This window comes from Monomorium pharaonis, chromosome 1, assembly GCF_013373865.1.
Source record: "Monomorium pharaonis isolate MP-MQ-018 chromosome 1, ASM1337386v2, whole genome shotgun sequence".
Taxonomy (NCBI): Eukaryota; Metazoa; Arthropoda; class Insecta; order Hymenoptera; family Formicidae; genus Monomorium; species Monomorium pharaonis.
Window position 1 is genome coordinate 27,122,917 of NC_050467.1, and position 72,089 is coordinate 27,195,005.

A 72,089-nucleotide genomic window follows, 5' to 3' on the forward strand; every position below is an offset into this window, starting at 1 on the left:
GTGGAAGATGCCGAAGCTAAAATAATAAAAGTTGAGTGCAAATACACCAGAATGGTGGCACCTGAAAGTGCAGAAGCCGAAAAACAACGAGAAAAGAAAAATCAGCACTGCGAGGCACGCGAGACATACGAAAAAGCGACAACGAAAAATGATTTACACTCGAAATCAGTCGAAGAAATATCCGATGTGTCGAAAGAATCCATCGACGTAATTAAATTAAGCGATAGCGACAGCAGTAAAGAGACGACTCGTAACGAGCAACTCGACGACACGTTTATCATATCACCAAGAATAAGGTATATGAACGCTGATAATCTGATACAAAACAGTAGCAGCGAATTGTTGGTTCAGTCTGATAACGATTTTAACTATAATATTTGTCAAATAAGGCCAAATCACAATAAAAACGAGTGGTTTGTAAAGTTAAAGTCAAAAGAGAAAGAAAGAATCAACCTTAAGCAAGATGGCAGCAAGTCCAACGCCATTGGTCGACACCTAACGGATCCAGCCAATCACAGACGAGAATCCAGCCAATCACGCGAGGCGTACAAGTCCGACCACGTGCGCATAAAAGAACGAAGCAGCGGCGTACAGCAGTCACATGTGAGTCAGCCTGCGAGTGAAAGTCAGCTGTTCGACGAGGTAACAAAGTGCACTGAGTGTAGCGACGAAGTGCATACGCAACGACAAGCGTATAATAGCCGACGTGATATACAGTGTGAGACATCGCGCAAGCGCAAACGAAAGATGGAATTAGAGAACGAAGAAAAGCAAGCGCTGAAGCGAGCCACGGCTAGCTACCTTTACGAAAAACTCAAGGAGCGGAAGCGAAGAAGAATTGTGTTCCTAAACAGTATAACCACTCAAAATAAAGCGACGGAGGAAGACATCGATCCGGAAACAGTGGAACGAATGCTGAGGGAGGACGAACAACAAACCTCAAATATTTATGACACATTTGTCACAAATCGCGACGAGACGGCGAAGGCGGACCTAATTGTGGATATCGCTGACATAAAAGTAGCCGGAAAATGTGTTGCAAGCGTAAAAACGATGGTTAACCTAGAAACCACAGACAATTTCGATAAGCGTCAAATTCCACCAACACGCATAATAATTGACATTATCGAAGGGCAAATATCAGTAACATCCAGAGAGTGTGCAACTCAGAATACACAAACAACAACGGTAACTGATGCATCTCAACAGCTGGAAATGCAAAATGTCAACGTCCAGAACAGCCAATCAGAGCACGTTCCGAAAAAAATGGACGAAAAAGAGCAGACCAAAGTGCAATATGTAGAATCTGATGACCGACAAGACAGCCACACGCTAGCCGAGAACGAGGACGAAGAACCGGAAGCGGGCGAGTCTGAAAAAGAGAACGACAGAAATCAAACATATATAAAAAATATTTCCGAGACTTGCAAAACAGAAAAACGCGTTCCTAAGATAATAAGAGTTGAAAATCCAAAAATCATCTCTGTAACCAAGAAAAATAAAGCTTGGGTATACCAACGCGAGGGCAGTCCGGAACCTGAAACAAAAAAATTATTAAAACGTAATACGCAAAAACCACCGAGCTATTACGAAAGCGAGGAATCCGAAGGGGACAAGACACCGCCGACTCCAACCAGAAAAGCGCTTACACCATCCAAGAAGTCTGGTTTAAGCCTTTTGGAGGGGGTAATGCGACCGACGGTACGACAACCCCTCAGGGAAACGCAGCGTACACATACGACGAGTGAACCAGAACGAGAGGACGGAAGTCTATCGACGACGACGACCCCGAGGAAGGCGCAGTCAACGACAAGACCAACATCCGTGAAGTTAAGAAGGATTGACGACACGCGCGTTAAAAAGTAATAAAGCGTTTTGCATGTTAATTTCGAGCAGATGCGCGATCCCGCGTAAAATCGTTAATTTACCTTTTATTTTCTATTTACCTTATTAATTTTTTGATTTACCTAATTATTTTATTTACCTAATATTTTTCACTTATTTACCTAATTTTGGTTTTCTCACGTATTTTATAACTTTAACTAATACTAGCGTCGGAAATATGACCGATGTGAATACTCGCGTTAGATTTACGTAAGACGATCGCGTATGCGAGAGCGTAAGAATACTAAGTCACGTATCTTGCAATATTATATTATATTAGTATTATTTAGCGTTTACACTCTTAGTCAGTGATATATTAACATTTGCGTTGATTTTGTATTTCGAAAGTCTATTTTGTTTGTGACAGCAAGAGATAGAGTCACGTTTATTCTTTTATTTAATTATTTTCCTTATTATTTTATTTAGCGATTAGACTCAATTGCGCGACAGCGTAGCGAGGTTAATTCGCGTTTAGTTTGTTATTTTGCATGTAGAGACATGTCTGACTTGCAGCGAGAACTGCAAGATTATTTTTTGTTAACTCTAGTTATTATTATTTTTAGTTTGCTTATTACATTTTTAATTTCATATGCATTTTGCATGTGGGTGGCGGTTACATAGCGGATTGTAGCGTAACGAACGAATACGATAACGATAACCTGTAAAATAAAAGCATTAGAAAAAAGTGTAGAGTGGTGGCACTACAAAGTGCACTACGCGATGCGAACTGCGAGCGAGCTGGTATCCTAATGATGGGATTGGCCGATCGACTAGTGGAGGGGAGGCGCACTCAGACGCAAGATCCCTGCACGATGATTCGACGCAGCGAGCGAGACGAGCCGAGACGACGCCGGAGGGGCAGCCGCGCACGCCCATTGGGCGAACATCACGAAGTGAGGTGACGCGACTGCTGATTGGCCGAGACGGCGAGGCAGCGGGCGGCGGCTCGCATGCCTATAAAAGCAGTCAGCGAGACTGTTAGGTTAACTGTTAGACTCCCAGCTACCGTGAGGCTAGGATCTCCGCGATTATACACGCGATTGAAAAGAGATAGCGCTACAGTTCCGCGGAAGTAACGACCGCGTTAAAGAAGTGTTTTGAAACAACGCCGAACGCTAGTAGGTGTTGTGTTTTTATTTTACATAATATTTTTTGTTTATTGGTAGGCGGGTGCACAACGCACAAAACGTACACGAGTGTGATAAAGCGTCGCGTACGGGAATTTGTTATCGAGATTTGTGAAGTTTAATAAATTCTACGTTGTGTTATATAAAAAGAAAGCAAGTGTTTATCCTGTGTTTTCTACATTTGCTACGTACCTGCACGTGATCCCACGACGAGTGTTCCGGGTAACCTAAAATAAAATAAAACCTGTCAAAAATCCGGGTTGAGGGGTGAGGCTTTATTAGCGAAAATACTTACCTGAGGCGAATCCTGGAGGGACTGGTGATCCTGGTGACGTTCTGGCGATCCGACGGCAACTGAAGTTCCTGAAAATTAAAACAGAGATTGATTAAAACAAATTTGTGATTCGTAAGAGTGAGTGCTCAAAATAAGTTAACATTGAAAGGAGTACTTATCTCATCGTACGAGCGTCCGCAGGCGTTCCGACGGAAGGAAGGAAGCCTACTGCGGAATACCTTGCTTCTTAATAGGTGAAAGGAGCTGGCGACCATAAAGCGACCGAAAGGCTGCATCATCGAAAAGGTAAAATCTCACGTATTCGCGATATTTTTTATTTACACACACTCTCTCCGGTCACAACCTAACCTTGCAGCCGCCAGCCATAGCCGACGCTGCACCGATCCGTGACACCAGGATAACCGTGGCGAGGATGGACGAGGCGCCGAGACAGACGCTGTCACCGAGGCCGACGCCGACACCAAGGCCGACAACGACGCCGAGGACAACGCCGACGCCGACGCCGAGGACGACGCCGACGCCGAGTCCGACGCCCGACTCGGACATAACCATGCAACCGGCAAGCCAGGCACCGACGGACGAGCCGGCGACGACTGACTCACCGGTCCCGCCGAGTCAGCTGTCAGCCCAGAGTAACGGAGGGGACGAGGGAGAGTCGTACGTTCCCCCTGTTGGACGTGACGTCACATTGTGATGAGTCAACGCCGAGAACTACAGTGCGCGTGAAACATTAATCCGTGCAATAGTGTTATAAGTTAGCCATAAGATATTATTCGTTAAGCGTGTGCATATATATACATATATAGTTACTTAGAGTATGCGTTAGTTTACGATTATTAAATAATATTAAGATACTCGCAGCGGCGAGACATTGCATTAGATTTGCGTTACGTTTATATACGTGCTATTATATTATACATTATATTCTAAAAGTTTGAATTATACTCGTAGCGGCGAGACCGCATTTATATAGTTTATATAAAGTTAAAACCATGTTATTGTATTAATATTCAGTTAGTTTGACTTTGTTCATAACGGTAAGACCGTGTAAAGTTATATTTGATATTTTATATATTTCTCTTAATAGTGTTACGTACAGCGTGCGTTAGCGGCAAGTCCGCATAAGTTTTCTAAAATTTATTATATCCAGACTAGGATTGTTACTGCACCAGCGTAAATCGCAGCATATATATATTCGTCATAAGATTCTATAGTTATATTAACAGTATTGTACTCAACGAGACGTCGCGATAGCGAGCGGCGCGTGATAAGCGCATAGAGCGCATATTATGTTTCTAACATATATATTTTGTTATAACGACAACAGAATGTCGGAATCGCGATACGAAAGCGAAATTAAGTTTATTTGTTTATCTGCGTGTTGAATAAACGCATTGCCACCCGATAAGATTACTCGAATCGCGCGCGCCGAGCCGTGTGTGCATGCGTGTGTGAGAGAGAGTACGCGGTGTGATTGCGTGCATGCAGATATATTCTATTTTATATTATTATGTTAAACGGAATAGCCGTCAATAAATTATGTTCGTTGCATGTTAATTAAGATTATTTGTTCATTATATCATTTGTTGCGTTCCAAAGGCACCGCTAGTAAGCACCCGTATCTTTGTTTAAACAGAGACAGAAATAGCCGGGGACCGCGTGCGGCATAAGGCACATGGGAATCAGCCAGCCAGAATTTGACAGGTGTAGGTTATGTTGCCCATGGTCGAGCTTCCGCGACACATTCAGCATGTACGCGAGGCGCATAAACCGCGAGATAACGATCGAGATTCCCCGGACAGTGGTCCTCTATTTTAATATTCATTGGTGGAATGTCATGTACCACATTTTAATAACGATAACGATATCGGAAGGACAAGGGGGAATCCCGACCGTTCTCTGGGAAGTCTTTGATGCTACGGCGGACGAGCCGGAACATTTTGCATAAGCTGATGCACCGATCGTGCATTAATTAATATTATTTAGCTATTGTTAAGTAACGCTTAAAGCACGTTCACTATGCAAACATCACTGGTCCGTGATTTCATTCAGAGCGCATATCGCTGAGTGCGAGCGCACGTTTCTTGATTATTTTATCTTGTTTAACGCCAATTTAGGCGATACATTTGATTTAAACAATAATTATTTATTTTGGGGACATTAAGCCTCTAAGGCAGTCCGTATGCACGGACCAGTGCAACCAATAGCATTGCGAGATTACTCGCTCGGCGCTATGGAATTCTAACGCATTGCGCATGCGGTGCCATAGCATCAGAGCGAGAAAAGAAGTGTGTGTGAGTGAGATACCATTCGATGCTCACCGATTGGCGACAGACTACAGCCTGACAACAACAAGCCAATCGGGGTGCACCGAGTGGTAGGGATGCATGAGAACGAACGGCTCGGCGTCCCAACGACGGAAAGTCTGCAACGAGACGTCTCGGGAGACGGACGTGCGTGCGTGTTACGTTTTCCCGCGCGATCTCGTAATCGCATAAGTCGAAATTAGTGCATTGGCAGTAACGGGCGCGAATTAATAGTTTAGCGATAACACCCGCGAACCATGCCTTGCAGATTCTTTCCGCGCGTAATAATAAACGCGAGCGCGTAATAAATTCGCGATATCTGCGTGCGTTATGCGAGAGGCGACACGTAGACAAATGAATCGCGACACACGCGTGGGCGACCTGAAGCCGTAGTGTGAGTGTGTGCGCGAAAAGGTCAATAAATCGAGTTGTGTGAATATCAGAAAGCCTTTGTTTACTCGTGCGACCCAATTTTCCCATCCTGGGCGAGTGACCGTTAGTGGCGGGAGATTGCGTCATCCGACGCCGGCCACGCAGCGAAGCACCCCAGAGGATTCCACGACGCGGGGGTCCCAGCCAAGTGTGAGCGGACGTATTTCTACGAGGACTTCCGCATCCAGAAGCCGTGTAGGCGCATTTCATCGTCCGGCCGATCGAGACAAAGGGCCGTGACCACACCCTGGCGGCGGGGCAATTCACCGACCTGGCGACCGTGATAAGTAAGAATTCTGTGGAAATATTAGGATTCTCTAGGAATTTATTAATTCTGTGAGCATGTTCGGTCACAACCTAACCTTGAGACCGTCCACAGGCTCAGTTGCTAACAAGGTCGAAAACGCCCAGCCAACATCAGCGACGCCCGTCCGGAGATATTTTCCAGCCACGAGAGTCGAGAAAGCGCACGGAAGCAGGGACAAAGGCCGAAGCCTCATCCATATGCGAATGCGAGAGCCGGACACCGAGGTCGAGAATGAGCGTCCGAAATAAAGAACACCTATCTGACCTTATATTTTTATATACCTTATATTTTATATTTTAATAATTTTACTGTCTATGTGATATTCAACCTATACCTCATAGTTTATAATTTTAATATTTCTATTGTTTGTATGATATTCAGCCTATAGTCATTTTAGTAATAAGAAAACAATATACAATACTTACCTTTTGTAACCTTAATAAACCTACCTTAATAATATTATTTAATAAAAGTTTAGTTTAAACACCTTTATCATTTAGTTTAGACATTACGTTGCGCATATATTGTATACTCTAACTCTAGATCCTAACTATGTATATATTTACACACTTACCTTATAGTTAAATGAACTAACCTAAAACCCTAATAATAAAGATTTATGTTAAGATTGTGCATAGAAATAAGCTAAGATAAGCGCAAATTAACATCCTACATAATTTTATAACAATAGGTCAAGTTTGGCAAATTGCACCTAAAATCAACAGGTGGCACTTAAAAGTGCAGTTTTGCCAAACTTCGCCAGATGGCGCTAAAGGCCTAGAATGGGCACTAGGTGGGGATATCGAGCACTTTGCGGGTGCCGAAGACCCAAACCACGCCCGCGAACCCGATTGGCTGGCGACAGCCTGGAGGGGATGCGCATACGCCGGGAGTATAAAAAGGGGCTCTGCGAGGCCTCATGAGCTTTCGCGCGTTGTCAACTACCGAGGCAACATCCACGTTACATGTTAACGACATTTAAGGTTTACCCGAATGTGAGTAGGGAAACTTCTTCGCGAAAGTTCCGCGGAGTGCGCGACTACTCTCTTCGCGTTACAAATAGTTTATTTCGACTGGCCGAATGCTAGTAGGCCTTGTGTATTAAGTTATAACACACTGTTAACAAATATTAATAATTTTATAATATGCGAAGTAACGCGTTAGTTTTAGTTAACCCGTAAACGAGTGTGAAAGAAAGCATCGCGACCGGGACTTTGTGAATCAAAGAGAATAAATCTTTTGTTATATTATTAACCAAAAAGAAACAGTGATTTACTTACCCGTGTTCGTTGTTCCTGAATCCGACGAGTGATCCCTGGGAGACCTGAAAATAGATCTGTTCTTAGACAACGGGAGACGTAGAGTCAACATACCCTAAATACTTACCTGACGACCGATCCTGTAGAGCAGCGGCGATCCAGCGGTGATCCGGAACCTGGGGACATCAGCACCTGAAAATAAAAGAGAAATAAATTAGAAAGAGCTTTGGCACAATCCGAGCTAAATAAGCAAACTAAATCACGTTCTAAGCAGGGAGGTAGAGGTTCAATACCATCCTGACCCACTTTTGGGACAACCAGCCTGGAACCAGCGGGGAACGCAAGGGAACATCCCTGCAAACATACCTTGCTTCTTGAAAGGATAAAGGAGCTGGCGACCGTGCAGAGACACAATAACATCGATCAAAGGTTAGTGAGTTCAGACATTTCCGAAGTGAGTTCTTTACCCCATCGATTCTCCGGTGACAACCTTGCAACCGACTCCCAGACGTTCCCCTCAGCCGGTGGCATCAACATCGAAACAGCAGCAGCGGAGTGGCGAAGTATCATTTTACGAAGCTGCGAGAACTGAGAGGAAGCACCTTCAGGGTAAGGAGGTACTCAGCGTGACGTTGAGACGAGCGGAGGTGACCGCTGACGCGAAAAAGCAATAGAGTCGCGTTAATTTTAATAAATGCGCGAGATTTAGTAGCGAGCGCAAAAAAGATATTTTATTTTGTTTTTATAGGCTAGCGTTAATTTTTAGTTAGTTTATGTCAAAGCGACAATGTTTTTATTTTTTTTGTTTACCAAAGAGGTTCAAGTCATTACCTGATAGCTAGCGATAAAGTGAACGCGCGAATAGCGTATGAATAAGTTTTCGTTATACAAGTACACATATAGATATATATAGATATCGTTAAATTTTATAATTTTATTAATCTTCTACTATTCAGAAAAATACTTTTAAATTCTCTTATTATTTGTTTAATGCATGTTGGTAAAAGAAAACGGCATGTGTGAAGTCGAGAAAAATCTTGTTTTATTTTTAATAAATGACTTTGTAATTTTTATATTATCTTTAAACGTTACATTCCTTGTAACATACGCCTGGTGCATGTACGTCACCGTAACCTGATATTATTTGTAATTTTATCAGTTTTAAGAATAGGAATAAGTATTAGTCAGGGTGACACTTTATTTGTCAAACCTGCACTTTTAAGTGCAACCTGTAAAAACATTCCGGGGAGCAAAGTACAGCGTAAAGCGCAACCTGAGCTGCACTCTGGAGCAATAACGAGCTATCCTATGATTGGTCGACCAGCCTGGAGAGGGGATGACCACAGCCATCCTGCGAAGCGGCAGTGCCATCGTACGGGGATTGGACGTACGATACCTGGAGGGGGTAGACACACTCTCTCGACGTCGCAGACGCACGGGGATTGGAGGAAGCGCGCAGAGTGAGGGAAAGCAGCGACCCGGGTATAAAAAGCGATGCGAAGAGCTCACGAGAGCTTTCGCGCCACGAATTCCGTCGAGTAAAAACCTCACGACTTTGAAAGTGAGAGCGACGCGTATTGATTCTAGAAGTTACGCCGAATGCGAGTAGGCGTGCGTGAGCGTGATAGTTCCGCGGGATTGCTCGAAGTGCATACCGTGTAGAGTATATGAATTGGGCCGAATGCGAGTAAGCTCAAGATTTTTGTTAAATAATTACAATCCGTTTACCCGATTGTGATGAGGCGTCGCGTACGGGAGATGTGAAATATTATTTTGACACACGACATTCCGAAACGAATGTGAAGAAGCGACGCGTACGGGAAGTGATTGTGAAAAGTGCAAATCTGCAAAACATGAATAAATTGTTTTTTTTTATTGTTTGTTTAATAATCAAACGACTAATTAACTTACCTTACGTGCGTGAGAATCCGATCCTTGTCCTGGTGGCTGATCCTGGGAAAACCTGAAAAGAGAAAAAATCTTAATTACAACCGGGGCGCAAAGCAGACACATAACCTAAAAATACTTACCTGGAGACGTTCCTGGGGGATGACGGCGATCCTGGAGAGACCCGACGGGCAGCGGCAGCACCTGAAAATAAAAGTTAAAAATTAATAAAGTGTACATCACATTGCGTGGTCAGTCGAATAAGTACAGCTGGATTAAATAAGTGACTTAGCATTAAGCGCGAGAAGTTCACATCCACGTTGCGACGATTCCTGACACGGCGGCGGTGTTCGACGGTGCAGTGGCGATACCGGAACACCTGATCCTTGCTCCTGGGCTGGATAAAGGAGCTGGCGACTGTGATTTTGGGCAGAAAAGGTACGTGGGTTTCAATAGTCAGTGAATAGCCAATTCTCGTTAATCGATTCACCGGTCACAGTGAAGGGGGGCTTTCGCGAGTGGATTCGACTAAGGGCATGTAAATTCGAAGACGAAGTCCGATGTCGTAATTGTCCTCTGGCAGATCATAATTGATGAAATCCGGATAATAACCACACCAACACAGTAACACATTTACGTATTATAAGGAGCTAACAACAGAAATGGCGACCGTGACAGGACGTTACCGATCCGCGTGAATGAACTACGTGTTTGAAAACGCAAGAAAAAGTTTAGCGGTGTGAAGTATCAATCGAGTCTACTCAGTGATAAAGTTCTATCCGAGGGTGAAATTCGAAACGACCATCCAAATATAGATAGGTTAAAATTACGTGATGGCGAACAAACCGACTAGCGAACCCGAAACCGATAAAGAAATCGAGCGCGATTATCTGAAACGAGGGGTGCAACATTCACCTAAAAAGAAATTGTGCGACGACAGAATAACGAGATCTAAGGCCAAAAACGCGATGGAAAACGCGACGGAAATGAGTGCCGCGGATATTAATCGTATTCTTGAAGAAAACGAAATCCTGCGCAAACGCGTAGAATTAAGCGAGCAAACGCGCAAAGAGGATAGTAGTTTAGCGAAAAATGACGAACTCATATTGCTGTTAGCGGAAATACGTCAACGGTTAGAGAAGCTAGAGACGCGTGAACAACGGTTGCGTGACGAATCCGAAGGTGAGCGAAACGTAAGTAGCGAACTAACGAGGAGTGTTACAAGCGCACCGGCGCGCGAGCCACTAGCCCGAGACGCGAATAACGTGATACAAGCGAGATTGCCGAGGGGAGGATGGCTGAAAAGCCCGTTTGAAGACTTGAAGTTTTACGGGAAGCCGGATTCCCAGAACCCCGTCAGATTTATTAGACATTTCGAAAAAATAGCGATCTGTGAGGAGATAAGCGAGGCCGAGCAGTTATATTTCTTTAGTAAATGTATGCGCGGAACAGCATCGAGCTGGTACGATGTGCGCGATCCGGATAGTATAGCAGAGGCTAAGAAAGCTTTCATAGATTACTATTGGGGGGAAGAACAACAGGCAAGATTCCGCGAGGAGATCTATAATGGGAAATTCAACGAATCCGTGCATAAATCGATGGCGGAATACGCGTTAAATATCGCGAAACAAGCTAGATACCTCAATCCACCGATGTCGGAGAGCGAGATAATTCGCAATGTAAAGAGGCACTTCGATAAAGGTATAACGAGAGAAATTAGACCGAGCACGGTAAAAGACGTGGAAGAGTTTGTAAAGTTGTTGGACGAACTCGACTACGAAAACAAAAGGAATATTAGACCGAAAATGCGCGAGCAAACCCAAGCGACGAAACCGAGCGATAAAGCGACTGTAGCCAAAAAACCGAGCGTCTCACGATCCACAACAACCGCGAAATATAGCCAACGCGAAACAAGCGACGGCGCGGGGACCGAAAAACGCGACGTAAACAGGCGAAACGAACAGCGCGCGAGGAACTACGAGAAGGGGGAGCGAACCGCGTGGAGGTATTCCAACACACAAAACGAGAAAAAAACGAGACATAAGACAACCGACTTGTCCGAATCCGACGAGGAGGAGACGTCATGTCGCGAGATAGTGCCGTATGATAAAAAATTCGCGAATAAGGCGAAAAAAGAATACGCGCAAAAGGAAAAAGCGAAACTGAACGCCGAGTCGAACGTAAACAAAACGAGAGCGACAAGCGAGCGAAAGAAGGTAGCTGCGATAGAAACAATGACAGAAAAAACCGACGCGGATAGCGATCGTGAAACAATAGAGCGTAGTGCGGACGAAAAACATTTGGCGATACTGAGAACTAGGGAAATCTTACGCGATGTCGAGGAAGTGTCAATTCAAGACCAGAGTGCGGATCGTGGAAAACCGACACCTTACGTGCAGGTGAGTATGCGTAACATCCGTATTAAAGCATTGGTCGACACTGGGGCACAGATATCCGCAGTAACGAAGAACCTGTTCGATAAGCTAAATTCCGAAGCGCTAGAAATGCGTATTATTCCGATTCGAAAATTCGTGTTGCGAGGCGCGTTCAATGACAAAGGTCAACCGATAGCGAACCGTGTGCAACTGAAATTTGAGATCGAGGGACGAGAGTTTATTCACGAGTTCTACGTAGTTAAAAACTTATCGTATGAAATGATATTAGGAATAGACTTCTTGATCGAATATGCTGCGACACTCAAATGCGACGAGGAAACATTCGCGGTAGAATTTAATGAGATTCAGTCGAACAATAACGCGAGATGCACGAAGATAAACGCGATAGACGCGAGCGAAGCGAAAATACTGTTGAGAGAAACGCTAGAGAAATACGATAAATTATTCGAAGATAAAACGGGCAAAGTGAATCATTACGAGCATAGTATCGCGATGAAGACGGAAAGGGCTTTTAAATCAAAACTCTACCCGATCGCGGACGCGCATCGCGAGAAAGTCCGTGAACATATCCTAAAGATGGAATCCGAGGGAATAATAGAGCGAGCGGCCACTGAATACGTGAATCCGTTAGTAGTCGTAATTAAAAAATCAGGCGATATCCGACTATGTCTCGATGCACGCGAATTAAACAAGCGTATGTGCAATGATCATGACCAACCGCCGACAATCGACGAAGTTTTTCGCCGAATAGGTAGCAGACGTTTCTTCAGTACGTTAGACGTAGCGAGAGCATTCTGGCAAATCCCACTCGAGTCACAAAGTGCCAAGTACACGGGATTCAAATTCGATAATCAAACATACGTTTTTAAAAGAATGCCTTTCGGTCTGAAGACAGCTGGCGCGTCATTCACGCGTGCGATCCGTAAAGCGTTGGGCGACGAGTGTGATTCGTTCACGATAATATATCTTGACGACGTTTTAATCGCGTCAGATACGCTCGAAGAGCATTTGTATCATATAAATTTCGTACTAAAAAAATTAGAAGACGTAGGTTTTAGACTCAATAAGAGTAAATGTGAATTTATGAAACCGGAAATAAAATTTCTAGGACATACTTTCAACGAAATCAGAGCGGAAATGAACGAGGATACGAAATCCGCTATAAAAAATTTCGAACGTCCCAAAAATAAAAAAGGAGTTCAGGCTTTTTTAGGGCTTGTAAACTGGGACCGAAGGTTCATTAAAGGACTCGCGAACTTAACTAAACCGCTCGAAAATCTCTTACGAAAGGGCGTAAAATTCGCGTGGACCGATACCGAACAAAAGGCTTTCAACGAGATAAAGCGAGCCTTCGATGAGGCTGAGAAATTATTCGTGATACGTCCGAATAAAAAGTTTGGAATTTTCGTAGACGCGTCAAAGTACGGTTTAGGTGCTAGACTATATCAATACACCGACGAAGAGCCAGAAAAAAAATTTACGATAGCTTACGCGAGTAGGTCGTTAAAGGGCGCAGAACTTAACTACACCGTCACGGAAGTCGAATGCTTAGCGCTAGTGTGGGCGTTAAAAAAGTGGCATACAACTCTTCTAGGACGTAAGATTCGCGTTCATACGGACCATCGAGCGTTAAAGTTTGTAACTTCATGCGCGAACGATAGTAATAGAATAGCACGATGGATTGCTTTTCTCAATGAGTTTGACTTAGAAATATGTCACGTTCCGGGCAAACAAAACGTTATAGCGGATACATTGTCGCGAAACAATATCCAAAATGGATATGCGAAGAAGGCCGAGATGACGAAAATAATAGCAGCAATTAGACAACCGAACGACGATACCGAAACTAGTGACTGGGTTGAATTCTTACGAATAGCGCAAGATCAAGACGCGGAATTGCAACAAAAGCTAATAAACGAACCCGACGTTTATACTCAACGAGATAATCTAATTAGAATAAAAACACGCGATACCGAGCGAATCGTAGTACCCGATCACGTCAAATGGCGTTTTCTAAATAAAATTCATGTGTATCTGTTGCATTTTGGCACAGACAAAACGTTGGATTTTGCTAAACAATTTTTTCAAATAAGTAACTTGGAGAAATTAAGCCGCGATGTAGTAGCGTCGTGTAATGTTTGCCAAGCGACCAAATACTATACGCGTGCCACGCGGGGCATACAATATTATGATTTGCCAGAGAGACCAGGTAAAGTAGTTTCTTTGGATATTTTTGGTCCTTTGCCACAAACGGCGAAAGGAAATAAATACGTATTAGTCGTGATGGATCAATTTTCAAAATTGACAAAGTTTTATACGATGCCTAATCAGAAATTAGAGACGATAATAAATACGTTACAATTGAGTTGCTTCAACGACATTGGAATTCCGAGTGAAATTCTAACGGATAACGCGGGGCAGTTCGTGACAAACCGATGGCGAGAGTTCACTGTCGAAATGGGACTCACGTGCAGGAAAACGAGCCCTTATAATCCGCAATCGAATCCTGTCGAGCGCGTGATGCGGGAAATCAGACGCATCATTCGCGTATACGCGTACGATCGACAAATCAGATGGGATCAAATTATCAAGAGAGCGGAGAATACAATCAATAGTACCACTCACTCGAGTACCGGGTGCAGGCCAACGGACCTACATAGGAATCAAAACAATCTATTGCAAGTCGATGCACGTTTGAAACCGCGAGAAGGTGAAGAGGACGAAAAAACGGCGGAAGAAAAAATTCAAGCTGCAATCGCACGAGCGACGGAGATTCTAAGGAAACGAGCCGCCCAGAGAAAGGTGCAGGCGGACAAATTTGACGAAGCGAAACCATTCGAGGTCGGAGACAAAGTGTGGATCAAGCTACACCGACGTAGCGACGCAAGTCGACGACTTACGAAGAAGATACATCTTGTATACGATGGCCCTTACAAGATTGGTCAATTGATTAGAGCAAATGCTTACCTCGTAGTGGACGACGATGAAAATGCGTTAGGAGTATATAACGCTCGTCAATTAAAACCCCACAGAGAAGCAATGTTGAAGGATCCGGAACAGATTAACGCAATCGAAGAAACCAAGACGACACTGGAACAACGCCGGAGACCTGAAACAGAAAAAAGAAAGATTAAAAGTAAGCAAAATAAAGTGAAAACAATCAACATGTTACGAATATCTGAAAGAAATAATTCCATTAGTAACAAAAAAATCAACGAATATATTCATGACATGAAACACGAGATGATAACTAAACGACTCCGTTCCCAGACTTTACTCTCCGATGATTCAAACAATAGTGACAAATCGTCGGAAAATGGAATGATTCAACGCAGGAAAAGGCGTAAAAGACAAGTAATTAGCGAAAAAGGCATGAGACATATATCTCGTATAACCAGATTACTCGAAGGACATATACAAACGGGATCAATCATAGCCAAAGTAGAAAATCAAGAAATAAAAGTCATCATGGACACGAGAGGCGAATTCAACGTTATCACCACAGAAGCCGTGAAAGTAATAGAAACGAGCGGAAGAAAACTAACGAGAACAACAGAGTCAAAAAACATACCTGTTTACTTAAGAAGAGAAAAGCGAACGACGGTCGAAGCAGTGACAGTCCAAACAGAAATATTTGCAAGGAAAATAATGGTAGAAGCCATGATTCTCGAGCAAAGCGAACCAATATTGCTAATAGCGAGAAACTCGAGAAAAGAATTGGCAAGTTTAATACGAAACTCTGAGAACAGCGACAAAAAATTAGAACGCTGGGGACGAGCTAGATCAAAGAATGTAATGCCACAAATGCGTGAACAATTGCAAAGAAGTAACTATCAAGAGGAAAGGGAGGAGACGAATCTCCCAAATTATATAAAAAATCATGAGAATCAATCAGAACAACCATCACTCAAGTTGGATGCGACAGAAGATAGAAGAAGTGAATCTGACATCTTAATCGACGACTCGGACATCATACAGGATTCTGAAGAGTTAACAGCATCACCTTGCAGTAAACGACCTGAAACAAATAAAAAATCGGTAAATATTAGTGAAATAAACGAAAATACTGAAAAGTGCAGTAATATCATAAAAAAGTGCAATATAATGACATATATTCCACTCGAAAGTGCAAAACTCTTTGAGTCAATACAAAACGGCTTATCGAGCAACGAGTGTGAAAACATTGACATCTCAGATGAGGAAATAATCGAAATAAACTCGAGTTCTGACGAGATAATAAATAAATTAAAAATAAATGAGGTAAAAACAAATATTAACAATATTAGTGAAAAATCAAATAAATTCAATGAATTTAAGAAAAGTGATACTAAATCAAGAAAAAACAGCATAACAATAAACAACGATAAATTAAAAGTGCGCGAAATCGTTATATGTGATCCTAATCAAAATGCATACCAATGGTATGTAAAAAATAATAAAGAAGTTATAAATAATAATAAAATCAAAAATAATTCTAATAATCGTTTAATAAGATGTAATAGTTGCACGAAGAAACGCGAGCTACGTGATACGTTCGATAACGAGCCAATCAGCGAGAGGACGACAGCGCGAGCAGTCAACCAATCGGAGACGTCGTTTGTGAACGAGCCCGAAGACTATATAAGAGTAGCGCATCTACAATCTCCTAGTTCTGTGATGGCTGGCGATACCGCGTACACGCGTGACGAGACTAAGCGTTGTAACACTATTGCGACGACGAGTGCGTACGAAATCTTAGAGAAAGTTACGAGAATCCTACGAAGAATGGATAAATTACGTGAATTAGGTTTGGACAGTGAAGAAGAAAATTCGATTAATCGAGCCATGTCCAGCATCCTAAAGGAGGAATTAGCAGCGAGAAGACGAAAAAGAATAAGTTTTCTCAATACCTTTGCGAGAGACACCGACTCGGATAACGAAGTCATCGACGCGAATAAAGCGGAAGAACTAATTAATAGAGATAAGCAAAAGAATAACCTTATCGCCGATATGCTTACCTCACACTACAAAAATTTAGCGAGGCAAAATTGTTTATTCGACACGATACAACTAAAGGATAAGCATGGAAACGCTTTGGGAAGAATAAAATTCATGATCGAAGTGGAGATCGACGACCCGGAGAAGACTGCGCAAGCGCACGTAGAGGTTATAACGACATTCTCCAACGGGGTAATAAACGCCCAATATAAATATTTTGATCGATCGGAACAACCCACTCAATCATTACCAGCGGAACCTATCAGACAATCAACACCAGAGATTGCGACACCACAAGAAATAGTGGATATTCCGGAACAACAAACCGAGGAACAACCTAACCTACAAATTACAGAGGTTGAGAGAGAAGACTCAGAAGAAAGATTACTACATGAATCTGACGAACAACAATCAGAGCACGAAAGTGAAAAAGAAAACCACGAAATAAATAAAAAAGTGGAAATAAAAGAAGAAAAGAAAAATAAAGCTAAAGCGAAGAAAGAAAGTGCGAATCTGAAGAAAGCAAAATCTTGGACATACAAAAAACGCACAACTGTCAAGAAGAGAAAAGAAAGAAAGGGTGCACAAACATCAACCGACAGCGAATCAGAGGACGAAATAATCCCATCGCCTAAGAAAAGAAAGGCGCTCTGTTCAGTCTATCAGTCTGAACAAAGCCCCTTGGAGGGGGTAATGCAACCGACTCCCAGACGTTCCCCTCAGCCGGTGGCATCAACATCGAAACAGCAGCAGCGGAGTGGCGAAGTATCATTTTACGAAGCTGCGAGAACTGAGAGGAAGCACCTTCAGGGTAAGGAGGTACTCAGCGTGACGTTGAGACGAGCGGAGGTGACCGCTGACGCGAAAAAGCAATAGAGTCGCGTTAATTTTAATAAATGCGCGAGATTTAGTAGCGAGCGCAAAAAAGATATTTTATTTTGTTTTTATAGGCTAGCGTTAATTTTTAGTTAGTTTATGTCAAAGCGACAATGTTTTTATTTTTTTTGTTTACCAAAGAGGTTCAAGTCATTACCTGATAGCTAGCGATAAAGTGAACGCGCGAATAGCGTATGAATAAGTTTTCGTTATACAAGTACACATATAGATATATATAGATATCGTTAAATTTTATAATTTTATTAATCTTCTACTATTCAGAAAAATACTTTTAAATTCTCTTATTATTTGTTTAATGCATGTTGGAAAAAGAAAACGGCATGTGTGAAGTCGAGAAAAATCTTGTTTTATTTTTAATAAATGACTTTGTAATTTTTATATTATCTTTAAACGTTACATTCCTTGTAACATACGCCTGGTGCATGTACGTCACCGTAACCTGATATTATTTGTAATTTTATCAGTTTTAAGAATAGGAATAAGTATTAGTCAGGGTGACACTTTATTTGTCAAACCTGCACTTTTAAGTGCAACCTGTAAAAACATTCCGGGGAGCAAAGTACAGCGTAAAGCGCAACCTGAGCTGCACTCTGGAGCAATAACGAGCTATCCTATGATTGGTCGACCAGCCTGGAGAGGGGATGACCACAGCCATCCTGCGAAGCGGCAGTGCCATCGTACGGGGATTGGACGTACGATACCTGGAGGGGGTAGACACACTCTCTCGACGTCGCAGACGCACGGGGATTGGAGGAAGCGCGCAGAGTGAGGGAAAGCAGCGACCCGGGTATAAAAAGCGATGCGAAGAGCTCACGAGAGCTTTCGCGCCACGAATTCCGTCGAGTAAAAACCTCACGACTTTGAAAGTGAGAGCGACGCGTATTGATTCTAGAAGTTACGCCGAATGCGAGTAGGCGTGCGTGAGCGTGATAGTTCCGCGGGATTGCTCGAAGTGCATACCGTGTAGAGTATATGAATTGGGCCGAATGCGAGTAAGCTCAAGATTTTTGTTAAATAATTACAATCCGTTTACCCGATTGTGATGAGGCGTCGCGTACGGGAGATGTGAAATATTATTTTGACACACGACATTCCGAAACGAATGTGAAGAAGCGACGCGTACGGGAAGTGATTGTGAAAAGTGCAAATCTGCAAAACATGAATAAATTGTTTTTTTTTATTGTTTGTTTAATAATCAAACGACTAATTAACTTACCTTACGTGCGTGAGAATCCGATCCTTGTCCTGGTGGCTGATCCTGGGAAAACCTGAAAAGAGAAAAAATCCTAATTACAACCGGGGCGCAAAGCAGACACATAACCTAAAAATACTTACCTGGAGACGTTCCTGGGGGATGACGGCGATCCTGGAGAGACCCGACGGGCAGCGGCAGCACCTGAAAATAAAAGTTAAAAATTAATAAAGTGTACATCACATTGCGTGGTCAGTCGAATAAGTACAGCTGGATTAAATAAGTGACTTAGCATTAAGCGCGAGAAGTTCACATCCACGTTGCGACGATTCCTGACACGGCGGCGGTGTTCGACGGTGCAGTGGCGATACCGGAACACCTGATCCTTGCTCCTGGGCTGGATAAAGGAGCTGGCGACTGTGATTTTGGGCAGAAAAGGTACGTGGGTTTCAATAGTCAGTGAATAGCCAATTCTCGTTAATCGATTCACCGGTCACAACCTAACCTTGAGACCGTCCACCCGGAGCTCCCAACATCCTGAGACGTCCACACCGGCGGAGAAGACCAGAGAACTCCCCAAAAAGGTTTACACAACGACCAAGACCGAGAGAAGGAAGGTCGATGGTAAGACCGTTCTAAGTGTTACTATTGAGCGAGCTAAGACACCACTCGATGTCGAAACCACGCCGAAAACGGCGTAGAAACGCTTATTTTTATTCAAAGCAATAAGCTTAATTTTTCATTTATTTTCTGTTTTACCATTACGGAAAACTTTTTAGTTTATTTTGACTGCGTAAAAATAATTCTTTTATTTGGCCAAAGTCATGGCCAGTATTTGATAATAATCATATTTTCAAATAATCAACATTTCTTAAAAGTTTACATTTTCTATTTCTTAAACTATTAGCTGAATCAAGCAAAAGGTTTTATGTCTAACATTTTTTTTTCTTTCTGTGTGTTATAGAAATATCACATTTCGTTCAAATAACGAATATCATACCTAGTTTAAGTTTAGGCTTAAGTATTGAATTATGTGTTAAGAATCTTTTACTATTATATTTTATTATGTAGTCTATCCACGAAAACTTCGTGTTTAATTATGCCAAGAGTCGAGTCATTACTCGTACAATATACGTTAGTATTATTTTGTGTGCTAATTTTGCGATTGTTCATTTCCCTTTTGATTTCGTACGCGTTTTGTATGTACGTGTGCGTAACATAACCTAAAAATGTCAAAAAATCAATCGTTTATGTGATTACATCATTTCTGTTTGATTGCACTTTAAGTGTAATATAACTGCACTTTAGGTGCAAAAGCGAAAACTGGCGAATTTTGAATAAAACACCGAGGCCGGAATTCATAGTCCGTTCTTAAGGTGATGCTTAAGTTCGCCTTAATGAAGATCATCTTATTCGCTTAAGATGGTCTTAAGAAGTCATGTATTCATAGTCAGAGAATAAGACAATCTTTGTAAAGAAATAGGGCTCAAGGATCTACTTATTTCATATAAGACGATCTTAACAAAGACGAAACTTAAGATAATCTTATTTAAACTTCGGATACATTCGTGATATTTCCATTAGATCAACCAATAGTGGTTCCAAATTTGCGTTCCGAAATTTACTTCCAGTACTTATCTATCTAAAATTTTGTCCATGCTACGTACTTACGTGTATTGTAACCTCGGGACTTCGTTCTGGGGAGCCGTGGTGATGGGATGTGGTCACACGTGTTGCACGTACACAAGGTATTTATACAACGTATAAATACGTACAACGTATTTATTTTTACTACAACGTATTTATTTTTACTGCAAGGTATTTATTGAACAGTGAACTGACACAGCTGTCAACAATTAACTTTTGTGAATTGGCTGTCTATCCTATTTTATCCCTTACGAAAAAAACACTGAAAATAACACTTAAAAAAATACTCAAGTTGAGTATAATTTGGGACAAGGGGTAAACACTCAACTTGAGTGTTCGCTCTTTAATTTACTTTTAATTAGAGTGTTATTACTCTCAACTTGAATGTTCGCCATCTAATAGAGTGTTAATTCCAATGTTAATCCTAAATTTAAGAATAACACTGAAATTAACATTTAATTAGATGGCAAATATCCAAGTTGAAAGTAATACTCAAATTAATACTCAAAGCCTGCTAAACACTTTATAGTTGAATGTTTATTTTAGATATTCGTTTTATGTCCATTACTACCAATGCAGATTAATTTTAATCTTGGTTGAACTTGCTTTTCTTGCTTTTGTTGTTATTTAACATTTTCTAATCCAATGTTTGAGAGTGCACACTCAATATTAAGTGTATATCCTTCAACCAATAGATGTTGAGTGTACGTCCAAAAATTCAACCTGGTGACTTATTCTAAGATTTGTTGTAAACTGAATACTCATATTAAAAACAAATATATATATATATATATATATATAATTTAAAAAAGAAAACATTAAACTGTTAGCAGAATTAAATTTTTTTAAATAAGCCATAATCTTTATTGTTTTTCTTTTTAGTGGGAATTTTCTCCATTACGCTAAATAAAGGAAACCTGATCTATTCACCATGTTTCATATAAATTAATATACATTAGAAAACATTTTTATTACTTATTTAGTTATTTTCATTTATTATATTGATTATACTTTTTGCATTTTGTTGATTATTTTAATGGCTTGTATTTTATGTTTAATATCGTTATATATATTTATGTTTATGCTGGCATCTCTGAATAATTTATGAACTTTTAGTTATTCATCCCTCGAGATGACTAATGTGCATCACATAATTATATCGTGCATCACATAATTATAAACATGCAGAAGGACAAGCAAAGCAAGGCAAAGCATTTTACAACACTTGAAAAAAAACTTTTCTTGGATATTTTAAAAAGATACAAACATGTAATAGAAGTAAAAAAGAGTGACTCTACTACGTTAAAGGATAAAGAAGTAGCTTGGTCAGAAATATGTAACGAGTATAATACATCTCAACTTATAACCCAAGAAGTAAGAATATTATTCAAAAAATTTTATTAAGTATGTGTTTTTGTTAAATAAATGTTTATCTAGGTAATCTTCATTTAGGTTGTTTTTATAATTAACAATTGTTTCAGAGAACTGTTCAGCAACTTAAAAAATTTTGGACAAACCTTAAACAAACTCAAAGAGATGCTTTAACTCGAGAAAAGCAATCTCGAATGGCAACAGGTGGAGGACCATCGATTGATCCTATTGAAATTGATCCCGATGTAGCAACAATAGCACCAAACTTAATGAAATCCGCGCCAATAATTTATTCATCTAATTTGGATGAAAAAAAAAACAGAAAGTATGTAATATCTTTCTTTAGTAAATTAAATTTTTTAAATATTTTATTAATGTACATTTATATATGATTGTGTGTGTGTGTTCGCGCGTGTGTGCGTGCGCGCGCATGCGTGCATGCATACATATGCATATCTATACATGTATTAATTATATAATTTGCAAATATTTTATATTTATAGGGCGAAAGACACAAATAATGGATTACTTGGACAATAATACCGATGTTACCGAAATTGAATTTATAGAAAATGCCATAATTAATGAAGAAAATAATCGGGAAGAAATGCTTAGTGATATAAACAATTCAATTTCAGATAGTAAGTTTCGGGTTATTATTTTTACACGTATAACTTTTTGCAGATTAATTTATTTAAAATTATTTTTAATAGAAGAAAACATTATATCTGATACATCAGACATAACTGTGGACTCCATACTAACCTCTGAAAAACCTCTTTTTTTGACCAAAGGTATGTATTAAAATTAGTAATGATTAATAATAAATAATTTTAAATATGGCAATATAGGAAAAGATAAAAGTCGAGCAATAAAAGTTGTTAATCTATATTATTTATTTATTAATAATGAATAAGATTTTAATTATTTATTTATACACCTTTAAACTTTTATTATCATTTAATTAGTTTTATAATTTATTTGTTTTTATGCTTTTTGTTATCATACTGAAAAAGATCAAGTGTAGTCAAAATGTTTACATTCAATGTTGTCCTATGAATAAATTAGATTTATTGATAACTTATAATTGCTTGTAATTTGATTTTTATCTTCTTTGTATTTATATCTAACAAGCTTTTATTTATTTGATTAAAAAAATCATTTTTTACAAAATGTTTTACTACAATACTTACAGATTTGTGTAGACCACAAGAAAGTAAGGAAAAATCACCATTGCCCAAGCGTAGAAAATGTAATACAATTCATATTAAAGAAGATTGTGTAAATGAAACAACTTTACGAAAAGAAAGGATACAAAAAATCGCAGAACAAGAAATGGAAATAAACAAAATTAAAATAGAACATGAAAAAAAGGTATCTGTTTTAAAAGAGCAGCATTTAATAAAAATACACGAACAGGAATTACGTGCTGCTACCGCTGCAACGAAGATAGCTGAATTACAATTAGAATTACAGCTTAAGAAAAATGAAAAATTTCTTAATCCTTAATTTTGTTTTTTAATTTTTAATTTTTTTAAATAGATATTAGTTTGTCATAATTAAGATATAAAGTTGTTTGTCAAGAAAATGACTGTTTATTAGTTTGACATAAATAAGGTATTTAAGATACGTAAAGAATTTTTTATAAAAAAAATGGCTGTTTATTAGTTTGACATAAATAAGGTATTTAAGATACGTAAAGAATTTTTTATTAAAAAAATGGCTGTTTATTAGTTTGACATAAATAAGGTATTTAAGATACGTAAAGAATTTTTTATTAAAAAAATGGCTGTTTATTAGTTTGACATAAATAAAATATTTAAGATACGTAAAGAATTTTTTATAAAAAAAAATGGCTGTTTATTAGTTTAACATATATAAAGCGTTGTTTATAAACTGTTACAGTGTCTTGCTGGAAAGCACACAAAGAAAATAAATGTTTATTAATTTGACATAAATACATATAAAGCGTTAATTTTTAAGCAAACACATAAATGTGTTCATTACTTTATGATACATATAGAGATTTATAAAAAAGATGTATAAAAATATTTACAAATAAATTGTATTAAAGTGATTGAAAAGAATAAATGTAAATATTAAATATATATTGTTCTTTAATTAGTGAAATAAGCGCTCTATGAGAGCATTTCTCATTACTAGTCCTTCAGCCGGTTGCCATTCTACAGGATTTCTTTCGTTATCATCATCATCATCATTATTGTTATAAATTTTATTTTCTTCATCTTCTGGCAATATAGCATCGTAGATAAGCGAAAGATTGTGCAAAACTGCACACGCTACAATAATTGTTGTAGAGGTTATTAGCTTTGTTGTAAGTCCTCGTGCTAAACAAGGAAATCGTCGTTTCCAAACTCCAAACGTTCGTTCTACGATTTGTCTAGTTCTTCTGTGGATGTTATTATACATTAATTGTTCATCTGTTGTTGCATTTAGAACAGGTGTTATGAGAAATGGTAGACAAGGATAACCATTATCACCAATTAATATGCCAGTTAATTCACGTCTTATGTAACGCATGTAAATTCTGGAATTTTGAAAAATACGGCTATCGTGTTGACTTCCAGGCCACTCTGGTACGATGTCAAGGAATTCCATTCGTGGTCCAACGACAGCCTAAATTTATATTTGCAATAAATTTGTAATTTTAAAATTACAAAAATATATTCTAAATAATATTCTGAACTAGAATATTGCATACCTGTACATTAAGAGAGAAATATCCTTTGCGATTTCTATATATTTCCTCAATACCTTGAAATCTTGTTTGAGTTAAGCGAACATGAGTGCAGTCTATAGCACCGTCAACTCCAGGTAAACCAATACCTCCATTTCCATATCCCAAATTTCGAAATAAAGTACGATTTTCGTTGATTTGATCCACAGAACAAGGCATTTTTATTATACGATGTATATTACCAGCTAGTAATACCGAAACACGAAAGATTATCCTCGACACAGTAGACTGCGATATGCTTATTATATCTCCTAATACTAACTGTTAAAAATATAATTGAATTAGTCTTTTAAAACACATATTTAATAAATGTCAGATATATTAAATTATTTTTTCATTTTTTCTTACTTGAAAACTTCCAGTTGCGTAAAATCGTAGACATGCAAGTAATTGTAGTACGGGAGGAATAGGAAGACCTCGTTTATTTATTTTGGTTAAATTTTCTTCAATATTTGGTAAAAGCCCGTGCAAAACAGCTTCTTTGGAGAATCGAAAACGACGTTTAAACTCTTTTTCATTATAAAATTCGAAAGGATTATGTTCATCTCGTATATATCGTTTCGGAGCACGCACTGTTCCTTCTTCCTCTTCTTCAATGTCCGAAAGCTCGGAAACATCACCCAAATAATGTAAATCCATATCTGATAAATCCATAGTGTACAAAAAGAAAACAAATTCAATTTCCCGATTGTTATCTGTACACATAAGGCAAGCAAAACAATTAGGTTAGAGTCTTAAGTCGAGGTCGGACACGACTTGGTAAAGATCATCTTATTTGCTATCGTATACGTCAAATAAGATAATCTTAAGTGACTATGAATACATAACTAATAAGATAGTCTTAAGGGGTTATATACACTTGGAAAGCCGAAAAAAACGTAATTTTTAGGAATTTTTTTTTTTTTAACTGTAAGACTTACAACAAAAACTTTTTGTACATTTAAAAGGATATATTTTTAAAAGTTTTACATATTTTTTTTATTAAAAAATATTAATAAATAAAAGAGATATTATTATTTTTCTCAACCTCCGTTTTAAAAATTGGTTTTGCGGTGACCACTGTAGTTCGGATTTGGATCATCTGAAATAAAAAAATCAAATATATTTATTTAATATATTAAATTATTTAGTCCTTGAACGAAGGATTTTTTAAAATATTGATTTGGAACAAAATGGCGGACCTTTAAAGTTAAAGTTCGATTTTCGATGAAAAAATCACTCATTCTTTCGCCAATAAAAAAAAAACTTCGCATCGGAAAAAAAAATCCTTCGTTCAAGGACTAGTTTTTTATATCTAAAATAAGCCTGTAAAATTTGAAACAAATCGATGCAGTAGTTTTCGAGTTATCTTGGTCACCGATTTTGAAAATACGGTTTTGAGAAAAACGCATTTAAAGTTTCAAGACAAGTATACACTTAAATAAAATATTAATTTTTTAACTTACACAAAGTCATCTATTCCAGGCCCATATAATAAGTTTTCGCCCGAAGTTGAAGCCTCCAAAATATCAAGTTGCTGCTGGCGACGAAGCATTCTTGCTTCTCGAGTACTCTGCAGCGCACGGTCGTCTGCTATTCTCATTCGATTTGCATCTTCTGTAATAACATATTGATGCGCATTTGGGCCACTGTGAACTCCCATGGCTTCAAACATTTGCAATAATGTTTTGGAACCTTCATTAAATATGCAGGCAGAGGTGTATGCCGCAAGTTCGATAGGTTTTAATCCACTAGGTATAATTTTTGGACTGATTTTCCATATTAGTTGATTATAACTTTCATTGTTATTTTGATTAAAACCGCCGACGCATCTTTCTAGTAATTCTTGTTTACTAAGATCCTTGTATATTGGTTCTATAGCATCCAAAACATCTTTAGGTAAAGCGTTGTAATCGTGTTTGAAAGAGGCAAGTTCACCCTTTGCGGAAGCGCACTGCCACGCGCACCACGAGTCAACTCCGGTCGGGCATTTGCTGTGTTGCGGATGTTCATCTGTTGAACTGTAGTGATAATATGTGGCCCATATCGCATCTCTCATTTTATTTGTTGAATCACAATTTCGTCGTATCGCTAAACCATAGTAAACTGTTAACTTATCGATCATTTTGCCAGTCAGTTTATTTTTTCCTCCGAGGTTTTTATTTTTCTTTTTACATTCACGTAATCGATGCCCCATTCTTTTTTGTACATGGCCTATACATTCCTTCTTTATAATGGAAGTATCATCACCGTAAGGACTAGATTTTATAATACCATTATAAGTCTTCGAGTCGCCATCACCAATATAATTAATGTATTTAACACCATACTTATTCTGTGAACGTTTAAACATTTCAACGATAGCGTCAACTTCCATCTTCCCAGATGATCCTTCGTGATTTGCTAAACAGTTGTTACTATGTGTTTCAAACCATTCTGCGTATTCATCTGTATCTTGTTTCTTGTTCCAATACTCGCAGGCTTTACAATATGAACTTTTTACGAGAATATCAAGTATTTTTCCACTATAATACCCGATAATCGATGAAACTCCATACAGTGATGTAAAACCACGTTTTTTCCAAGTCCCGTCACCTGATACAGTTAATTCGTTCGTTTCTTCTATGTTTCTTTCTTTACATGCTTCTTTTTTCTCTTCATTCACAGCATTTTTAAAAAGTTTATCGGAAACTTCTTTAACACAGTTGAGTATATTATTTATAGTAATGTCATAAGACGTTTGAAAAATAAAATGTGGCATGTCCATTAGTCCGCAAAACTTTTGACAACTTTTTAGACCAAGTCCTAGCACTCTCATAGTAAAAATAAAACGCCTGTTTATTTCATATGAGCGTCCAATATAAGGGCACGAAGGAATTGATTGAGGCGCACACGTTTCGCATATCACTATAATATTAAAACCAAGTCCACGCATATTTGCTGCTTGAAATTTAATATCACCATTACATACTTTGCATTTAACAAAATTTGAAATTGCAGCAAATACAGTGATAAAGTTCAAAATTCTATATTCTATAGAATTATCTTGTGGCACAATAATATCTTCTTGAATCTTTATTTTTTTCGCAAAGGTACTAAAACTACTTTCGTCGGTCTCAACAGTTTTTGGATTAAAATATTGTTTTCTTTTTTTTGTTCTCGATTTTCGAACATTTTCTGTCTTTCGTAACTCTCTGGAACCCTTAGATTTATCCATAGTGAATTCCAAAACGGAGATACGGTTTTAAGCACGATTTTATATATGAACGTTCGACCGTACAGCTCGATGCCAACCGTTATACTAAGGTTATAGCATAAGGACACGAAGAAGGGGAAATAACAATACAAAGAAACAGGTTTTTAGAAGAGATTCACACAAGTAAGAACAGTGTACATGTGCGCGTGTGAAAGGATCTCTATCCCGCGCTACGCTATACCTGCTAACGGTCGAACGGAGCATCCTTTGAACGCGTATAACTTCGTCAATTTTATTCAGATTAACTTGAAACTTTCAGGGAATATTTTCAAGATGTTATACTTAAAGAAAATGTAAAAACCCAAAAATCGATTTTTTGAAAGTTTCTAAGTGTATATAACCCCTTAAGTCCATGCTTATGTGAAATAAGATATGTTTATGAATCATACTGAAATAAGATCATCTTCGTTAAGTTATTGCTTGAGATTTTGCTTAAGTTCCGCCTTATGACTCGACTATGAATCTAAACAGCGTCTTAAGACCGAACTTAAGACGGTCTTAAACATAAGAACGGACTATGAATACCGGCCCGAAAATACAACTCGGTGCACTTTTACGGAACGTCTACACCCGTTTCCTATTGGCCGAAACGACCACAGAGGGGAGAAAGCGGCTCCCGCGCGCAGACAGGCGCGAGATGGCGCGCATTGGCCAGAGAGCACGGAGTGGGGGAAGCGTAGCTACCCGAGGAGCATCCCAGCGACACCGGACGCGGATTGGCGGAGGAACTGGGAGTAGGGAGACAGGACGGCGTCCCGTATATAAGCAGGGGAAAAGAGGCTCTCGAGAGCTTTCCCGCTCGAGTTTTCAAAGCGCTAACATCGCGTCGAGTAAAAACACGTTTTCGCGCGCAAAGACTTTATCACCGAATGCGAGTAGGTGACGACGGGCGGAAGTTCCGCGGATCGAACGACTCTATCGTTTCGCGTAATAAAAGCATACGTTACCCGAATGCCAGTAGGTGTAACAAATTTTCGTAAATCACTTCAAAGACACTTTCGTTTACACGTTTGTGAAGAAGCGTCGCGGACGGGATTTTGTGCATTCCGAACACCCGAATGAACATCTCGTTTACACGTGTGTGAAAAAGCGACGCGTACGGGCTGTGTCTGTGATTAAACAAACCTTTTGACAATTTTAATAAATTATTATATTTTATTATTAACTAAACATAAAAGTGAACTGATTGACTTACCTTTGTGTTATGCGACGATCCTGATCCTGGGAGACGATCCTTGGTTAACCTGAAATAAAGAGAAGGAGATTAAAAAGGGGAAATAGCCCTCTCGAAACTGTGGACGCGGGTTAATATTAAATCGTGGGATACCTACCTGAGGCCGTTCCTGGAGAGAGAGCCGATCCTGTTCCGTCCGGGGAGAAGCAGCAGCACCTGAAAAATAAAAAGATACAATTAGTTCTAAAATTAGAGTGCGAATCCCGAGCGTGAGTGTCCGTGCACGAGTGCCTTTGGATTACGTTCGAGCTAGTATCCAGCCGAGACGTCGGGAGTCCGTGCGAGAGTCCGAGACCGTTGCAGTCATAACAAGATCATCGAGACAACCTTGCTTCTGGTGAAGGTTAAAGAAGCTGGCGACCGTGTAGGGGACCTGTCAAAAGAGCGACAAAAGGTTTGTGAGTTTCCAAGTATCCGAAGTTTATTAATTCCGTATATCGAGATTCCGGTCACAACCTAACCTAACCTTGAAACCGGCCCCCAGAAGCTCCCAGCATCCTGACCCGGCGGCGGCAGTGGCATCGACATCCGGCCCCTCTGCGACGCAGCCCAAGGTTTTCGTTGCTGAAAGGGTCGAGAGGAAAACGAGCGACGGGAAAAACATCGTAAGCGTCATCCTGCAGCGTACTCCTGTACCGGCGGACGACGGGGCTACCCCTGGAAAGCCAACCCGACCCGAGGACAGCAGGGAAGCCGCGTAGGACGCGTTTACATCTACGAGGTCAAACCCTGAAAGATTTTTATATTTTAGTTTATTTTCTAAACTTTTGTTAAATAATTTTAGTTCGATTAACGAGCGAGCGGAAAACCAGCGCGAGCTGATAGTGTCAAATTCGTGACCTATCCATAATTCATTTCTTAACTTTTTCTTATTACATAAATATATACATTCGTGTGTTTTAATTCTACTTATATTCTTAGTTTCTAAGTTTTCTAAGTCTTATTTTCATATGTTCGTGTGTGACATTTTTTATACTATGATATCAGTACCTTGCATGGTACTACTAGCTTTATTAGCTATTTTCCTTTTCACAGTAATTATAATAATCATTAGCTACCCAGCATACTTCTAAAACAGTCAAATAGTTATTTTTTGTACTGGCAAGCATGTTGCCAGAAGCACAACGCATGTGCCCTAATGTTAAGTTAATTAGTTTAAAAACACTTAGGCTCAACGCCAAATTCGTTCTTTTATTTATAATTAGTCATATTACGTGTGATTCAAGTCACTTTATAAGTTTAGTAATTCATTTAGCAAGTTTAAGCAAACTGCACCTTAAGTGCAATCTCTATAGTATAAAAACTGCACTTTAAGTGCAATATTCAAAATTTTACAGAAACATTAGCAAATGCATCGAATCGCACTCTGGTGCATATTTTACGTATAACAGACACCCACTGAGGGATTGGTACTATTTGATATTTTTTCGATTTTACGAAATTGTCATTTGGACATGCTCGAAGCACAACTTTTGTGTTATGCTTACTTTCTTACGAATCTAATTATTTTCAGGCTCAACGCCACCTTTTAGTTTTTTACGCTTATTCGATGCATTTCCTAGTGTCGTGGCTTTAGTGAGCCACGTACAACATAAAATTGGTTAGTCGGTGTGTATAACACTTTAAGTGCGATCGAAGGCAGACAGCTGCGCTTACAAGTGCAGTCTCCGCTTGATGGTGGGGATACGCCGAGATGGAGGGGACAACGAACGCGACGCCCCACGGCGCAACGACGCCGCGCAGCCGTGCAAGCCAGAAGGAGTGGGGGCTTCCACCAAGCCTCGCGCCCGGTAACACCGACGCTACGCGGGATTGGCGGATCCCGTCGGGAGGGGGTAGCGTCTCTCTCCCGGTACATAAGCGAGCAGCGAGAGCTCTCGTGAGCTTTCGCGCCGGAACCTTTGTAACGCTAACATCTCGGAAGTTCAACGGAGAGCTTTCGCGCCGGAACCTTAACAGCGTTAACATCTCGCAAGAGTGACAGACGAGTTTTCGCGCCCGATCTTTGTGAGCGTTAGGGCGTTGGTCGCCGAATGCTAGTAGGTGACCGCCGGCGGAAGTTCCGCGATTCGTGTAATTAGGAAACGTTTCGCGTTAAAAATTATAGTCACCCGAATGCGAGTAGGTGTGACAAATAGCAAAGACTATTCGATAGTCTTTTTCGTTCACTCGATTGTGAATTAAGCGACGCGGACGGGAAGTGTCTGTGATATAAGGAAATCATACATATTTTCTTGAATAAATTTTTATTGTTATTGTTAACAAAACAAAGAGAACTGATTACTTACCTAAGTGTTGTGCGACGATCCTGTTCCTGGGCGATGATCCTTGATAATCCTGAAATAAAAGTTAGTTACTTACCTGAGGCCGTTCCTGGAAGGAGAGCCGTTCCTGATCCATCCTGGGAAAAGCAGCAGCACCTGAAAAATAAAAGAGATAATTAGTTCCTAATAATAAGTGTGGATTCCGCGTGTGCTTGAGCACGAGTGCCATAGGATTACGTGCGAGTTGCTATCCAGCCGAGACGTCGGAAATCCGTTCGAGAGCTCGAGGCCGTTGCAGTCATCACAAGGCGATCGAGACAACCTTGCTTCTGGTGAAGGTTAAAGAAGCTGGCGACCGTGTAGGGGACCTGAAAAAGAGCGACAAAAGGTTTGTGAGTCTCCAAATTATCCGAAAGTTCTAATTCCGTGTATCAAATCTCCGGTCACAGTGAAGGTGTGTATTCGTGGGGTATATCCTGGGCTTGTAAATTCGAGGACGAGGTCCGATGCTAATTTTATCCTCTGGCAAGTCGTAAATCGGTACGTCGCTGATAAAGCACACACTTAAATTTTATCTAAGTTCAAATGGCGACCGTGACAGGACGTTACAAACCCGAGTGATTAAACTTCGATTTAGAATCGTGTAAAAAGTTTATCGGTGCAGCGTAACGGATAATAATATCTCGCGTATACAGTACTGAGAAGTGCCGAGTTTTATTAAAAGATAGTAAATCGGAAACGAACACAGGATGAGCAAAAGCGACGACAACGAACCAAGCGCCGTGCACGATTATACGAAACCGCGTGTAGCGCATTCGCCGAAAAAGAAGTCTAACGACGAGAGAGTAACGAGGTCCAAAGCTAAAAACGTGGCCGAAACCGAAATCGAAATGAGTGCCGCGGATATAAATCGTTTGATAGAGGAGAACGAAATCCTGCGTAAACGCTTGCAACAGAGCGAATTGGCACGCAAGGAGGAGAGTAGTTCTGGTAAAGGTGACGAGATCGTTTTGCTATTAGCGGAAGTACGTCAGAGGTTAGAGGTTTTAGAGACGCGTGAACAACGGTTGCACGAGAAAACCGACGACGAGCGTCCCGAACGCGAGTCAACAAGCGGATTAGAAGTTGCACCGACGCGCGAACCGACGGCCCGCGACGGAAATAACGTTATGCAAGCGAGACTACCAAAAGGGGGATGGTTGAAAAGCCCGTTCGAAGATTTAAAATTTTTCGGGAAATCAGACTCCCAAAACCCGATGAAGTTTATAAATCGTTTCGATAAAATCGCGAAATACGAGGAAATCAGCGAAACAGAACAGCTGTATTTCTTCGGAAAGTGCATGCGAGGTAATGCGTCAAGTTGGTTCGACGTACGCGAGCCCGATAGCATAAACGAAGCGAAAGAGACATTTATAGAATACTTCTGGGGAGAGGAACAGCAAGCGCGATTCCGTGAACAAATTTACGCGGGAAGTTACAGGGAAAACGAGCATAAATCAATGGCCGAATATGCCCTGAACATCGCGAAACAAGCTAAACATTTAAGTCCACCGATGTCAGAACTCGAGATCATTCGGAACGTCAAGAGACATTTCGGTCGAGAGATCGCGAGGGAGATACGTCCGACTACCGTAAAGAACGTCGAGGAATTTATTAAATTATTAGACGAACTCGAATACGAGCGAGAACGAAATAAAAAACAAAAATCGCGTGACGAAACCCAGAAAACCGCTAAGGAAAAAACCGCGTTAACCAAGCGAGCGAGCGTGTCGAGTCATGCACCGTCCTCAAACGTAAACAAACGCCGCGATACAAGCGACGAGGGGGCGGGGGAAAGACGCGTAGCGAGCTGGAAAAACAAACCGTGGCCTAGCGAGAACAAAAGAAGGGATCGTACCGCGTGGCAACCTAACAAGGCACGTTTCGAAAAAACGTCTAAACCGGAAATTACTGAAGTATCCGACACGGACGAGGAGGAAACTATCACTCGTGAAATCGTACCGTACGATAGGAAAATCGCGAATAAAGCCAAAAAAGAGTTAGCGTTAGCCGAAAAGAAAAAGCCGAATTTCGATAAGCGAATTACGCTCGAGAAAGGCGCGAAGGAAAAAAGAAAGGTTGCAGCGATAACGTCAGTCGTAGAAAACGTTGAAAGCAATACCGACGACGAAACCGTTGACCAAACCGCGGAGGAAAAACATCTAGCTATTATTCGGACAAGGGAGATCTTACGCGATATTAAAGAGGTGTCAGATTCAGACCAGAGCGCGGATAGCAGAAAACCGTCACCATACGTGGAGGTCACTATGCAGAACATCCGTACAACTGCATTGGTCGATACCGGGGCACAAATTTCCGCGTTAACGAAGGACCTGTTCGATCGGCTAAATTCCGAAGCAATAAAATTAAAAATCATACCGATTAGAAAATTCTTGTTACGTGGCGCGTTCAACGACAAAGGTCAACCAATCGCGAATCGCGTACAAATTGAATTTAAAATCGGGAATCGAGATTTCATTCACGAGTTCTACGTCGTAAAGAGTCTTTCGTACGACATGATACTCGGAATGGATTTCTTGATGGATCAAGCCGCGATACTGGATTGCAACAAAGAAAAGTTTGCGGTAAAATTTAACGAAGCGAAAATCGAAGGTACGTTGTGTAATCTCGAATTATCAAACGAAGAGAGCGCACACGAAGCGAAAAAATTACTTAAAAAGACCCTTAATCGATTTAGCGAATTATTTAAAAACGAAATCGGTTGCGTGACACACTACCAGCATCGTATAAAAATGAAGACGGAGCGTGCGTTCAAGACGAAAGTCTATCCAATCGCAGAAGTGCATCGTGAAAAAGTGCGCGAGCATATTCTCGATTTAGAAAAGGATGGTATCGTCGAGCGAGCGCCTACGCAATATATTAGCCCGTTAGTAGTAGTAGTTAAAAAGTCAGGAGAAATACGACTTTGTCTCGATGCGCGTGAATTGAACAAACGCATGGAAAATGATCACGACCAACCGCCGACGATAGAAGAAGTCTTTCGCAGAATCGGAAGCAAACAATTTTTTACTACGCTAGATATCGCAAAAGCTTTTTGGCAAGTACCACTCGAAACGGAAAGCGCGAAATTTACTGGATTCATGTTCGACAATCAGACTTACGTGTTCAAGCGAATGCCATTTGGGTTAAAGACCGCAGGTGCGTCGTTCACCCGCGCGATTAGAAAGGCGTTAGGGGACGAATGCGATGCATTCACGATCGTTTATTTAGATGACATATTGATCGCGTCTAACACCCTAAAGGAGCATATATTCCATTTGAACTACGTATTCGAAAAATTACAGAAGGTAGGATTTCGACTTAATCCGGAAAAGTGCGACTTTATGAAAACCGAAATTAGGTTTCTCGGACATACGTTCGATCAAATAAATGCCGAGATGAACGAGGACACCAAAAACGCTATAAAAAATTTTGAACGTCCTAAAAACAAGAAGGGAATTCAAGCCTTTCTGGGACTGATAAATTGGGATAGAAGATTCGTAAAGGGACTCGCGAGAATGGCGAAACCGTTAGAAAATTTATTGCGGAAAAACGTCAAATTTGCGTGGACCAATACCGAACAGACCGCGTTCAACGAGATAAAACGCGCGTTTGACGAAGCGGAAAAACTTTTTGTCATCCAGCCTAACAGAAAATTTGGTATTTTCGTCGACGCCTCTAAATACGGTTTAGGTGCGCGATTGTACCAGTATAGGGATGACGAACCCGATCGTAAATACACAATAGCTTATGCGAGCCGGTCTTTGAAGGGCGCCGAACTCAATTACACAGTCACCGAGATCGAGTGCCTGGCGCTCGTCTGGGCGCTAAAGAAATGGCACACCACTCTTTTGGGACGAAAAGTTCGCGTTCATACGGACCACCGCGCGCTAAAGTTTTTGAAATCTTGTTCAAGTGACAGCGGCAGAATTGCCAGATGGATGTCATTTCTAAATGAATTTGACTTGGAAATATGTCACATTCCGGGTAAAGAGAATACGATTGCAGATACGTTATCTAGAAATAACATGCAAAACGGATACGCGAAAAAGGTCGACTTAACTAAAACGATAGCCGCGATACAACAACCCAACGACGAATTAGAAACGAGCGAATGGGTAGAGTGTATTAAAACCGCGCAAAATCAAGATCTAGATTTGTTAGACAAGACCGCGAACGAACCGGATGCGTACATATTAAGAGACGACTTAATTAGAGTAGCCACTAACGATGGTGACAAAATTATAGTTCCGGATAGTATCAGATGGCGACTCGTAAACAAAGTGCACAAGTATCTCTTACATTTTGGCACTGATAAGACACTAGATTTTGTTAGGAGACACTTTGCAATAAACAATTTAGATAAATTAGTTAGAGACGTGGTAGCATCGTGCGACGTGTGTCAAGCGACTAAATATTACACTCGCGCGACAAGAGGTATCGAGTATTACGACCTGCCAGAGAAACCGGGTGTAGTAGTATCAATCGATATTTTCGGACCACTACCACAAACGGCAAAGGGAAATAAGTACATATTAGTGATCATGGATCAATTTTCAAAATTAACAAAGTTGTACCCAATGCCGAATCAAAAATTAGATACGATTATTGACACCCTACAACTAAAATTTTTTAACGATGTCGGGATTCCAAACGAAATTTTGACCGACAACGGGGGTCAATTCATTACGAACAAATGGCGCGAATTTTCGGTGGAAATGGGACTCACAATCCGTAAAACATCGCCTTACAATCCCCAATCTAACCCCGTAGAGCGGGTGATGCGAGAAATTGGTCGCATTATTCGAGTCTACGCCTTTGACCGTCAAGTAAGATGGGACAGGGTGATTAAACGCGCCGAAGACACCATTAACAGTACTACGCACACAAGCACAGGGTGTAGACCCGCGGACTTACACAGGATACACGAAAATCTGTTGCACATCGATCAGCGCTTGAAACCGCGAGAGGAGATAGAGACGGAAGACGAAGAAGACGCGGAGGCCAAATTACAAAATTTAATCGAGCAAGCAGCGGAAATCCTAAGGAAACGGGCCACTCAACGTAAGGTGCAAACAGACAAATCAGAGGAGGCAAAACCTTATGAAATTGGCGACAAGGTTTGGATAAAGCTTCATCGAAGAAGCGACGCGAGCAGAAGACTTACCAAAAAAATCCACCTAGTCTACGACGGACCTTATAAAATCGGTCAAGTTATTCGAACGAATGCATACCTGGTTGTGGACAGCGACGACAACGCGCTAGGAGTTTTCAACGCACGTCAGCTCAAACCGCACAGGGAAGCCAGAATGATGGATGCCATGGAAGTCAACCTGATCAGCAAATCCAGCAGGACACCGAACGCCACGAAGAAACCTGAAAAAGAAAGAAAAAAGATTAGTAAACAAGAAAAAGAAATAAGGTGCATAAACATGATAACTGTACCTGGAAACAAAAAGAGAATAAATAATCAACAGATCGATAGTTGCATTGACGAGCTACGTCAAGGTAACTTAAACGATCAAATGACACTGAATAGTTCCGACAACGAGATCCACGACACACAAACTTCCAACGTTTCTCGACGCCCGAAGCATCGACCAAAGCAGCCAATCAGCGAGAAGGGAATGAGACACATCTCCCGCATCAAGAAGTTGTTAACAGGTCAGATTCCAGCGGGATGGATCTACGCCAAAGTCGAGGGTCAAGATATTAGAGTGACCATGGATTCTAGAGGGGAGTTTAACGTCATAACCAGTGGAGCAGTCGAACTAATTGAGAGAAGAAACAACAGAGATTTGGAGAAAACCACCAAGTCAGTCAACATTCCCGCTTATCTGAGGCGAGAAAAATGGACAAGGATCAAGGCCGTAACGGTCCACACAGAAATTTTCTCCAGAGAGATAGACGTGGAAGCCATGATACTCGAGATGGCTGAGCCAATCCTGTTAATCGCGAGAAATTCGCGAAAAGAACTCGCAAGTTTATTAAGAAACCCGGCTAGTCCTAAAAAGAAATTGGAACGCTGGGGTAAAACAAGATCCAAGATCGAGATGCTACGAATCGAGAAGAAGTTAAACGCGACCCAAACCGAAAAGGGGAAATCGAAAAGGACGAACGAGCCAACCAGTGACAAAAAACAGCACGCAAATAGTCCACCAAGTGAAATCGTCCTGGATGAGGAGATCACGCAACCAAGTGACTCTTATGAACACACCATAAGGCAAGAAGTAAGTCCGATTCTCACTACAAGTAAGCGTCCGATCAACATAAACGACCAAATTTCAGTTTCTCTTACGAAACCTGTGATAAACCTGGACGAAGAGGATTGCACCCAAAAGTGCAGTTCCGCAAAGCGTTTGGCACTCAAAAGTGCAAACCACTATAAAATATCGCGAAACACCAAAAGTAACGATATACCGGAAATCGTGAACAAACCCGAATCTGACACTCGTCAAATCAGTGACAGTGATTTTTCAGCATCATCTGACACGGGTATTGAAATGCGATTAAATAATAAGAAAAGGAATTCGCAGAAGATCTCAAGCGAAACCTTTACAAGAATTAACAAACCGAAACATTCACGAAGTAAAAATTTGATAGTCACTCAAGATGACTCTTCACTTTACGAAATCGTGATATGTGACACCGAACAAAGCGCATACGATTGGTACGTGGGACGCAAATCTGATAACGCGTTGAAAACAACCTCAGGTCATGAAGATAGCCTTAACGTTTCGAGAGGCAACAAAATATCTAGAACACCGGAGGCACGCGATAAGCCGAACGCGCAGCCAATCACCGTGCGAGTGGCGACACCAGCCACCAACCAATCAAACTCAACCATTGAAGTCGAGGGGACTCCCATCTCAGTACGCGTTGACCCGAGTTCACGATTAGCTGCGGGAACGCGAACCGCGAAGCAAAAACACAGCGAAGCATTAATTGAGTGCAGTGCTAGTGACGATCGCTTGCTAAAGATCCTTCGCATTATGGAGAATCTAAAGGAGATTGGATTCAACAGCGAGGAGGAGAAAGTGATTCGGAGAGCGAAAGCTGGAATTTTAAAGGAAGAATTAGCCCTTCGTCGAAGTGGAAGGCTGAAATTTTTGAACAGTCTAGCCAAGGAAATCGGTGAAGAAGAAGGTGACGACACATCCTTAGAACGTCTTGAAAGCCTAATTCAAGCCGACAAACAGAAAAATGAGGTATTAACTAAACTCTTAAATGAGCATTACCGCCATCTTGCAAAAAGAAACTGCATTTTCGACACCACAGACCTCAAGGATATAGAGGGTAAAGTCATTGGAACAATTAAGTTAATGGTGGAAGTCGAACTGCAGGAACCTGACAAAGACACGCAGGCATACGCCGAAATCCTGACAATTTTCTCCAACGGTATAGTGCAAATTCAGCATAAACACGGCAACCCGCCGGAAGAAGCACTTCAACCTACCAACAGCATTCAACCACCAGAGGAAATCCCAATCGAGGAGGAGGCACAAAACACGGCGGAGAATACAGAAATACCCACAGAGCAACCTAACCTAAAAAGCGGCGACGAAGAACACGCCGAGGTATCACAAAAAATAACAGCACAAACTGTACGATCGCATACCGAAGACGAGAGTGAGAAGGAGAACAAACAAGCAAAGGATCCAAGGAAAACATCACATAAGAAAAGGGTTAAGCCACATTCACAAAGTTTGAAACAAGACAAAGGCAAACCGAGAACTTGGACCTTCCATAAAAAATCAAAACCAGAAACGCGAAAATCGCGAAAATATGATACAACTAGCGATAGCGAGTCCGAGGAAGTCATTCCAACGCCAAAAAGGAGAAAGGCGCTTAGCCCAGACTGTAAGTCTGGACAAAGCCCCTTAGAGGGGGTAGTGAAACCGGCCCCCAGAAGCTCCCAGCATCCTGACCCGGCGGCGGCAGTGGCATCGACATCCGGCCCCTCTGCGACGCAGCCCAAGGTTTTCGTTGCTGAAAGGGTCGAGAGGAAAACGAGCGACGGGAAAAACATCGTAAGCGTCATCCTGCAGCGTACTCCTGTACCGGCGGACGACGGGGCTACCCCTGGAAAGCCAACCCGACCCGAGGACAGCAGGGAAGCCGCGTAGGACGCGTTTACATCTACGAGGTCAAACCCTGAAAGATTTTTATATTTTAGTTTATTTTCTAAACTTTTGTTAAATAATTTTAGTTCGATTAACGAGCGAGCGGAAAACCAGCGCGAGCTGATAGTGTCAAATTCGTGACCTATCCATAATTCATTTCTTAACTTTTTCTTATTACATAAATATATACATTCGTGTGTTTTAATTCTACTTATATTCTTAGTTTCTAAGTTTTCTAAGTCTTATTTTCATATGTTCGTGTGTGACATTTTTTATACTATGATATCAGTACCTTGCATGGTACTACTAGCTTTATTAGCTATTTTCCTTTTCACAGTAATTATAATAATCATTAGCTACCCAGCATACTTCTAAAACAGTCAAATAGTTATTTTTTGTACTGGCAAGCATGTTGCCAGAAGCACAACGCATGTGCCCTAATGTTAAGTTAATTAGTTTAAAAACACTTAGGCTCAACGCCAAATTCGTTCTTTTATTTATAATTAGTCATATTACGTGTGATTCAAGTCACTTTATAAGTTTAGTAATTCATTTAGCAAGTTTAAGCAAACTGCACCTTAAGTGCAATCTCTATAGTATAAAAACTGCACTTTAAGTGCAATATTCAAAATTTTACAGAAACATTAGCAAATGCATCGAATCGCACTCTGGTGCATATTTTACGTATAACAGACACCCACTGAGGGATTGGTACTATTTGATATTTTTTCGATTTTACGAAATTGTCATTTGGACATGCTCGAAGCACAACTTTTGTGTTATGCTTACTTTCTTACGAATCTAATTATTTTCAGGCTCAACGCCACCTTTTAGTTTTTTACGCTTATTCGATGCATTTCCTAGTGTCGTGGCTTTAGTGAGCCACGTACAACATAAAATTGGTTAGTCGGTGTGTATAACACTTTAAGTGCGATCGAAGGCAGACAGCTGCGCTTACAAGTGCAGTCTCCGCTTGATGGTGGGGATACGCCGAGATGGAGGGGACAACGAACGCGACGCCCCACGGCGCAACGACGCCGCGCAGCCGTGCAAGCCAGAAGGAGTGGGGGCTTCCACCAAGCCTCGCGCCCGGTAACACCGACGCTACGCGGGATTGGCGGATCCCGTCGGGAGGGGGTAGCGTCTCTCTCCCGGTACATAAGCGAGCAGCGAGAGCTCTCGTGAGCTTTCGCGCCGGAACCTTTGTAACGCTAACATCTCGGAAGTTCAACGGAGAGCTTTCGCGCCGGAACCTTAACAGCGTTAACATCTCGCAAGAGTGACAGACGAGTTTTCGCGCCCGATCTTTGTGAGCGTTAGGGCGTTGGTCGCCGAATGCTAGTAGGTGACCGCCGGCGGAAGTTCCGCGATTCGTGTAATTAGGAAACGTTTCGCGTTAAAAATTATAGTCACCCGAATGCGAGTAGGTGTGACAAATAGCAAAGACTATTCGATAGTCTTTTTCGTTCACTCGATTGTGAATTAAGCGACGCGGACGGGAAGTGTCTGTGATATAAGGAAATCATACATATTTTCTTGAATAAATTTTTATTGTTATTGTTAACAAAACAAAGAGAACTGATTACTTACCTAAGTGTTGTGCGACGATCCTGTTCCTGGGCGATGATCCTTGATAATCCTGAAATAAAAGTTAGTTACTTACCTGAGGCCGTTCCTGGAAGGAGAGCCGTTCCTGATCCATCCTGGGAAAAGCAGCAGCACCTGAAAAATAAAAGAGATAATTAGTTCCTAATAATAAGTGTGGATTCCGCGTGTGCTTGAGCACGAGTGCCATAGGATTACGTGCGAGTTGCTATCCAGCCGAGACGTCGGAAATCCGTTCGAGAGCTCGAGGCCGTTGCAGTCATCACAAGGCGATCGAGACAACCTTGCTTCTGGTGAAGGTTAAAGAAGCTGGCGACCGTGTAGGGGACCTGAAAAAGAGCGACAAAAGGTTTGTGAGTCTCCAAATTATCCGAAAGTTCTAATTCCGTGTATCAAATCTCCGGTCACAACCTAACCTAACCTTGCAGCCGCCAGCCATAGCCGACGCTGCACCGATCCGTGACATCAGGATAAACGTGGCGAGAATGGACGAGGCGCCAAGACAGACGCTGTCACCGAGGCCGACGCCGACACCGAGGCCGACAACGACGCCGAGGACAACGCCGACGCCGACGCCGACGCCGAGTCCGACGCCCGACTCGGACATAACCATGCAACCGGCAAGCCAGGCACCGACGGACGAGCCGGCGACGACTGACTCACCGGTCCCGCTGAGTCAGCTGGCAGCCCAAAGTGACGGAGGGGACGACGGAGAGTTGTACGTTCCCCCTGTTGGACGTGACGTCACATTGTGATGAGTCAACGCCGAGAACTACAGTGCGCGTGAAACATTAATCCGTGCAATAGTGTTATAAGTTAGCCATAAGATATTATTCGTTAAGCGTGTGCATATATATATAGTTACTTAGAGTGTGCGTTAGTTTACGATTATTAAATAATATTAAGATACTCGCAGCGGCGAGACATTGCATTAGATTTGCGTTACGTTTATATACGTGCTATTATATTATTCATTATGTTCTAAAAGTTTGAATTATACTCGTAGCGGCGAGACCGCATTTATATAGTTTATATAAAGTTAAAACCATTTTATTGTATTAATATTCAGTTAGCTTGACTTTGTTCATAACGGTAAGACCGTGTAAAGTTATATTTGATATTTTATATATTCCTCTTAATAGTGTTATGTACAGCGTGCGTTAGCGGCAAGTCCGCATAAGTTTTCTAAAAGTTATTATATCCAGACTAGGATTGTTACTGCACCAGCGTAAATCGCAGCATATATATATTCGTCATAAGATTCTATAGTTATATTAACAATATTGTACTCAACGAGACGTCGCGATAGCGAGCGGCGCATGACAAGCGCAATAGAGCGCATATTATGTTTCTAACATATATATTTTTGTTATAACGACAAGAGAATGTCGGAATCGCGATACAAAAGCGAGATTAAGTTTATTTGTTTATCTGCGTGTTGAATAAACGCATTGCCACCCGATAAGATTACTCGAATCGTGCGCGCCGAGCCGTGTGTGCATGCGCGTGTGAAAGAGAGTACGCGGTGTGATTGCGTGCATGTAGATATATTGTATTTTATATTATTATGTTAAACGGAATAGCCGTTAATAAATTATGTTCGTTGCATGTTAATTAAGTTTATTTGTTCATTATATTATTTGTTGCGTTCCAAAGGCACCGCTAGTAAGCACCCGTATCTTTGTTTGAACAGAGACAGAAATAGCCGGGGACCGCGTGCGGCATAAGGCACATGGGAATCAGCCAGCCAGAATTTGACAGGTGTAGGTTAGGTTGCCCATGGTCGAGCTTCCGCGACGCATTCAGCATGTACGCGAGGCGCATAAACCGCGAGATAACGATCGAGATTCCCCGGACAGTGGTCCTCTATTTTAATATTCATTGGTGGAATGTCGTGTACCACATTTTAATAACGATAACGATATCGGAAGGACAAGGGGGAATCGCGACCGTTCTCTGGCAAGTCTTTGATGCTACGGCGGGCGAGCTGGAACATTTTGCATAAGCTGATGCACCGATCGTGCATTAATTAATATTATTTAGCTATTATTAAGTAACGCTTAAAGCGCGTTCACTATGCAAACATCACTGGTCCATGATTTCATTCAGAGCGCATATCGCTGAGTGCGAGCGCACGTTTCTTGATTATTTTATCTTGTTTAACGCCAATTTAGGCGATACATTTGATTTAAACAATAATTATTCATTTTGGGACATTAAGCCTCTAAGGCAGTCCGTATGCACGGACCAGTGCAACCAATAGCATTGCGAGATTACTCGCTCGGCGCTATGGAATTCTAACGCATTGCGCATGCGGTGCCATAGCATCAGAGCGAGAAAAGAAGTGTGTGTGAGTGAGACACCATTCGATGCTCACCGATTGGCGACAGACTACAGCCTGACAACAACAAGCCAATCGGGGTGCACCGAGTGGTAGGGATGCATGAGAACGAACGGCTCGGCGTCCCAACGACAGAAAGTCTGCAACGAGACGTCTCGGGAGACGGACGTGCGTGCGTGTTACGTTTTCCCGCGCGATCTCGTAATCGCATAAGTCATAATTAGTGTATTGGCAGTAACGGGCGCGAATTAATAGTTCAGCGATAACACCCGCGAGCCATGCCTTGCAGATTCTTTCCGCGCGTATTAATAAACGCGAGCGCGTAATAAATTCGCGATATCTGCGTGCGTTATGCGAGAGGCGACACGCAGACAAATGAATCGCGACACACGCGTGGGCGACCTGAAGCCGTAGTGTGAGTGTGTGCGCGAAAAGGTCAATAAATCGAGTTGTGTGAATATCAGAAAGCCTTTGTTTACTCGTGCGACCCAAATTTCCCATCCTGGGCGAGTGATCGTTAGTGGCGGGAGATTGCGTCATCCGACGCCGGCCACGCAGCGAAGCACCCCAGAGGATTCTACAACGCGGGGGTCCCAGCCAAGTGTGAGCGGACGTATTTCTACGTGGACTTCCGCATCCAGAAGCCGTGTAGGCGCATTTCATCGTCCGGCCGATCGAGACAAAGGGCCGAGACCACACCCTGGCGGCGGGGCAATTCATCGACCTGGCGACCGTGAAAGTAAGAGATCTTCGGAGATTTTTAAGATTCTCTAGGAATTTATTAATTCTGTGAGCATGTTCGGTCACAACCTAACCTAACCTTGCGACCAACCGCAGATTGGCCGCTCGGTGTCATGACCGATTCGTCGTCGTCAGAGAATGCATGGGAACCGCGTAAAGGCGCAGAGAGGGAGCAAACGCGAAGTTAGCGCGAGAAAACGGCGAGGAGACGGCGAGTACAGCGGGAAAGCCCGATCCACCGTGATTAGACCGTGAACGAGGTAAGAACACGGCGACAGACCAGAAACTAACCGTAACAATGACGAAAAACGGTGACAAACGAAAGACTAACCGTAACAACGACGACGCACGGCAATAGACGGTGAACCGACCGTGACAACGACCATACACGGAGACAGACGGTGAACCGACCGTAGCAAAAAGGAATACACGGTAGACGAACCGTAGAAACGAAGACAGACCGACGAAACGGTAAACGGACCGTACAGACAAGGACAGACCGACGAAACGGTACAGTGACCGTTGATACGGCGAGATACGGCGCGTATCCCCTCCGGAACAACGGGGCGTGGCGACGCGTGCGCGAGACGACTCGGCCGATGGTGGGAGCGGTCGCTGGCAACCGAGAGCGACGGAACGAAAAAGAAGAAGGCTCCGGGCGTTCGTACGATACGCATATACGACGACGCGACAAAAACCGGTACCTCCAAGTAATAGTGAGTGTGATTCGGGCGTTCGTGATAATTAACGACGCGATATAACCGACACCTCTAGAGTCACGGACGACTCCTTTTCTTGATTAACGCGACGCGGGCGCGATTGCTCGAGGCCACGCGCGAGTGACCCGGCCGTTGTATCGAAACGTCTCGAACCGATCACGCGACGCGGCAACATTGTTTGCGCGCGACTGACCATCGCGTAGGTCAACGCGAGCGTTTCCGCCGACACGCGCGCGAGTGTGTTAAGACGTGGATGAGTGAATGTGTGAGAGCGAGGCGAGCGTACCATTAAGGGCGCGTAAGGGCGCTGAGGCCCAGTGTAACCAAGTGTTCGAAATAAATATTCTAGCGTAGCGAAACGCACTTGTGTTCATTCCGCACCACCTCTCCCACGCAACGAGATTGACGGTGATCCAGACGACCCGACCGAGGCGAACCGAAGGACGACCAGGCGGGCGGACGCTGTGACTGACCTTGGCGGTGATCATCGGTCAAACCGACCTGGCGACCATACGGACTACGCATCACTGCAACACGGATTATACGTTACGTAGGAGCGTAACGGTAAGCTAACGATTCGAGTGAGCGTTTATAAGGGATATTTACGGGGAACGCGGGAACGCGAGTGCCTCGTCCGGCTACAACCTAACCTTGCAGCCGCCAGCAATAGCCGACGCTGCTACGATCCGGGATCTCCGTATCCAGGTGTCGAGGATGGAGGACACGCCGAGGCCGACGCCGATAGCAAAGCCGACGCCGACGCCGAGAACTTCACCGACGCCGACGCCGAGACCAACGCCGAGAACATCACCGACGCCGACGCCGAGAGCGACGCCGACGCCGATTCCAACGCCCGATTCGAGCGAACAAACGCAGCGAGCGAGCCAGGCAACGGCGGATGCACCGTATGACGATGAGTCACCGATCCCGCCAAGTCAGCCGGCAGCCCGACTCAACGGAGGGGACGAGGGAGAAACTACCGTTCTCCCGGCAGGACACTACGTCACTCTGTGACTTTCCCAGTGCAAAACACAGTGCGCGTGAAACTGTTAATCCGTGCAATCTAGCGATAAGAACAATTAAATGTTATTAGTTTATAAGTATATATAATTATACGTATTCAAAGCGTGCGTTAAGATAAGTTTATATTTAGTTATATTAATATTATTATTGATTATTTGTGCAGCGGCAAGAACCGCATACGTTTATATAACGTTAGACTCATTTATACTTTATTTCATTATATTCAGTATATTTTGTTAATTCTCAAAGCATTGCAGCGATAAGACTGCTTAGATATAAATAAATATAGTTTAAGTAACGTTAAATTCACTTTGCGTGTGAAATTATATATTGTATTAAGATTGTTCATAACGGCAAGACCGTGTTTAGTCACATAGTATATTTTTTATAATATTCTTTAATTATCTACCATGTAAAATGCGTTAGCGGCAAGTCCGCATAAGATTGATAAAGTTTGTTAAATTTATAAGCAAGTTATAACAGCGACAGCATAGACTGCGTTACATATATATATGTTCGTGTTAACAAAGATTATACTTTTATTTGTTTAGCGTTGCGAAACCAAGCGGCGCGTTGCAGGCGCGATAGCGCATATATACATATATATATTTTATATTTGTGGGTGTGTCAAGTTAGCCCCCCAAAATTAAAATTTCGTAGTTCTAATAAGAGTTCCCACTTTATTTTGAGGAGATTAGGAGTTCTCTATAATTTATATAAAGAGTTCCATTTATTAACGGCCGGAAATTAAAATTAAAAAATTGGGGGGCCAACTTTTTTTCGAAATTTGAGATCCAATAGTTCTGAACGGTTTAACAGCTTCTTTTTGCAAATATCTAGAGTTCCTGATACGTAAAAAATTTATTTTATTTATAAAAAAAATTGTTTATTTAAAAAATTTAAATTTTGAGATTTAATAGTTCTAAGATAATCTTATTGTTATTTTGTTTATTTCAAAGAGTTCTCGACGCTTTAAAACAATATAAACTAAAAAAAATAATAATAATCAGAACTTTAAACAATTTTACATATCAGTTAAAATAACACTTATACTTTCTTATCTCGTCATCCGATTACTTTGAGCCATAAGATTTTTCGTTAGAACTCGTAAAGAACTACTCAAAACGTTATTTAGAACTACTCGGAACTCTAAAAAAATTTTGCTCAACTGAAACTTTTCTAAGTTCAGTAATTGAAATTTTTTTTTAAGTTCCGAGTAGTTCTCACTGTATTTTTTGACAGTTCTCGACGAGTTCTGACGAAAAGTCTAATAAGTCAAAGCGATTCGACCAACAGTTTACGAGATGTCACGTATTTAAAGGATAATCAAAAATTTTTTAAGTTCAGTGACCGAAATTTTTTTTAGAGTTCCGAATAGTTCTCACAGTATTTTTTGGCAGTTCTCGACGAGTTCTGACGAAAAGTCTAATAAGTCAAAGCGATTCGACCAACAGTTTACGAGATGTCACGTATTTAAAGGGTGATCGAAAATTTTTTAAGTTCAGTGACCGAAATTTTTTTTAGAGTTCCGAATAGTTCTCACAGTATTTTTTGGCAGTTCTCGACGAGTTCTGACGAAAAGTCTAATAAGTCAGAGCGATTCGACCAACAGTTTACGAGATGTCACATATTTAAAGGGTAATCGAAAATTTTTTAAGTTCAGTGACCGAAATTTTTTTTAGAGTTCCGAATAGTTCTCACAGTATTTTTTGGCAGTTCTCGACGAGTTCTGACGAAAAGTCTAATAAGTCAGAGCGATTCGACCAACAGTTTACGAGATGTCACGTATTTAAAGGGTAATCGAAAATTTTTTAAGTTCAGTGACCGAAATTTTTTTTAGAGTTCCGAATAGTTCTCACAGTATTTTTTGGCAGTTCTCGACGAGTTCTGACGAAAACTCTAATAAGTCAAAGCGATTCGACCAACAGTTTACAAGATGTCACGTATTTAAAGGGTGATCGAAAATTTTTTAAGTTCAGTGACCGAAATTTTTTTTAGAGTTCCGAATAGTTCTCACAGTATTTTTTGGCAGTTCTCGACGAGTTCTGACGAAAAGTCTAATAAGTCAAAGCGATTCGACCAGCAGTTTACGAGATGTCGAACGTATTCGAACGGTAATAAAAAATTCCAAGTTTAATTGTTCTTACTGCACTTCCAGCTAGTTTTCAAAGAGTTCTAACGAAAAATCATACATAAATGCTCAAAGTGGTCAAGTAACGAGGTAAGGAGGTATAGGTATTCTTTTTAAATAACATCTGAAATTGTTTCTTTTTGTTTACTGTTTAATAATATTACTGTACATTTTAATATCTTAATCAATTTTTAGAATTAAAATTATTATGATAGTAAATAAATTCTCCGACCGATAAGTGTTGTAAACAAATGAAATTAAGATCGTTCTATTCAGTCTGTAGCGAATTTTAGTGAATGTAATTTTTCTATTAATTCAATAGTCTCAACTCATATAAACTGCACGCTGACAAATGTGTCTGTCTTGAAACACGTCTGTTGCTAAGCTAAATATTAATGCTCAGAAGCATCTTTAAAATTTAATTATTCAATTCAAGAAAAGGATTTAGAAATAAAATTGACATGCACGTATAAGTACATATGTGTATTTTATACTATATATGCATAATATACTTAGGTTAGTAAAAAAAAGGTAAAGTATACAAGTAAATGTAAAAGTAATAAATTTTAGAACGGTAAACTTATTTTTTTCCACCTCAAACCTAGAGTGGAACGACTTGGGGTACATTTATAATCCAATATGACGTTTGAGGTGAAAAAAAAAATAAGTTTATTATTTTGAGATTAAATATTACTTCGTATACATAATTACGTGTGGTGTAACTATTTTCTCTTGTGAAACATAATTTCTTACTTTTTTTAAATCGTCATACTCATACCAGCTCATTCCAGTAAATGCAATCGCAATGTAATGACCCGTTCTTAAGTTGTCCTTGGAATTAGTTGTTGCATAAGAAATATAATTTATTATACCGCACAATGTATAACGTTGATTATCGACATTAATCGATTTTGTTATACTGTCCAATGTTGATTTACAATGTTTTTCTGCTTTATAATTCGGATCTGTTATTAAACTTGTATCTAAGAATACATGTGAACCATATTCATCAGTACTTATAATATTATTGTTGCACTGATTGCATTTGATGACTTCATCATTAAATCTAGTATCATCAATCGCTTCTTGTACAGTTCCTAGACCTTTTGTTATTAACATACCAATATTAATATGTAAAGATTGAAAATATCTGGATTGAGTATTGTGACAATTATTACAACTTTTAATTCGCGTTACTGTTGGTATTTCATAAAAAATAATATCAATTAAATGGTTTACATTGCAATTGGCATTTACGAACTGAAGGTGTCTTGTACTTGATGTTTTACAAATATTTGTATTTAAAAGTATTTTAGCTCGAGTAACATAATCTGCCGCGATAAGTTTTCCTCTATTAAGTATACTTACAGCTAATTTAATTAAAGGATAATCGAGATATTGCACGTGTTCTTTATACTGGGATTCTTTTCCGAGAGCATGCATAATTAATTGTATAAGAGAGTCAAAGGCACATGTTTCTTTTATTACAACAAGTAATTCTCCTATTCGCATGCTTGGACAAAGATTACCATTTTTCAAAATAGGTATTGCAATTGTTTTGTGTGATTGCACATAATCCCAATCTGGGCAAACATCTAAATAATTTGGCTTTTTCTTTTTTTTTGCGTTACTCAAACCGCCCCAGTTTTCATATTCATTAAGAGATGCAGAAATTGATGTATCTAAAAAATCAGTTGGAGTTGTCTATATTTTTATCGAAACATGTTTTGCTATCATTTTTTTCAATTGTTAATATTTCTTTTTTATTATGACAATTTGCCGATGCTTCCTTGACACGTCCATCTATATAATCTAAATGACGTATAATAAATTTATCAACTCTTAAAGGTAGCTCATTTTTAAAAACTCGTTTTTTAATATTAGCAAACTCTGATTCAACACTGGATGAAGTTGCAATACTAGAACCAATTTTGAAAAATGGTATCAAAATACCTGTCCAAATAGGTAAATAATTCATTAGTCTCTTTATCTTCTTTGTAACTTCAATATTATAAAATGCATTTATAATATCTCCGTTTTCACATTTTATTGCAATAGCAGAAGCTCTTTCATAAATTGTTTTGCTCCATTCTAGCCATCCAGTATGACAATCCGTTTCTAAATCTATTTCGTCTATACTAGTACATACCTCTTCATTTGTTTCTTGAAAACTACCTTTAATAATATTGTTTATATAATTATATCGTGTTTGTGATTCTAAATTTTGTTCACAGAATGTACCAATATTGGGACTCATAGCTACAATTAATATAGTTTCCAAAAAATACTCTAAATCGCGTAAACTATCCATTTTATACGCTTGGCAAATAGCTCTAATAAAAAATTGTCGTACTTTTGGCAATGGATGTCGTTTCAAGCAATCCCATCTACATATTATTGATACTAAATGACTTACATCTAGTCTAATAAATGTTGCAGGAACTATTTCAGATTTTTGCATCACAAGATTATAACAAGCTTGCATATAGTCACGTAAATCACGTTTATGAGCAAATGCTATTGAAATTGATGTTAACAGTGCTTGACTAAAATCACATACAACCATTCGAGGAATAGGTACTCCACTGCTTACAATTTTTAAAAGCCATGCTGTAATTGTAACTGTGTCTTGTGCAGCAGATAACATTTGAAATACAGGTACACCTCCTGAATGTGATACACTTATACATTGATATAAAAATATGTGACTTGATTTTGAATACTGATATTTTATTTTTTTTACTATTGATCCTGTTGCATCAAGTGTCATAAATGACTGCGTATCATTTTTATAATGCAACTTATATAATAATTTTTGTTCTTCAGTCCAATAATGACAAATAAATGGAGATCCGCCAATGTTGTGTATAGAACCTATAAGTGTTGTGTCTTTAGCATCGATAAGATTATTAATAGGTTTTGATCCAGTAAGTCCTAGACGTTGACTTTTTGTTTCACTAACAGCTTGCCTTAAAACAGTAGCTTTCGGAAGAATAGGAGGATATAAACCTTCAAAATCGATTAAATTCTTTGCTTCACTTCTTATGTACGAAATTGCATCGGTTTTAGTATTTATTAAAGTATTAGCCAACGATTTTCTTCTATGTCCTCTTAATTGTCTTCTTTTTTTATGAATATAATCTGGAATAGCATTCTTAATAATACAATTAAATGTAACATCTTCATTTTCTGTAGGTTCTTCTTCAAGCGTACAAATTAATTTTGCACAGCATTCACTGCACTGTGCTTTGATACGAATATATGTCTTTGTGGTTTTTTTAGCATTTTTAAATGTCCAAGGACATGGTATTCGCTGTTGCATCCACATTTTTTCAGCGAGAACATCTGTCCAGCTCGGTTGCAGTATAATATCTCGACGATCTTCAGATGTAATTTTTGAAGGTTTAATGCGTTTCCATTCTTTAAACGTCAATAATATTTCAAATTTGTCCTTAACTGTCGATAAATTTGGGTCGAAACTATAGTCTGCATTTACTTCTATTGACGTATCTTTTATTTTAAATGCATTTAATACCGCCTCGTATAAACCGTTCCTCTTATTTTTAACAATTGTGTATGCATGCTTGCTGGAAAGAGTTCCTTCCATAGCAACTGAGATGCGTTTAAAAACTTCATTAGAAGGTGGAAAACATCGGCCCATTTCATCTACTGTTCTATATTCTTTACTTATAAGTAAAGAACGTAATTTTTCTATGTCATACATTCTCCTAATGAGTATTTTATTAATGAGACAATTTCTGTATCAATAAAATACAATATAATTAATTATTAGTAATAATGATAAAATTAAAATATGAATAATAAAAAGTAATTAAATGCAATAGAACATATAAACATAAATTAAATAATTAATTCTATAAAGATACATCGAAAAAAAATTAGGCTCAAAAAAATTAAATCAAAAATATATATAATTTTAATATATATAATGTATCGAATAATTTTACTATTACTACTGGAAGAGTAAAAACTTTCATATAAAATTAATTATAATGATAATCATTCTCTCAATCTGCACTGCTACATTGCAAATAAATTGAATGTCTATGTAGCAAATCAAATCACATCTTTTTCAGTGCATTATTGTATCAGTACATAGTTGTAACATCATACGGAAGTATATTATTATTCCATTAACTGGCTTACTCCCGTGAACTTGGCACAACATATTAAGATATTCAAAAGTTTCTTTAGAAGTTAGAGTTCTAGTATTTTTTCAAATAGTTCTAGAGTTCTCTGTAAGAATTTTCAAGAGTTCCATTAATTAAGTATAAAAAAATTGAATTTAAAATATGGTGCGCTAAATTCACGCAGCGCACCGAATTGTAAAAATCAATTATTTTTTAGGAATTCTAACTTGTTTTACAATAGTTCTAGAGTTTCTAATAGCTTATATCAATAGTTCTACCGAATTAATTAAAATAAAAATAATTTAAGAATATGAGGTACTAAATAACATCTGTGGCATTTCAAAAAAATAATTTTTTGTTTTTTTCTATAATTCTCAAAGAGGTTTATAGTTCTTAACAATTTTAACGCATTTTGCAAAGAGTTCCGTCAATTAATAATTTTTAATTAATTATTTAAGTCGACCGCTGGCGCACAATATACGATTGATAGAGTGCGCTGAGAGTTTCTATCACTTTTTCGACAGTTTTCGCATAATTCCATCTATTTCGATGCATTTCGCAAAGAGTTCTATCAATTAATATAAATAATTAATTTAAAAGTATTAATATAAATAATTAATTAAAAATTATTATTCGACGGAACTCTTTGCAAAATGCTTCGAAATAGTTGGAACTATGCGAGAACTGTTGGAAACTGTCGAAAAAGTGATTGAAACTTTCAGCGCACTCTATCAATCGTACATGGTGCGCCAGTGGTCGGCTTAAACAACTAATTAAAAATTACTAATCGACGGAACTCTTTGTAAAATGCATCGAAATAGATAGAACTATGCGAGAATTGTCAGGAACTGTCAAAAAAGTAATTGAAGCTCTCAGCGCACCCTATCAATCGTACATGATGTGCCGGCAGTCGGCTTAAATTAATTAAAAATTATTAATCGACGGAACTCTTTGCAAAATGCGTTGAAATTGTTAAGAACTGTAAACCTCTTTGAGAATTATAGGAAAATACAACAAAAGTTTATTTTTTTGAAATACCACAGAAATTTAGCACTGTATATTTTAAAATTATTTTTATTTTTATTACTTCTGTAGAACTATTAACATAAACTATTAGGAACTCTTGTAAAACAAGCTAGAACCCCTAAGAAGTAATTAATTTTTACAATTCAATGCGCTGCGTGAACTTAGCGCACCATATTTTCAAATTCAATTTTTTTTATGTTTAATTAACGGAACTGTTAAAAATTGTTACAGAGAACTCTCTAGAACTATTCGAAAGGATGCTAGAACTCTAAAGAAACTTCTGGATTTTTTAATACAGTGTTCCAAGTTCGCGAGAGTGAAAGACACGTACATGTTGTAAGAAGATCCAAGTTCGAATCTTAAGATGTTATTTTTCGCAATAATTTCTTTACAGTTTTTTGGGGAACGCGGAAAGGCGGATCTTATAATAGATGCTCGTTAGCATCAAAACTAAAAATCAAATTGCTCGTCAATATATATAAGGACAGTGTTTCAAAACCGATAAATATGCGGCGTGCAAACTGCATAAATTGAAGATTTATAATTTCTACTTAAGCAATAAATTATGATACACAAACGAACATCCAGTGTTGACTCGTAATGGCATTATTCGATATATATTTCTGATTTAACCGTATTTAAGTGTACTACACAATATACGATCGGATGTATAATAATTAATCTTAATTTTGTGCTTACCAGTTTGCTGCAATTTAACTCTGCTTCTCACAAGTTATGTGTAGAGTTTCACACGTTGTGCACTAGACGAAAACGATATCATCAGTTCGCTGCAATTTAACTCTGCTTTTCACAAAACTTTTCACAAAGCTTTTCACAAGTCATGTACAGAGTTTCACACGTCGTGCACTAGACGAAAACGATATTATCAGTTCGTTGCAATTTAACTCCGCTTTTCACAAAATGTTAGATATAGAGCTCCATATGTCGTGCACTACACGAAAACGGCAGAACTGATGCGTTAAAATATTAGCAGCAGCTTTTATAGGTTCCTTCTTAAAATCTTATTGGCTGTCTTAGGATCAGACGAACTGCGGATCATTCTCAAGATCGCGGCATTTGGATCAATAACGCCGCGAGTTTTTGACGGAACGCGAAAAAGGGCCGCAATTTTGTGGGGTGTCTCCGCGGTGTCTCTATTTGAAGTGTCGGCTAACTTTTGTATTGCGTAAGAGACACCGCGGAGACACCGCAGAAAAAAGCGGCCCTCTGATAACTGCGCTGCGATTGATCAATAACGCCGCGAGTTTTTGACGGAACGCGAAAAAGGGCCGCTACTTTCTGCTGTGTCTCCGCGGTGTCTCCTACGTAATACAAAAGTTAGCCGACACTTCAAATAGAGACACCGCGAAGACACCACAGAAAAACCGGCCCTCTGATAACTGCGCTGCGATTGATCAATAACGCCGCGAGTTTTTGACGGACCGCGAAAAAGGACCGCTACTTTCTGCGGTGTCTCCGCGGTGTCTCTTACGCAATACAAAAGTTTTCTAAAAAAATTTTCGGTCACTGAACTTAGAAAATTTTCAATTACCCTTCAAATATGTGACATCTCGTAAACTGCTGGTCGAATTGCTCTGACTTATTAGACTTTTCGTCAGAACTCGTCGAGAACTGTCAAAAAATACTGTGAGAACTATTCGGAACTCTAAAAAAAATTTCGGTCACTGAACTTAAAAAATTTTCGATTACCCTTTAAATACGTGACATCTCGTAAACTGTTGGTCGAATCGCTTTGACTTATTAGACTTTTCGTCAGAACTCGTTGAGAACTGCCAAAAAATACTGTGAGAACTATTCGGAACTCTAAAAAAAATTTCGGTCACTGAACTTAAAAAATTTTCGATTACCCTTTAAATACGTGACATCTCGTAAACTGTTGGTCGAATCGCTCTGACTTATTAGACTTTTCGTCAGAACCCGTCGAGAACTGCCAAAAAATACTGTGAGAACTATTCGGAACTCTAAAAAACATTTCGGTCACTAAACTTAAAAAATTTTCGATTACTCTTTAAATACGTGACATCTTGTAAACTGTTGGTCGAATCGCTCTGACTTATTAGACTTTTCGTCAGAACTCGTCGAGAACTGTCAAAAAATACTGTGAGAACTATTCGGAACTCTAAAAAAAATTTCGGTCACTGAACTTAAAAAATTTTCGATTACCATTTAAATACGTGACATCTCGTAAACTATTGGTCGAATCGCTTTGACTTATTAGACTTTTCGTCAGAACTCGTCGAGAACTGCCAAAAAATACTGTGAGAACTATTCGGAACTCTAAAAAAAATTTCGGTCACTGAACTTAAAAAATTTTTGATCACCCTTTAAATACGTGACATCTTGTAAACTGTTGGTCGAATCGCTTTGACTTATTAGACTTTTCGTCAGAACTCGTCGAGAACTGCCAAAAAATACTGTGAGAACTATTCGGAACTCTAAAAAAAATTTCGGTCACTGAACTTAAAAAATTTTCGATTACCCTTTAAATACGTGACATCTCGTAAACTGTTGGTCGAATCGCTCTGACTTATTAGACTTTTCGTCAGAACTCGTCGAGAACTGCCAAAAAATACTGTGAGAACTATTCGGAACTCTAAAAAAAATTTCGGTCACTGAACTTAAAAAATTTTCGATTACCCTTTAAATACGTGACATCTCGTAAACTATTGGTCGAATCGCTTTGACTTATTAGACTTTTCGTCAGAACTCGTCGAGAACTGCCAAAAAATACTGTGAGAACTATTCGGAACTCTAAAAAAAATTTCGGTCACTGAACTTAAAAAATTTTCGATTACCCTTTAAATACGTGACATCTCGTAAACTGTTGGTCGAATCGCTCTGACTTATTAGACTTTTCGTCAGAACTCGTCGAGAACTGTCAAAAAATACAGTGAGAACTACTCGGAACTTTAAAAAAAATTTCAGTCACTGAACTTAGAAAATTTTCAGTTGAGCAAAATTTTTTTTAGAGTTCCGAGTAGTTCTAAATAACGTTTTGAGTAGTTCTCTACGAGTTCTAACGAAAAATCTTATGGCTCAAAGTAATCGGATGACGAGATAAGAAAGTATAAGTGTTATTTTAACTGATATGTAAAATTGTTTAAGGTTCTGATTATTATTATTTTTTTTAGTTTATATTGTTTTAAAGCGTCGAGAACTCTTTGAAATAAACAAAATAACAATAAGATTATCTCAGAACTATTAAATCTTAAAATTTAAATTTTTTAAATAAACAATTTTTTTTTGTAAATAAAATAAATTTTTTACGTATCAGGAACTCTAGATATTTGCAAAAAGAAGCTGTTAAACCGTTCAGAACTATTGGATCTCAAATTTCGAAAAAAAGTTGGCCCCCCAATTTTTTAATTTTAATTTCCGGCCGTTAATAAATGGAACTCTTTATATAAATTATAAAGAACTCCTAATCTCCTCAAAATAAAGTGGGAACTCTTATTAGAACTACGAAATTTTAATTTTGGGGGGCTAACTTGACACACCCTATATTTGTTTATTCAAATGCATGTATAATAAACGCGATAAGCCCGATGATAACACTCGAGACATACGCGCCGAGCCGTGCGAGCATGCGTGTGTGGAAGAGAGAGTGTGCGGTATGCGTGCATGCATATATATATTTTATAAGAAACATATTTGTGTTGAACGGCACAGCCGTTAATAAATTATATCCATTGCATGTTATTTTGCATTTATATTCAGTAATTTATTTGTCACGTTCCGTAAAACGTCGTAAATAAGTTTCTGTGCTCTTCTTAAACAGAGACAGAGATAGCCAAGGACCGCGAGCGGCATAAGACTCATGAGGACAAGGCAGCCGGAATCTGACAGTTCGAGGTTAGGTTGCCCATGGTCGTACTTGCGCGACACAATCAGCATGTATGCGAGACGCATAAATCGCGAGATAACGCTCGAGATTCCCCGGACGATAACCCTTTACTTTAATATTCATTGGTGGAATGTCATATACCATGTTTTAATAACGATATTTATATCGGAACGACAAGAGGGAATCGCGACCGTTCTCTGGCAGGTTTACGACGCTACGACAGACGAACCGGAACATTTTATGTAATCAACGCATTAGCCTGCGTTAATTGATGTAATTCATTAATTTTGAGTGACGCTTTAAGCGCGTTCACACCATAGGTAACGCTGGTCCGTAATTTTATTCAGAGCGCATATCGCTTAGCGCGAGCGCACATTTCGTGATTATTTTATCTTGTTTAACGCCAAATTAGGCAATACAGTTAATTTAAACAATAATTATTCATTTTGGGACATTAAGCCTCTAAGGCAGTCCGTATGCACGGACCAGTGCGACCAATAGCATTGCGATGTTACTCGCTCTGCGCTATGGAATTCTGATGCATTGCGCATGCGGTGCCATAGCATCGGAGCGAGAAAAGAAGTGAGTATGAGTGAGATACCATTCGATGCTCACCGATTGGCGACAGACTACAGCCTGACAACAACAAGCCAATCGGGGTGCACCGAGTGGTAGGGATGCATGAGAACGAACGGCTCGGCGTCCCAACGACAGAAAGTCTGCAACGAGACGTCTCGGGAGACGGACGTGCGTGCGTGTTACGTTTTCCCGCGCGATCTCGTAATCGTATAAGTCGAAATTAGTGCATTGGCAGTAACGGGCGCGAATTAATAGTTCAGCGATAACACCCGCAAGCCATGCCTTGCAGATTCTTTCCGCGCGTATTAATAAACGCGAGCGCGTAATAAATTTGCGATATCTGCGTGCGTTGTGCGAGAGGCGACACGTAGATAGGTGAATCACGACACACGCGTGGGCGACCGGAAGCCGTAGTGTGAGTGTGTGCGTGAAAGCAATAATAAATCGAGTTGTGTGAATATCAGAAAGCCTTATTATATCCGTGCGACCCAAATTTCCCATCCTGGGCGAGTGACCGTTAGTGGCGGGAGATTGCGTCATCCGACGCCAGCCACGCAGCGAAGCACCCCAGAGGATTCTACGACGCGGGGGTCCCAGCCAAGTGTGAGCGGACGTATTTCCACGAGGACTTCCGCATACAGAAGCCGTGTAGGCGCATTTCATCGTCCGGCCGATCGAGACAAAGGGCCGTGACCACACCCTGGCGGCGGGGCAATTCACCGACCTGGCGACCGTGAAAAGTAAGAGATCTTCGGAGATTTTAAGATTCTCTAGGAATTTATTAATTCTGTAAGCATGTTCGGTCACAACCTAACCTAACCTTGGAACCGACAGGAACGTCGTTCCAAATACGAGGTCGATTCGCCGTAATCAGGTTGTGAGTGTCGCGAGAGACGCGAAACCGTATTCGCGAAAGTACCGTACTTCTGATACAGCCGTAGTTTCCGCGAGAACGGAGCATACGAAAGCGGTAAACGTAAAAAATACGGCTACCCCGTAAATACGGCGCCCCACCCCGACGCAGGAGGGCGTGGCGAGCATGCGCACGTGTAACGGAGGGGGAAAGACCGGAGAGTGAGGCGCAGAATCGTTACGACGTGAACGAACAGTCTCTCCCGGACACACGAACGAGTAGGTCAGCAAACACGGGAGGCTACGCGAGTATTATTCGTGTAATTAAATTTTCGAGAGATCCGATAGCGCGAGTCGCGGCGACGCTTTGTAATACGTCGTGCCCCGTTGACGCGGACACGCAACAGCGATCGCGAGCCGACGACGGAGGTGAGCGCTAACGCGTACGGTTAAGATTCGTAGAAGTTTCCCGAACATCGGAGACGCGACGCGGCAGACGCGGACGCGATCGATCGTGCGACCGTGTGCGAGAGCGGCCGCAACGATCTGTATCGAAACGTGAAACCGTGAGCGAGTGTAACTCGACGAGCCCACGGAGGGCTAGGCGATCGTGTAAACCCGATCCGCCTTGTGATATACGATAGAGCGGAAGAGAGCGAAGAGAGGCGAGCGTTAACGGCGCGAGCGAGTGTGCGACAACGGTGAGAGCGTGGTGCGTGAGCGTGAGAGGAGAGTGTTAGAGACAGCGCGAGTGTTGTGTAAATAGTCAAGACAGAGAAAAGGTGAAAATAAAGGCGTCGAGGTATTTCCGAGCCTACACCGAGTGTATAGTTATTTCAAAGCGCGACACACCCATCCCCGCCACGAGAGAGAGAGAGACGCGACGACCGGCACACGCGTCCGACGCAGCCGAGAGGCCCGAGTGAGGCCGAGCGACCTTGACGGTTGGAGGTCAAACCGATCTGGCGACCGTGAGCAGCAGCGAACGTTTCAAGCGCAACCGCGAGACGAGAGGAAGGAAGGACGAGGCGAGCCAGGAATTGCGCGCGAAGACACCGACGGTAAGTCGTTAAAACAACGGTGAACCGTGTAGATTCCCGCCTTGGCCCGCGAACGGACGTGATTCCGGTAATTTCGCGACCAGGTTAGGCCCGTCCGGTTACAGTGATAGTGCTAGCGCGAGTCGACTTTCTGGAGTCGCCGGGAACCTGTGCACGCGGAAAACCCTCGTAAGAGAGCGGCGTGGCCTCGGCGTCTTCGGTGGTTTCGAGGTCCGGTGCTTGCAAAGCCGAGGTTCAGCGACATAATCGGACAGTACGCTAGTCGTCAACAACCCGTCAGTCGTTAACCAAATAAAAACACAAAGCATCAATTTTTTCCCACGTTGCCGAAATGGCGACCGTGACAGGACGCGACCCGGTCAGATCCGACGAGCGCGAGTGTCGTTAGAGCGCGAGAGACGCGAAGACGCGACGCACGTTTGAGAGAGAAAAGCGATCGTAGAGATTCGAGAAACGGTCGCGAGAGACGCGAGACAACGCGTTAAGGTGTAAACGAAGCGCGAGAGAAAGAAACTCAATCGGAAACACGACGCGACAAAGAGGCGATAGCGCGAGCGACGGTGGAATTTTCCCCGACCTTGGGAGATTCGCGCGACACAACGCTGTCGCTGAGCGCGAGAGCGCGCGAACGTGAACGAAGAACCGAGAGAGTGACGCAGCGCGAGAAGTAAGGGAAAAGACGCGAGTAACGCGACGGCGATAGAAACGGGAAAGGTATTGACCCGAAGAGTCGTTGCGCGAGCGCGAGCATGTTGGTCGTGAATGCATGAAAAATTTCGCAGGCGACGATACATGTATATAAATATCTGTGTACCCGTGTATTAAATAATTTTGTGTATGTGTTAAAACGAGCGCGAGCACTGTCATTCCGTACGAGCGGTGATACAAAGCGTACACCGGCGGAAGTGACGTAAGCGCAAAGTAACCGCTGTAAACGAGTAAATCCCGCGGCGGTAAAGAGAAATTCAGAATCGTTAGCGGAAGGTCATCTCGATTGTATTGCGAGTGTGCGTGCGAGCGGCACGCGTCAAAAGATCGAGCGACGGAAGAGCGAAAGCGCGCCGTAAGACTCGAGACGCGGCGACGCGCGAGAGCAAGAGAGAGAACCGATACGCGACGGAAAAGGAACGCAGACGTCAAAGGAAAGAGCGACGGCAAGGGAGAAACACCCCGAGCTCGAGAGACGCGGCGTATCCGAAAACAATAGACGCGGCAAGGATCATAGAGGAAGCGAGATTCCGATCCGGAGTGAGATAGAGACGCGTAAAAACTCGAAAACTAGACGAAAAAGCGGCGAACCTTTGTCGAGAGAGCCGACAAAGACTTCAAAGGCGAGCCGAACAAAGAAAAGGACGGAGATAGTTTCCGAGCGAGACGGGAGATCCGCGAGGTAACTGTAGACGGGTGACCTACCCGAAACTACGGTCGACAACGGTGCGAACTGCATTATCGACCGCGAGTGATCAGAGCCCGAAGCGACTAATCGACCCGGAAAAGCCTTCGATTTACCATCGAATCATCGAACGCGAACGCGGCGAGTCCGATAGCGCGAATCTTACGATTCCGAGGCGCGAATCGACGACCGAGCGTACCGTTACAACGCGAAAGCGTAGCAGGAGATTCGAGAACGGCAAGGAGATCGTTAGTACGCGGCGAGAATGAGCGATTCCGAGAAGCGTAGCGATATGGAGACCGCCATGTCGCCGAAACGCACTCGAAGCGGTAAAACCAGAGAGGAGAGAAACGCGGAAGAGAGGAAAAACCGCGAAATTACGGACAATAACGAGCAAAGAGTCGAATTCGCGAAGGCAACGCAATACTTTAGCGTAGACCCCGATATTAGCGATAGCGACGAGGAGATTAACGAGAAGATACGCGCAAACAAGAGCGATATGAGCCGAGAGCGCGAAAAAACGGCGAGAGTGTCAGATACGCGAGTGATCGATCTGATACGCCTGATGGAGAGATTGGAGGAGCGAATGCAGAGACTAGAGTCGAAGTTCAGTCAGTCCGACCGAGTCGTGAACGCGAGCGAAAACGCGAGCGAGGACGAACGGAGGATCGTGTCAGTTCAGAGACCGAAAAATACGGCGAAATACGGCGATTCCTTGATAAAAGACGTTCAGTCCTGTGGAGCGCGAGCGAGCGAGACGACCGAAGGAGACGACGAACCCGAGACGCGAGAGAAACCGAGAATAGCGCGAGAACCGAACGAGAGCGAAGGAGAACGGGAATTAGCGATCGGCGAGAATCCGTCGATGGGACTCAGATTACCCAGAGGCGGATGGTTGCGAAATCCGTTCGAGGAGCTGAGCTACAGAGGACGTATCGATCGGCAGAACCCCGTAGTCTTTCTGAAGAAATTCGAAAGTACGGCCGAGTACGAACGCGTACCTCCGAGCGAGCAGTTACATCACTTCGCGAGAACGCTGAAGGACAGCGCGAGAGATTGGTTTCAGATAACGCAGCCGACAACGATCGAGCAAGCGAAAACGGAATTCAAGAGGTACTATTGGAGCCGAGAGGTCCAAACCCGAGTACGCGAGACGCTGTACGTTGGAAAGTACGAACGCGCGAAAGGAATTTCGATGGCCGAATATGCCATGAGAGTGGCGCAGCAGGCGAGAGTGCTTGAACCGCCCATGAACGACGCGGATATAGTACACCTGATCCGAAGTCACTATCCGAACGACGTTACTCGAGAATTGAGACCGTCGATGGTGACGAGCATGGCAGAACTCGTAGAGACGCTAGATTCTATCGAGCTGTCGAGAAAGGGACGCGGAAACGCGATGGCGATAACGGACGAAGCGACGCGCAAAGGCGCGAGATCGCTAACGAATCCAAGCGCGAAGGAGCGCGGTAATTACGGAAATTGGCGAGACAGGCCGAATCAACGGCAGTTGACCGTGAACAACGGCGACGCGAGCCGTAATTGGAGAAGTGGTGCGAGAGCGCTTACGTGGCGCGATGGCACGAGACCCCGTAGCGAAGCGAACGCGAACGATCGAACAACGCGATGGACACGCGAGACCCCGCGAGCGATCGAGGCAACGGAGCGTGCGAACGCGACGAGAAACCCGACGACGTGGAAAAAAGGTGACAGCGCGAGAGCTACAGCGACGTTCAATCGCGAAACGCGAAGAGGAGGAGTCATAATCACCGAGTTGAGTGACAGCGACGAGCAAACGCGACGCGAAGAAACCGCGAAAACGCGAAAAACGCTCAGAAAGGGAAACATAGCCGTTATGACGAACGACAGAGGTCGAAATACGGAAAAATTTACGGAAACCGAGCAGGAGAGAGCGCATATAGAGCGCGAGGAACGGATGAAGCGCGATTCCGAAGACGCGAAGGAACGCAAGACCGACAGACACCTGAACATACTGAGAACCGAGACAGTCCTAAGGGATCTCGATGAAATTTTCGCGACGGAACAGGCAAAGCGACAGAGCGAGCCGCAAACACCGATGATCGACATTCGATTTACCAAAGTCCAAACCCGAGCACAAGTCGACACGGAAGCGCAATTATCCGCGCTGACCAAAACCCTATACGACGCATTGCTTGACGGAGGTGAACCGATGGACACGGTGCCCATACGTAAATTCGTATTACGTGGCGCATTCTCCGAGAGAGGAGCGATAATAGCGAACAAAGTGAGCTTAGAATTTAGCCACGAAGGACAAAAATACCGTCATGAGTTTTATATAGTCCAGAGAATGGTATACGACGTGATACTAGGCGTCGATTTCCAGGTCAAGTACCAAATGAAAATGGAATGCATTGACGATAGAATGGAGATTAGATTCGAGAGAACGCCCCGACAGACGTACGAATCGGAGGCAGCGACGAGAATATGCGCGATAAGCGTAGACGAAGCCGACAGAAGGTTAAACGAGATACTGCGCGAGAACGCGGAAATATTCGACGAGGAAATTGGAAAAGTACGGCATTATCGACACAGGATCACGCTGAACTCTCGTAAACCTTTCAAGGGAAAGACGTATCCCGTACCCGAGAGACATTACAGCAGCGTAGCCAGAAAAATCGACCAACTCGAGGCTCAAGGCATAGTGACCAAGGCAGCGACACCGTTCATCAACCCTTTGGTGGTTGTCGTAAAAAAGAACGGCGAGATACGCCTGTGCCTGGACGCCCGCGAGCTGAACAAAAGAATGGTCGACGATTACGCCCAACCCCCCACGATAGACGAGGTTTTTAGGCGCATAGGCAGGAGAAAATTCTTCACGACCCTCGACATATCCCAAGCCTTCTGGCAGATACCATTGGAGGAGGAGTCGAAGAAGTATACCGGATTTTTATTCGGAGGACAATCCTATGTGTTCGAAAGAATGCCGTTCGGCCTTAAAACGGCAGGAGCATCTTTCACTAGAGCGATGAGCCTGGCTCTAGGCGAACAAGCGGCGGAGTTTATAATAGTGTACCTGGACGATATCCTGATAGCATCGAACTCCATGTACGAGCATCTGGAGCATATCGATTACGTGCTAAGCAGATTGCGAGAGGCAGGATTTCGCTTAAACAGAGAGAAGTGCGAGTTCGCACGTAGCGAGATCAAATTTCTGGGACACACATTCAGCGAGACCGAAGCCGAGATCAACAACGAGACGAAAATGGCTATACAGAATTTCGAGAGGCCCAAGAGCAAGAAGGAACTACAGGCGTTCCTAGGGCTGATCAATTGGGATAGGAGATTTATCAAGAACCTGGCGAAAATGACTCAACCTTTGGAAGAGCTGTTGCAAAAGAACCGCAAATTTGTATGGACGGAAGCGCAGCAAGGGGCATTCAGCCAGATCAAACAGGCTTTTAACGAGGCACCGACGCTATACCTCATCCGATCAGGACTAAAGTTCGGTATTCAGACCGACGCGGCCCGAACAGGAATCGGAGCCCGCTTATATCAATACCGAGACGGAGAGGAGGAACGTTATACGGTAGCCTACACGAGCCGTAAATTGAGAGGAGCCGAGGTAAACTACACGATTACGGAACTCGAGATAATGGCACTGGTCGTGGCACTGCGAAAGTGGCACACGTTGTTGCTTGGAAGACACGTGAGAGTCCACACCGACCACAAAGCCATGCAATTTCTCAGCACATGCGTGCGAAACAACAGCCGCATAGCGAGATGGTACACCTTTCTACAAGAATTCGATCTCGAGATTGTACACGTACCCGGCAAGGATAACCAATTGGCAGACGCGTTGTCGAGATCTAACGACGACACGCGTGACGGAACGAGCGACGTGAGAACCATAGCGCTAGTTCGCGATTCCAACGACGGAAGCGACACTGAACAATGGCGCGAGTGGATAAGAAAGGCACAACAGGAGAGCGAAGTGTTGCGAGATTTGACGAACAACGATCCAGAGCGGTACTTCAAGCGAGACGGCTTCATACGTCGTGCAGACGAGAGCGGAGACCGAATCGTGCTACCAGCGAAGACCATGTGGAGGATCGCGAGTCGAGCGCACAGGCTATTGGTGCATTTTGGGACGGACAAGCTTCTAAGCTTCATGTCAGCGTACTTTCACGACAAAAATACGGCGCGAATCGTAAGAGACGTCGTGGCGTCGTGCAAGGTATGCCACGCAACCAAGTACTACGCGAAGGCAACGGTAGGGGAACAGTACTACGAGCTACCCACCGAACCGTGCAGAGCTATAGCTGTGGACATTTTTGGTCCACTACCGACCGCACAGCGAGGATACAGATATGTCCTGGTTGTCATGGACAAGTTTTCCAAATACGTGAGACTTTACCCCATGACGAATCAAAAGTTGGACACCATAATCGAGAAGATGCGAAGCTACTTCCAAGAAATGACCATTCCAGACGAGGTTCTAACGGACAACGGAGGTCAGTTCGTGACGAGAAGATGGCAAGATTTCGCAGAGGAGATGAGATTCACGGCGAAGAAGACTACGCCCTACAACCCGCAGTCAAACCCAGTGGAACGTGTTATGCGCGAGTTAGGTCGCATTATAAGAGCGTACGCAAGCCACAGACAAGGTGCGTGGAGCAAGATAGTCGATCGAGCCGAAAACGTGATAAATAATACCGTGCACGCGAGCACGGGATTCACTCCTAACGAGTTGCAGCGCGACCAAACGGAAAACTTTGGCCTGCATAGAGACCTGTTACCCCAGAGGTACGCAATGATGCAGTGGCGCGAGAAGATCGAGAGAGCAAGGGAGAATTTGGCAAAAAACGCGCGAAAACGTAAGACGCAAGCCGACAAGAGGACACACGCCACAAATTATGGAGAAGGAGACAAAGTATGGGTGAAATTGCACCGTCAATCGGATGCTAACCGTAGAGTGACGAGGAAGATTCACCTCGTATACGATGGCCCGTACTACGTGGTAAGAGTATTGAGAAAGAACGCCTACTTGATAGGACGAGACGACGGAACGATCGTTGGAGCGTACAACACGAGACAGCTGAGACCGCATAGACGAGCGACGCTGAGACAGTACGAACGCAACGACGAAGACGTGAGCAGTGACGACACTGACCCAAACGACCAAGATTACCGTCGAGATACGTCAGACGTACGAGAAATTGACAGAGACGACAGAACGAACGAGGAAACGGACGAGCAGGAGATAGGCGAGGAGGAACCGTCCGAGAACGGCGAACGCGAAACGAGAGACGCGAGAATGAGCGATCCGAGCGAAAACGAATCGAGTGTGGAGAGCGAAGCGGATAGCGAGCGACCCGTACCCGCGAAATCGCGATACGATATTATCGAGAGCGAGATAGGCGAGGAGGAAGGCGCAGCTAGCGAGACAACCGCGAGCGACACCGACCCGAGGATCAGCGAATCGAGCGTTAAATCGAGAGCGAGACGTAGCAACGGTAGACGTCGAAAGAACGACGGCGAACCGGTGATATTTAGTTCGAGCGAGAGCGAGCGAAGCGCGAATGAAAGCGCGAGACGCGGCATAGTCGCGTTAACGAACGAAACGAACGAGAACGCGATACGAACAGCGAGACCAAATGTAGTCGAACGATACGATAAGGATAGCTTCGAACAAGCCGTTACGACCAACGAAGGTCATGCTTTTAGAAGAGGCAGGAGAAATCGAACGCGAAACGGAACCACAAGCGTTACGATAGAGCAGGGTTATAGCGTATACCCGATGGTCAGGATACCTTACAACGCGAAAGATCCGTGGATAAAGTGCGACATCGAGGAAACGAGCGCGAACCGCGAGAAAACCAAGCGAGCGATCATCAAATTGGACAAGTCGCTGAGAAAGTTAGAAAACGCGAACCGAGAAAAAACGGCGAGCGAAAAGCGAAAACGCGAAAGCGAAAAGCGAGAGCGAGCGAACGTAATTGCGAGCGAGGACGTGATATCCCAAGCGATAGAATCGTGTCTACGGCAGACCGACGAACACAACGCAACCGTATGGTACCGGCTAACGAACGAGTGCGAGATAAAGGCGAGACGACCCAGAGGCGAGAACTTGATTCCCGTGGAAAACCTCAGGAGCGCGAAGCCCGACTCCGATCGTTGCCAAGCCAGCGAAGAGCGTATTCGGAATATAAACTCAGCGGAAACGACGCTGATACGAGAGGACTCGTATCCCGATAACCAATTGCAAGATCCTCTGTGTTGGGACATATCACCGATTTTGACGCGAGACGACACGAGAAACCAAGGCGACAGTGACGAAATCGAGGAGGAGATCGACGTTCGCAACTCGAACGACGAAGCGAGCGCGAAAGCGAGAGCGGCGTCGAGGGTAAAAATCGAATCGACGTCGAGTAGCGAGGAAGAACGGCGATCCGACGAGAAAAAACGGACGACCAACGAAATTCGATACCGAGGAAGTGAATTTACGACGAGACATATCGAGCGAGCGGCTTCTAGCACGAAAAACGGCGAGTACCGCGAGACGGTAAAAAACCGCGATTACCGCCCGAGCCCGAGGAGCGGCGCTCAGTGCAACCGAGATACCGACCGAGGCGACCGTGGCGCTCATACCAGACGCGACCGCGGAACAACGCCAGTCGACCGTCAAACGACGAACGAGGAGGACGTGTGCGAACGAGTCGTCAAAGATTTTCGCAGGCGAGAGATCACGAAGCGCGACAAGATGAATCAGCGCGAGTTCGAGAGATTGTTAGAGGAGGAGGAGCGAACGCATCTGGAATTTCAAAAGTATTTGCGTAATCGCATTAACGTAGCCCATTTTATAAGAAACATGTTTGTGTTGAACGGCACAGCCGTTAATAAATTATATCCATTGCATGTTATTTTGCATTTATATTCAGTAATTTATTTGTCACGTTCCGTAAAACGTCGTAAATAAGTTTCTGTGCTCTTCTTAAACAGAGACAGAGATAGCCAAGGACCGCGAGCGGCATAAGATTCATGAGGACCAGGCAGCCGGAATCTGACAGTTCGAGGTTAGGTTGCCCATGGTCGTACTTGCGCGACACAATCAGCATGTATGCGAGACGCATAAATCGCGAGATAACGCTCGAGATTCCCCAGACGATAACTTTTTATTTTAATATTCATTGGTGGAATGTCATATACCACGTTTTAATAACGATATCTATATCGGAACGACAAGAGGGAATCGCGACCGTTCTCTGGCAGGTTTACGACGCTACGACAGGCGAAACGGAACATTTTATGTAATCAACGCATTAGCCTGCATTAATTGATGTTATTCATTAATTTTTGAGTGACGCTTTAAGCGCGTTCACACCATAGGTAACGCTGGTCCGTAATTTAATTCAGAGCGCATATCGCTTGGCGCGAGCGCACGTTTCTTGATTATTTAATCTTGTTTAATGCCAAATTAGGCAATACAGTTAATTTAAACAATAATTATTCATTTTGGGACATTAAGCCTCTAAGGCAGTCCGTATGCACGGACCAGTGCGACCAATAGCATTGCGATGTTACTCGCTCGGCGCTGTGGAATTCTGACGCATTGCGCATGCGGTGCCATAGCATCAGAGCGAGAAAAGAAGTGAGTATGAGTGAGATACCATTCGATGCTCACCGATTGGCGACAGACTACAGCCTGACAACAACAAGCCAATCGGGGTGCACCGAGTGGTAGGGATGCATGAGAACGAACGGCTCGGCGTCCCAACGACAGGAAGTCTGCAACGAGACGTCTCGGAAGACGGACGTGCGTGCGTGTTACGTTTTCCCGCGCGATCTCGTAATCGATAAGTCGAAATTAGTGCATTGGCAGTAACGGGCGCGAATTAATAATTCAGCGATAACACCCGCGAGCCATGCCTTGCAGATTCTTTCCGCGCGTATTAATTAACGCGAGCGCGTAATAAATTCGCGATATCTGCGTGCGTTGTGCGAGAGGCGACACGTAGATAAGTGAATCACGACACACGCGTGGGCGTCCTAAAGCCGTAGTGTGAGTGTGTGCGTGAAAGCAATAATAAATCGAGTTGTGTGAATATCAGAAAGCCTTATTATATCCGTGCGACCCAAATTTCCCATCCTGGGCGAGTGACCGTTAGTGGCGGGAGATTGCGTCATCCGACGCTGGCCACGCAGCGAAGCACCCCAGAGGATTCCACGACGCGGGGGTCCCAGCCAAGTGTGAGCGGACGTAATTCTACGAGGATTTCCGCATCCAGAAGCCGTGTAGGCGCATTTCATCGTCCGGCCGATCGAGACAAAGTGACCACACCCTGGCGGCGGGGCAATTCACCGACCTGGCGACCGTGAAAGTAAGAGATCTTCGGAGATTTTTAAGATACTCTAGGAATTTATTAATTCTGTGAGCATGTTCGGTCACAACCTAACCTAACCTTGCAGCCGCCAGCGATACTCGGCGTTGCTGCAATCCGAGATCTGGCCGTCACCGTGACAAGGATGGAGGAGAGGCGACCGCCGAGCCGACAGCCCGAGGAAATCGGGGCATCCGTCGAGGCATCGCCCGAGAAGCGGCCGAGCCCGACACCGAGACGACGTGAGTCACCGCCGATAGCCGAGTCAGCCGATCTCCACCACCGACATCCGACGACGCCGACGAAGGAGCCGAGGGACGCGCAATTAAAGATCACCGCCTCCGAGCCGACCGACAACGCCGACGAGCCGTCCGACAATGACACCAACGTACCACAAGCATCACAATACGTGGACATTTAGATTTAAGTTTCTTTGTAAAATAAAAAGGTTTATTTTCTTTTGTAATGTACGAACGGCAGACCATGCGATCCGCGACCGCGAGACGCGCCGCGAGTATGAAGTGTGCATGAGTGAGAGCCGCGTATAGTTTTAAGTTAATCTTATATTATTTACCCGATAAATTTATTATATTATGTTAAGAGCCGATAGAGCCATTAAACTATTCAAATATATATGAGTGTTGCACGCGAAAAGCGTTGATAGTATTAATATAGCTACAGTAGCGTGGAAATGTCACGCGTAGCATAATAAATGTTTATTTTTATATTATAATATGACTCACGCATTATTCTACCAATAAGATTAAATATTCGCCGATAAAACTTTCATTTTATTAATAATCAAAGGTCGAGTCACTCGCCGAGCCGCGTAAGCCAACCGAGCGAACGTCGAGCGCCTATCGGAGAGGCAACCCGTCGTACACCGTTTGACAGATAGGGGTTATGTTCCCCATGGTCGCGCAATGGACCAACAGCAACGGTATCGTATAAACGAGCACCAGCATGTTAGCATGTCAATTCCGGGTACAATTACTTTTGTTACACATATACAATGGGCGACGACGATTTATTCAGTATTAATTACACTTTCCGTCGAACAGACAACGCCCGCGTACGCGAATATCACGTACACGATTTACGAGCATATCTCCGAGTAATTCGAGCGCCAGTCTCAACCAGAAGCAATAGATTTGCGTATAATATATTTATTTTATTGTTTTCTGATTTAATTATTATCATAAAAATGCGTTGTAAACGATAGCAACGATTCCGGCATAATTTCATTAAATTCATAAAAATTGCATTTTCTTGTACGCTATACATGTAAGCGTAATCATTTGGTGAGCGTAACAACGCTTTATTTACTTAAATTCTATTAATTAATTAATTAGCGCAAATAGCGCATTAACGTCATCTCATTGGCTGACGCATGAGATGAAAAGCGAACGTACCGGAATCGATGCTGGAAATCCTCCTTACTATTGTTACCAGGATTTCCGGAACGCGCAGGCGATCCGGAAATACCGAGAGAGCGCGAGCGATAGTGTGAAAGAGATAACCGCTCGACGCTTCCCGATTGGCCAGAGACATCAGATATAACTGAAAGCGCCAATCGGAGGGCGCCGAGTGGGGGATGCATGAGAGCATGCAGCGATCGTGTTGTAACGACTAAAAAAGTCTGCCACGAGATCTCGACGAGAGCGGACGTGGTGCGAGAACGCGTTTCGCGCGTAATCGAATCTCGTTAATTAATTAGAGTCAGAATCGGAAGTGCGTGAATTCAATACGTGCGATACCATTCCGGTTACACTCTGAGCAGGCATTTCCGCGTAGTGCGAACGTGCGCGTTAAATACATCGCATTACATCACACGCCGGGCGTTGCCATGCGAGAAGCTTCGACCCGCGCATAAGTGATTAACAGCCGCACGCGTATTATGCGTCTGCCGATCGTGCACGCGAGTGTGTGTGAGCCTCTGAAATGCGTTAATTCGCAATAAAGCAGAGTAATTGTGTATGTGCTGTGTTATCATTCTTCCTATACCCACGCATGGGCGAGTCCATTCGAAAGCGGCCATCTTCTCATACCGCGTGGCAACTGTAGTCAAAGCGACCTGTTGCATCATCCCGGGACATCCCCAGCGTACACACAGAGGACATCCTCGAGAGCGGCGAGACGTCCACAACCGAAATTAGAGAGACTTGAGGAAAATATCATCTACGCTCAAGGGCGAGACCACATCCTGGCGGCGGGAGAGTACACCGACCTGGCGACCGTTATAACTCTTTTCGTAAGAAATTACACGATTTCCCAAGCTTTCTTTAATTATTATATTTCGTACGGTCACAGTGTATATTGTATGAGGTAAGGCGTGAGTAGAGAGAATTGCATGGATGAGCGTGAAAAAACGTTCCTGCGTCGACGGACCCTTCGGACGAGTAGTTATAACAACCGATAAAAGCACGTGTAAGCGAATCGCAAGTTACCCCTGGCAAACCCAAAAGTCCACCGGTGGCGACCGTGACAGGACACGAGTAATCCGTGTTGTTTTCATAACAAATCGCCACTCAACGAAGCGACGAGTAACACGCGAACGAAAAGTTCTGTTCACATTAGGAATCGAAATACGCAGATCCGAACGCGAGATAGGA

The 72,089-nt window shown here is 42.2% G+C and overlaps 3 protein-coding genes across 7 annotated transcripts; 1 reads left to right on the top strand and 2 right to left on the bottom strand.

Annotated features, from left to right (window-relative positions):
* The first annotated feature begins 4,985 nt into the window (after positions 1-4,985).
* On the top strand, positions 4,986-22,284 carry LOC118644672. 2 transcript variants are annotated; one of them, XM_036283719.1, is made up of 3 exons: positions 4,986-20,707; positions 21,489-21,980; positions 22,088-22,284. In XM_036283719.1, exon 1 carries the CDS (start codon positions 10,331-10,333, stop codon positions 17,744-17,746), a length of 7,416 nt encoding a protein of 2,471 aa, XP_036139612.1. In that variant the 5' UTR covers positions 4,986-10,330; the 3' UTR covers positions 17,747-20,707; positions 21,489-21,980; positions 22,088-22,284. The 2 variants fall into 2 exon arrangements, with proteins under 2 accessions (XP_036139612.1, XP_036139609.1); XM_036283716.1 differs by having other exon boundaries at positions 21,723-21,980.
* Positions 22,285-23,802: 1,518 nt separating this feature from the next.
* Positions 23,803-28,490, bottom strand: LOC118644677 (putative nuclease HARBI1). 4 transcript variants are annotated; one of them, XM_036283733.1, is made up of 4 exons: positions 28,360-28,490; positions 25,084-25,430; positions 24,700-24,996; positions 23,803-24,614 (listed from the first exon to the last, which is right to left on the bottom strand). In XM_036283733.1, exons 2-4 carry the CDS (start codon positions 25,387-25,389, stop codon positions 24,099-24,101), a joined length of 1,119 nt encoding a protein of 372 aa, XP_036139626.1. In that variant the 5' UTR covers positions 25,390-25,430; positions 28,360-28,490; the 3' UTR covers positions 23,803-24,098. The 4 variants fall into 4 exon arrangements, with proteins under 4 accessions (XP_036139626.1, XP_036139624.1, XP_036139639.1 ...); XM_036283746.1 differs by lacking the exon at positions 28,360-28,490 and having other exon boundaries at positions 24,224-24,387; positions 24,479-24,614; positions 25,084-25,581; XM_036283736.1 differs by lacking the exon at positions 28,360-28,490 and having other exon boundaries at positions 24,224-24,387; positions 24,470-24,614; positions 25,084-25,581.
* LOC118644676 lies at positions 25,671-28,332 on the bottom strand. Its single transcript, XM_036283725.1, has 2 exons — positions 26,181-28,332; positions 25,671-25,816 (listed from the first exon to the last, which is right to left on the bottom strand). Exons 1-2 carry the CDS (start codon positions 27,929-27,931, stop codon positions 25,813-25,815), a joined length of 1,755 nt encoding a protein of 584 aa, XP_036139618.1. The 5' UTR covers positions 27,932-28,332; the 3' UTR covers positions 25,671-25,812.
* Positions 28,491-72,089: the final 43,599 nt, after the last annotated feature.

Excerpts from the sequence above, each read along its gene's own strand:
- LOC118644676 (XM_036283725.1), bottom strand. The coding sequence starts at position 27,931 with ATGGATAAATCTAAGGGTTCCAGAGAGTTACGAAAGACAGAAAATGTT.
- LOC118644672 (XM_036283719.1), top strand. The coding sequence starts at position 10,331 with ATGGCGAACAAACCGACTAGCGAACCCGAAACCGATAAAGAAATCGAG.
- LOC118644677 (XM_036283731.1), bottom strand. The coding sequence starts at position 25,440 with ATGTGTACAGATAACAATCGGGAAATTGAATTTGTTTTCTTTTTGTAC. Across the intron at positions 24,997-25,083 it reads ACGCAACTGGAAGTTTTCAA|TTAGTATTAGGAGATATAAT; the intron begins GTAAGAAAAAAT and ends TATTTTTAACAG. Across the intron at positions 24,615-24,699 it reads ATTTCTCTCTTAATGTACAG|GCTGTCGTTGGACCACGAAT; the intron begins GTATGCAATATT and ends ATATAAATTTAG.